We start from the raw sequence: 72,089 nt of genomic DNA on the forward strand, positions 1-72,089 counted from the left end.
CAATCCAGCAAGAATAGGGCGCAACATTCATAATGCCCTCGTTCTCCCTGACTTCGGTCCACTCCCGTTCTTCGGGAGTCAGCGGTCTGGATGTCGAAGCCCCGCTTCGGCCAGAGATAGTGGCCTCAACTGAACCTCTAGGTGGAAAGCTGGAAAAAGGCATTATCCTCAAGGCAGCGCCACTCAAAGTAGCGGCCGGCGCGACCCTAGCATTAGGGTTTTGGCCACTGTGAGGTGGCATCATCGCCAAAGGGCGATTCCGCCTCAGAATTAGCTGCGGCACCTCTTCTTCTTCCTCCTCGGCACTTGATTTGGGCCTGGCTGGCTCCTTTCCGCGGTCGCCGGCCATTTTCCAGTTGAGTAGAAGTTCGAGAAGACGGAAAAAAAGGGAAGCTTTAAAATAAAAGAAATCTGAGGGAATCTTATAAAAAATTACCTTGGTTAGATGCAGAATTTGGTGATCTCTGCGGTCGGAGCAACGAATTTCGTCCAAAAGCCTCAAACTGTTGGGTTTAAGTGCGAAATATATTCGGGTACAGAGGAAAGCTGGGCGAAATGCGTGATTATTTGTGCAAATTTGAGTAAAGTGAGCAAGAATTAAAGAATGAGTGGCTTAAACGTCCTCTGGAAACAAGTTTTTCGAGGTTCGTGCCACTAATTACCCCCCTTAATTCCACTTTACTTAGTACCTATTCGTATTCTCCCCCAATTAATGCCCTCTAATCTACTCCACTTCTTCATAACTTCCAATCACTCTCAAGTTAACGGTTATTAGTGATAATAACCACCCAACTTCTCCTAATTCAAAATTATTTTCATTTACTTCCCTCCAAATTTCTCAAAAATCGGAAAACCCGACCTGTTATCCTCACGAATCGGGTCTAGGGGCAAGTTGTTTTGGGTCAAAATAACTATATTTGGGCCCAGTCCATAAATGAAAATAAATAAATCCCAAATGGCAAGGTCCAACAATCCGGCCCATATGTCAGGTCAGTTAAGGAAGCCGAGTCAAATGGTCAGCCCATTTGACTCCACAAGCCCACTCCATTCATTTGGACAAAGGTATAAAAGCTTAATTATCTCATTCATTATATTCATTCACTCATATTGCCTCAAGCAACAAACACTCTTGCACAACTATTCTCTCTTCTTTTTATACTCGTACTGACTTCGGCATCGGAGGGGCCTTCCTCGGCACAACCCCCGAGGCCAGCTTACGTTTGTTCAGCTGTGCAGGAAATCCTCAATTCGGTCATCACTTGAATTGGACTTCTACTCCAATTATCCGAAGGACTTGCCAAAGGTCCCATTGTTTTTACCGAAATAGATACGTTTATTCTGAATAAGTAATGATACTTGAAACTCTATTAGTTTTCAATCTACTATAATGATCTTTAAAATATTTTATCTTATTTTACATATCATACTATATTACATTAATATTGCAAGCTATAATTATAAAGGCATTGTAAAGTACTATACAGTGAGTATAATGGTCAAATTTGTTTAAGTTCTTTCATTTACATATCCATTGGTCCATAATGTGCGCAATACTGAAGTAGATGCCACCTTGCCACGTTATGTATTGATTTCTTCATCGTTAATTTTGTGATTTTAATTCCATTTCTTGAGTTTTTGTACTATGATATTCACGTTGATTTCCCCATAAGAGTATAATTTATCCGTTTACTTTGGTAAAGTAAGTGATAAATTGGTTAGATTATGTGGATTTATAAAAGCCATAAGCAATTTATAGTCTAATGCTAAGCTGATGCATTATTTGGTTTGGAAATTGGCCGACTCTATAAATATTATTGAGATTTAATAAATTGCTTAATTCTTGTCTATATGTACTAATGATGTGTTAAATGAAAGAATGTGGTTGTTAATTATAATTGCAATTTACACGATCTAAATAAATCGTGTTAAAATGTGTATGGTGGTAACACCAGTGTTGAAATTGTGCAAATTGTGTATGCAAAATTACAACGTTTACACTAGGTCTCGTAGGAGAAGAATTGCACAAATAGCTGAGACTCCCGAACAACTTGTTGCTAGGTTGGGGGCTCTTGAGCAAATGAGCCAGAACCTTGGAATGTTGTTGCAAAACCAACTGAACAACAACAACAACAATGACAACGACCCTCAAGCTGCCATGGCTAAGAAACTTGCTGCATTGAAACCTCCACTATTCACAGGGAAGGAAGATCCCATGTTGGTTGAGAACTAGGTACGTGACTTTATCAAGATTTTTACTGCTGCTGGTACCCCTGATGCTTAGAAGGTGGATCAAGCTACTTTCTATTTACGCGAGGCTGCTGATATTTGGTTGGAAAATGAAGGAGCCACTATAAGAGCTTAACAAAAATTTAACTGGGAGGCTTTTAAGAAAGCAATCAGGGTTTGTTTCTTTCCTGATCATATCAAGAAACAGAAGTACAGCGAGTTTAGTAGGTTTAACCAAATTGCTGGTATGAGTCTGCAGGAGTATGCTGAGAAATTTAATGAGTATGCTAGGTTTTGTCCTAATGTAGTGCCTAATGAGAGATCCAAGGCTCAAAAGTTTGAAGATGGATTGACTTTTAGGATCCAAAAGAAGGTGATTGGGGCTGGTATTGCTGCTACCTATAAGGAGGCCTATGATAGAGCTTGCAATATCGAAAGGATTTTGAAACGTGAGTAGAAGGTCAAGGAGAGGCATAAGAGGAAGGGGAATGGTGAGAGCTCATCGAACCATCAAGGATATGACAAGAGACCATGCCTTGGGGGTAATAACAATGGGAATGGTGGAAATGGTCAGTAAGGAGGTCGTAACAACAGCAATTGAAGCAATAACCAACGGGGCCAGGGACAACAGAATCAACAAGGTGTGAGGAGGGTGTGCCCGTCGTTAGGGATCCTTCTCCTCTATGCCCATGGACCTTTAAAATCCTAGGACTTTACACGATTTTAAGGCGTGTTAGGATTTGAATTTCTGACTGTTTGGGGGACCTTGAAATAGAGTTGATCCTATCATTATGCTTTTTTTTTTTTATAAGAAACTAGTAATGAGTCGCCAATGAGTTTTAGGAAAACTCATAAACCTCGTTCATGCCTTTCTCCCAAGTAGAGTTCAAGGGATATTTAGCATGAATCATAAGTTTACCCATGCCTAAATTGGTCTACGTGGACCAGAAATGAGTTCGGGAGCGAGGGTACTAAGATAACGTTCCTTTTATGGAAGAATTGCTATTCTAGCTCAAGTGCGGTATCTACTAGCTCTTCCTTTTTTCACAATTTCATTACCAAACAATATATGCAACGTGATACTAAAACTAAGTTAGTTGATTTTATTTACAAGCATTAATCATGTAGGAATTACATTGCAAAAGTCGTTATTCTTATTTATTCAAATTCGTGAAAGAACAAAAAGTAAACAAGATTCGCCTTGGCTTAAGTGATAAAACAATCAATTAATTTGTCCAATTCTAGTCTTGTTTAACGAAAGAATACTATGTCAAATTAGTTTATTAAAGTTTAGTTAAAGTGATCAAGCAACACTTATTAATTGATTAAAAGTTATTTTAACAAGAAAAGAAAAGGTGATTTATCTAAGTGCTCGGGATTTTACCACTTTTCCTTGCTAGATCTTCGTTTAGAACACTTATGGACTCCTTCTTGTTCGGGAACCTCCACCGTTAGAACAAATGATTAAAGGGGTGAGTGTTTAGGACAAGGGGAATGATTAGTGCATAAGATTACAAGGTTTATGCTGACTATCGGGTTCATTTCTGTGTGTTTAAAGCTTCGTATGGAACCCCTATTTTATAGGGAATGGATGAATTTGGGGTTTTAAACATTCGGCTGCAGCAGGTGGCGCGCGCATCTTAAAAGGTCGCGCGCGACTATTGCGTGCAAGTAATTGTCTTGCGCGTGGCTCTATGGTAAGATTTGATTAAGCATTTTATAAAATTCTGAATCTTTCGCGAGTGTTCCATTGGAGATTGTGCTGGACGTCACGCGCAATCTTGTGGGTTGCGCGCGCCAGGCCAGCGCGACTCCTTGAGTTGCGCGCGGTTTTCCTACGGCAGCCTCGGGTTTTAACCTAGGCACCTCTAAATCCTTCAAAATTAGGTTTAACCTCGGGATAAGGCCTAATTACTGACGGGCTTTGATTTAGTTAGCTTTAGTTCATTTCGTATTAGGTCAAGTTAGTTGTTTTATGTCTTTAAGCCTTAATCAGCAATCCATAAGTATTCTTCACGTTGATCCAACACAAAGATGGTTTTATTTTTCGTCATAGCACTTCCGGTCGGAACAGGGGACCAAAAGTAGATGTCTATAGTTAGCCCCCACTTTGATCGTGTCTAGGATAGACGATGATCAAAGTAGTCAAGGAAATAAATCCAAGACTCATTCTGCGAAGTTCCTTAAAGATAAGGAATCTTTCAGTACTGTTGAGAATGTCAAAACTATACTCGATTCGCTAAATGTTCAAGACAAGTAGCTGCTAAGACCAGAAAAGGTATTTTCTAGTTTTGGTGTGCTAAAGAATCTAGATTGACCCTTTGCTAATATAGAACGCTTTTACAAGTAAAGGCTACCCTAGGTGATGTCATGTTATAAGAAGATAACGAGTTTAAAAAGAGTAAAGAGGATGATACCCTCTCAATATGTCATCGGCGGTTTAAAGTCCCTCGATCTGTCATTGAAACTTTAGTCTATGATTTTAACAAAGTAAAAGATGCTAAAATGAGGTGTGTTTTGGCATTCGTAGCCCATTACTTGAAAAAAAGATTGACATTCGCTACCAAAACAAATACTCGATGTCCACAAGATAGAAATACATGTCTCAGGACTGGAGGCATATATCCAAATCCAATGAGAGAGAAGAAAATCGGCGACTTTCTCAGCAGTTTTGTCCACAAGATGAAAACACGCATCTCAGGATTGGGGGAACGTGTCAAATAGGTGCGGCTTCAGTTGGGGCCGCTCTTTATTCAGGGGGTGGTCGGGCACCCTAATTTTCAGGTGAAGCTAGAGTGCTTCCTAGCTAACCGTATATGCTTCCAACGGAGGGCGTTTGACCCTGATGGTTTGGCGCACCTGTCGACTTGTAAGCTAACGCCTGATGACAGTAACAGAAGTTCTACCGTTTTCAAACGGGAGGCAGATCACGTTGCTAGTGCAGATTTACGCAGCACATACGCCATACAATTTTACGCTATATGATATGCTGTATTTTTGTTATGTACAACAAAAATACCAAAAACTCTACATTTGTAAAAGGGCAGTATAGGAAAATGCCAAATTGTGAATCGGAGCTCTTACGTAAAGCACCACTACGTGATATTTTAAGACGCTTTACGAAAACATCCAAAACGTATGCTTGGGGCAGGCACAAAGCACGGTGTGCATGCCGGATGATGCAAAAGACTATCAAAGAAGAAAATAAACTACAAAATGCTAAGCAATTTAAAAGAATTTTGATGACTCGCACGTTATTACGTCTAACAACGCACAAAACCGTTAGAAACAATTCAAACCGGATTAAAATCCGAGTACCGGTCTTTTAAGTGACAAGTATCTGCGCACAACTCAGTGGGTTGCGCTGGCCAGGAGCGCGCAAATGTCTGAGTTGCGCTGGGCTATCACGTGCAACTTACAGAGTTGCGAGCGACATTTAAATCAGCAAAAAAGAAATCGCTGGGCGCGATTTTCATTTCGCCCTTTCTTCTTCTTCCTTCGCCATTTTAAACTCTTCCTTTCTCTACAAAGCTCGGTTTTCGTCACTTTTCGAAGCTAAAGGAAGTAGATCTCGTCCCCTATTCATATTTGCCAAAATTCGATGTAAGCTTTTTGTTGTTTTAACCCATTTTTTTGGTTAAAATTGGGGAAAATCGAATCGAAGAACCCAAAATTTTGAATTTGGTGGTTTTTTATTGGGTCCACTATTCTCGAAATTGTTTGTTCCATGTTGTTATGCTATGTTTAATGAGTGTTTTGCCACAAATTTCTTGAAAATAGTTAAGTATTGTACCTTGTATGAGCATGCCTTTGTTCAAGTTCGTTCTTTGTATATTTTTTTTTATTTTTGGTTCGAATTTGCTGTTTCTTGCTTGTTCACTTGGTCATTCTTGTTGATTATGAAGTGAATTATAGTGCTATGCCTACAATTACTTTCATGAATCATGTTTCAAAAATTTTTGACTTCAATAAATGGCGTGAAATGCATTTTATTTTTTATTTTTTGCCATTTTCATGTTTCAAAATACTTGTTTAATAGATGATAATTATGTTTTTATTCATCTATAAACAGTTAATTCCCAAGATTTATAGAAATATTCTTTAGAATTGTTAGTTGAACTGGTATAGGTTGGCCTTGTGGGTGTCTAAGCCCCCGTTTATTGAGTTCAATTGCAGGTGTCGTGGCCCCCAAGTATTGGGTGGAATTCGACTTGGTATTTTTCCCTTTTGGCAGCCGTTATGCTGCCAAAATGGATTTAGGATTATATTGTACTTCATTGTGTAATTTTTTTCTTTTAATAAATTCATCGATTATAGCATGGACTCTCCCCCGTTCGTCGATGCTGAGGAGGTTCTAGGAGGACCGGTTCCAGACGAGGCGGTTCGCCCTCGAAAGAGGTTGACACGTCCCCGCGAGGAAAGTCGAGAGCGACGCGTTAGTGCTGAGCGACGTCGTCACGAAAAGGTGGTTTGGAAGGCTCCTCCCAACTAGGATCAACAGGTCCTTAGATTGGACCCGGACCACCACGTGTCGGTTCGAGGTTGGCGTGGCATCGTGAGTTTCTTTGCGTTTTTATTTTCTGTTCTCTTTTTTGTTTCTTCTCGAGACCTGTCATAACCGAATTTCTTTTTTAGAGTGAGCTTACGGCTTGGATGACCTGAGAGGTCGTTTTGAGAGCTTGCCCGAGGTAGTGAAGGAGGTGATAGAGCTTTCGGGGATTGGTCCCCAACTGGCAGCCCTTTGGGATCTATCCAGTCAGCCTGCATCACTTGCTTTCCTTCGTGGGTTGTTGGAGTTTTGATGGGATTCCACCAACACATTTCACTTCCCGTGGGGAGAGATGAAGGTTACCCCTAACGATTTCTCTATGATCACAAGTTTTCCTTTTGGAGGTGAGCTTGTGGTTATGGAGAACGTGAAGAGGTTAGACGAGAGACTGCGTGATCTCGTGGAGGGTCGTCTTGCGGTGACCCTCCATGTGTATGCGTAGTCTTGCCCGTACTCGGTTCTTGTCAATGAGTTGTCGGCTGATGAGGTTGACTGGTAGTGTACTCTGAGCAGCTGGCTCGAATATACATTGTTGACGTTCTTTCCGTCACTATTCATAGTGATCGGGGAGAGCGTTTTGCCATTGGGTTATTTATTTGCCTCAGTTACCTGGGGCAGTCGGGTAACTTGAGTTGGGCGGAGGTGTCGTATGCCCGTATGCTTACTGCTATAGGAAAGGCGACCCGGGTGATGGATTCTGTGGCAGCTACTGAGGTGACCGGATCTCCATTTCATGGCACGACCATATCCTTGAGGTACGTGTTCATTTTTTATATTTTTTTTGTTTCTTCTTATGGTTCTTTTTATCACGTTATTTTTTTTTCTTTTTAGGCCTGCGGGTATTCGTACTTGCCTTTCTTAGCCCCGAGGATACTCGGACCGACTCGTTTCCCTATCGACCATCGTTTGGCTGTAATAAAGAAGAAACGGGCTACTGTAGCCGGCGACTTCCGCCAGAGGATTCTTTCGGCGACACGTGCGTTGGTGAGTATAGTTTTTTACAACATATGTCTTTTTCTTCAGTTGCATTTATTTTTGACATAAAGTTGTATTTTGTAGGTCGATCTTTTCCCTTAGGGCTTGATCGTTAAGGTTCTTGAGGTTGTCCGGGCAGGCGTTGTTCGCTGCCGTGTTTGGGTACTGTATCAGGGACTTTCCGTGCTTCACCGGACAGACGGGTGGTTCTTGGGCGAGCGCGTTGTTTGGAAATTTTCGTTCGAAGAACCTTTGGTTCCTGCGGATCCTCCGATCCGGATGCTACGTCCGAATCTGCTGTCTATCGAGGATCGAGCTTAGGCGATCCTTGGTTATCCAGCGGAGTAGCTGGTGTTTCCTGGAGTGTCTTACCAGACATTTGTTGCATCCAGACTGACTCCATTTCTAGCTTTCATTCCGATTAGCCTTTCTTTTTTCTGGATTCTGTTATGTTTCTTTTTTGTTTTTTATATATATATTTTGTTATCAAAGTTATTACACGTATGTGTATTATACTTTGGTTTGGATCTTATAGGATGTACAATAGTCTTCCGGGAGTCGCCGAGCATCTTGATTTCCTTGTATATTTTTTATTTATGGAAAATGTTTATGTATATTTTTTTTATTATTATTATTTGTATACGATTTGTGTACATTTAATATTTAGTACTTCAAAATCAAATATATATGTTTATATATATATATATATATATATATATATATATATATATATGTTTCAAAATCTTAGATATTGTTATATATATACACCTGACTACCCGAGTGCAAGATAGATTTAAGGTATTTTTACTTGAGCATTTGGCTAATTATAGTTCATTTAATCATCAAGTAAGCAAAAAAATAGCTACCTACATATTGAGACTTTTTTCTAAGAGTGTTTTGAACATTCTATAATGGTACGATTTTTATAAATAAATCTGTCACTTCTTTTAAACTTAACTCCACATTATGGGAAATAACTTAAAGTAGGTACAATATTAATCGACACATTCAATAATATTTGGATAGGCTGTTATTGCATGTATATATATAACAACGTAATGATGGCATTTGTTAATATAATGGAATCCACTAATACATACATACTCCCTCCGTTTCATAATGTTAGTCCCATATACTATTTTAGGCGTTTTAAAAAGAACTACCCATATTGAATATGTTCCATTTTTAACTTATTTTTTTGGAATTAATTGGTTGTGGATTGATGACATGACTCTAAGTAAGGAAATCTCTACCTTATTATGCATTATGACTTGTGTTTTTCCAAAAAAAAAAAAAAAAATCAAAAAACTTAAATAAGGTAAACTAATTATGAATTATTTGTACTTTAATGTTAGCTTCCAAATATTCTTCTTTTCTTATTTTATATGATTGATTCCATATGAGACTAACATTATGAAACGGAGGGAGTACTTTTTAATAAATATTGTATTAAATAATCTAAATATAAAATTAACATTGTAATTTGTAACCCGTCGGGAGCACTGTACTAGTAATATTTACATTCGAAGTACATTAGAGAATGAAGATCAAAGGAATATAATTAGTAGATAGTAAGAAACAATAACTTAATTACCTAAGTCTTCGTATTGCAATTTCCAACCTAATATTAAATATCTCACGACCATTAGTTGTTCTATGGACAAATATATCACTGAGAATCATCTTTATAATACTTCATAAAATAATTAATAAGAATTTTTTAATTATTTAATCATCATACGACTTTTGTATCACTTTCCAATGATGATAAAAGTTATTATGCACAATATTAAGCATGATAGAGAATATATTTCCAAGAAAATAAAATTGTATGTAACACTGTACCCCAAATCTCCCTCTACGGAAATACTAGTACAATACGTATAATTATACCATAGAGATAGACTTAGGCGTATTACGGCCGCTTAATTACGCAAGGCTATTCAAACTACTTACTTAATCCTAAAATTTTGCAGCAGAAACTCAAACTCAAATAATAAAAATAGTAACCATTGTTATGTGTACTCAAAATAAAGACAAAAACAAAATCAACATTCCCTAAACTAGCTAGGTAAAGCAAATTGCGGGACTCCCAAATGGTCATTCATGACTCCACTTGAAAAAGTCAACGCTTCTTACCATTAAGGTAAACAGGGCGAATCAAAACAAATACATAATACAAATTGAATCAGTAAACTCAATTTTATTAGCAAACATACTTTTAAAATCAATTCAAATAATTCCAAACTCATAATTCAAAAGCAATTCTTAACTTCTCAAAATAATTTCAATAACTCAATAAATCAACAATAGTGATTAATAAATCAATTCCTCTTTTAAAATCCTAATTCCTCTCCTAAGTGTGTACACTCCCAAATTAGTATCTTTATATTGAAAGACTATCCTTGAGGAAAGGCTCGGTCATACAAAGTCCAAAGTCTTATCTACCTACAAAGTGAAATGCGACGGCGTCTGCCGACGGAATTTCGACGGAACATTTTCCGTCGATATAAGGTATATGTCGACTAAATATTCCGTCGGAAGAGGAATTTTCCGACGGAATTTTCCATCGGAAAACTCAATAAAAAAAAATTAAAAAAAAAGAGCCCAGACCCTCCCACGCCTCCCCACACCACCAGCTACCACTGAACCGAAACCACCATCACCCTCCCCAACCACCACCGAAACCACCATTCCCCACCCAAACCCGAAACCAACCAAAAATAGCCAAAACCACCTGAAACTTCCCCAGCAAACTCGAAACCACCCAGATCTACCCGAAACCAAAACCGTAACCAACTCTAACCCACGAAACCACCCACAACCTTCACAAATCGTCACCCACCACCAACCCACACATCACACACGCACACACAACTTAAAACCCAATTTTTTTTTTACAAAAACGAAGAAAAAAAATCACAAAATCACAAAATTAAATTATAAAACATACCTTAAGTTGAAATGGGCTTGAATTTCATCATACAAATGGTTTTCCAAGGCCAAATTCGACCATGAAAAGTCTAGATCTAGGCTTTTAATGGTCGAATTTTGCCTAAAAAACCTTCAAAATAATCAAATTTGGTCGAATTTGGCGGTGGTGTTGGTTAAGCATAACCACTGTTGCTTGGGCGGTGGTGTTGCTTGAGACGGAGGAGAGAGAAATGAAGGGGAAGGAGAAGGAGAAAGGACAAAGGAAAGAGAAAGGAAAGAAAAGAAGGAGAAAGGAAAGAAAAGAAGGAAAATGGAAAGAGAAGAAGGAGAAAGGGGATGGAGGAATAAAGGAGGACCAAAAATAGAAGAAGGAGCAGAGAGGAGAGAGAAGAGGAGAACAGAAGAGAGAGAAATGAGAATAAAAGGGTGGGATCCGATTTTTTTAGGTTTTAGGTTTTTTTTTTAAAAAAAAAAATCATAAATCCATCGGAACGGTTTAAAATTCCGTCAGAACTTTCCTACGGATTTAAAATCCGTAGGAATTTCTATGTTCCGACGGATTTGTATCCCTAGGAATTTATAGCTTCCTACGGAAATTTCTGTTAGGAGCAGTAAATTCCGAGGGGAAATAAATCCGTCGGAATATTTTCGAGGGTTTTTCCGTCGCAACCAATCTTTTCTGGCGGACTTTTCTGACAGACAAAAATTCTGTCTGAAAAAATGAATTTTCCAACGGAATTGAAGTCCGTCGGAAAACAGCCTATTTCTAGTAGTGGAAAGAAGAGAGAAATTAGAGAGTTTTGGTGAAAGTTTTTTGCTTTGATGCATGGGGTATTATAGCCTAGAGCATGCAAGAACTAAGGTAAGAAATGTAGGAAGAAATATCGTAAATTTTAGTTTAAGAAATTATTTGGAAAAGAGAGTTTAAGAAATTAGGAAAATCTAGTTTATGGTGATTAAGAAATAAAGAATTAAGGTACGTGTTTGATCATGAAATATTAAATGGTAAGTAGGCTTTGCTTGGGGAATAATCAAGAAAGTTTTAAGGCAAATACATTGTATATGATCAAATCTTAGTGAGATGGAAAATAGGAATTAAGGAAATAAGGGAATTTAAGGAAGATAATTAAAATACAAAACTACCACAATAAATTGCCCAAAAATCCCAAATGGTGGCCAAAAAGATTGAGCTTTCCATCTTCATATTTTCAGACCCCCTTATTATTTTTTAGGAATTGTTTTGCTAGATTTTAACGAATAAAAATGATTGTGTAAATAATATATTTTGTAGAAAATAATTAATTAGAAAAAAAATCAATCAATCAATACTACATACTAAAGTAATCACCACCATTATCCCAATAGTACACGTGTCACCCTCTCATTAAAAAAATTTCCGCCCAATTTTTTTGTTTAAAGTTTTTTTTTTTTAATTTTTTAGTTATCTTCTACAAAAATTTGTTACAATATAAGAGATAAATTGGTTATCTTAATCTTCTTTCAGTTATCAACAAAGAAAATTTTCCCACAATATCTCTTATATTATTAAAAAATAAAAAACTTTTGATAATTATAAAAACAAAAAAAAAAAAAAAATTTGTTACTATGTACTACTTTGAGATAATATTACATAATATATGGCTTAGATAATAATAGTCATTTGGCACCTACAATCATCGTTTAAGAGATCTAAGTTCTCAATACAAGTATTTCACACCTCTAAACTAATGACATCGCTTCTGAACTGCTCTTGAATAATTTTGTCGTCTAAATTAAAAGAAGTTTGTTACACTTTGAAATATTATGTAATGTATGGCTTTATATATTTACTATTCATATTAACATATTTATTACGTTCATAGCAATCATACTTATTTTCACAATAATATTCCACTATTTTCTTGCATCTCAAATGACACAAGTATGATTTTGTTCAAGAAATAAATCCAACAAAAGAAACATGGAGTATTAGAATAAAAGTGATTCGTCTTTGAACTACTCCTAATTTCTACAAACCACAAGATCATTATAGTGTTGAATTGGTTGTTATGGATGAAAAAGTAACATATAAATTATTTTAAGGTAATATCATTTATTTTTATTCAATTTTGCAGTATTTCTTAAACTAATTGATTGAAAATACTTTTTATTTGGGTTAATGTTTTAGGGTGAAAAATAGCTTTGTTGTATAGGTTTGTACATGCTCTTCATGACGGAAGAATTTATTCAATGTCAAGATTTTTGGTAGGCCAAGCAATTGGAGAATATAGGCCAACTCAGCATGCATACAAAATTAATTTTATTTACAATACTGTTCTTGAGGAATTGAATGACATAGATTCATGTTGGTGTGTACAATTTTGTGTCATGTGTTGATATAATTTCAAATCATAGAGATGATAAATATTTATTGAGATACATGGTATATCATATGAATATTTTTTAAAAAGTTTTTTTTTTTGTTTCTTTTTAACTTCCAATAATTATGTTTTGTATGTAACTTTCTAAAAATAAATAACGAAATACTACTGTGAAACCGTGCATGGCAAGGGTTTTAAACTAGTTAATAATAAATTAAATTAACTAAGAAAATCTGATTTTCTTCACTTAGAAAATCCGAAACTCTTAGGTAAATAATTAAGAATTATAATTTTTGCTTAATTAAAATATCCGAAATATGTATATATATCCGAAATTTTGCAAGATAGCTGAAGCTAGCATCAAGTGGGTGATAAAGAAATGGTGTTATTACTATTTTTTGGTTAGTGTTGAGCTATGGTTACTTTTGAGTCAATTCCTTGGTTATGTAAGAGTAACTATATCGTTGTTCAATATTCATTACTGTCGAGGTAATTTCTCGTTAGAGTACACATAGATTATGATACCTTATTAATAGCTAGGATGTATTCCATTTTCAGGTGTACATTAAGATTTTCCTTAATAATTACTCGTAGTTTTGTAATTTACGCTAATTGAGTGTAGTTTCAGGTGTAAGCTCTTCAAGAACCAATTCCTAGGTCATATATCAAATGATCCAAACAATTCTTTGCTCATTTATCAAATGAGCAAACAATTCTTTGCTCATTTATCAAATGAGCAAACAATTCTTTGCTTATTTATCATACGAGCAAACAATTCTTTGCTCATCTATCAAATGAGCAAATAATTCTTTCCTCATTTATCAAATAAGCAAACAATTCTTTGTTCATTTATCAAATGAGAAACAATTCTTTGTTCATTTTGTTAAAATGAGCAAACAATTCTTTGTTCATTTATCAAATAAGCAAACGATTCTTTTTTCATTAATCAAACAAGCAAACAATTCTTTATTCATTTATCAAACGAGCAAACAATTCTTTGCTCATTTGATAAATGAGCAACAATTCTTTGTTCATTTTGTCAAATGAGCACAAATTCATTGTCCATATACAAAATGAGCAAAAATTTCTTTGCTCATTTATCAAATGAGCACATAATTCTTTGCTCATTTATCAGACGAGCAAACAAATCTTTGCTCATTTATCAAATGAGCAACAATTATTTGTTCATTTTATCAAATGAGCAAACAATTCTTTGTTGATTTATCAAATGAGCTGATTAAAAATTTATAACATAGAAAATGATTTAAAACATATGATAAAACTATTAGCTCAATTGGTAGAGCATTATGCAAATGCATAGGGGATGTAGGTTCAATTCCTACATAGGCTATCTCTATAAACAAAATTAATTAAAAAAAAAATCAAATTTGTACTAAATTATTTGAGCAAAAAAAATGGTTTGAAATGATTTATAACTATATAACCTTTGTTATAATTAAACTTTCATACAAATTTGTGTCTCCACATTACATAAATGAACCTACGTGGGATTCGAACCCACATCTTTTGTGCATTTGCACAATGTTCTACCCTTGAGCTAGTAAGCTAACGTATTTAAAACATTCAAACACACTCACAAATGAGCATTAATTTGAAAAAATGAGCAAGAATCATTTGCTCATTTGACAAATGAGCATTAAATAGTTTGCTCATTTGACAAAGGTGCGTTGAATTTTTTTGCTCATTTGACAAATGAGCAAAAATTAATTGCTCATTTTGACAAATTATTTGCTCATTTTTGACAAATTAGTAACGAATAAATATTAATTTTTGACAAAATGAGCAAGAATTATTTGCTCATTTGACAAATGAGCATTAAATAGTTTACTCATTTGATAAATGAGCAAAGAATTGTTTTGCAATTTTATAACTTGTAATTTTTTGTAAATATCAATGAAGAAAGGTCAACTTTTAGAAAATGTTTACCATTACATTAACATACCAAAGGTTATAAGAATAAGATTAACATAAACATATTTGTGTCATTGAGAGCATCATAAAAACTAATACTAATACCGTTCTATTCAAATCCTAAAAACATCATAACAATTGCCCAACCTCCTTATATACCCTCCTTCCCCATTATACAATTGCCAAAATGTGATTCTTCCGAAAGTCTACTTGTCTATATGCAGACAAGGACACAAATTGCAAATAACATCAAAATAGTAACCAATAAAAAGCATATCAACTTCAGTCTTCTCTACCGTGAATGCTCTTAGATTGCTTTCCCTTGGGGATGCTACTATGATCATATCATTGAAAACTAGCTTTCTTAAGTTGCAACACTAGCTTTCTTCAACCTTTTTTTTTTTTTTTACCAATTTGTTTGACAAATTCAATAGTATTTACTTCACTTGAAATAATTAAGAGGCTATATACTTCGAACGAAATTTTTCAATGATTATGACCTGCAAACAAATCAAAAGTGTAAGGAGAAAGAGGAAAAAATTAAAGCAATAAAATGAAACTACAGAATCACATTACTCATTATTTATCAGATTGATTTCATTAGTCATCGGAATGTTATGAGGTTGAACAAATTAGCTATTAAATAAACTTGCAGCAATTGATTCTATCATTGAATCATACGGATCTTTGGCTATTTATTTATTGAACATATAGTTCGTATAAATGAGCAAAAGTGTTGCTCATTTGTCAAATGAGCAAATATTTCTTTAAATATTTATTAAGGGTACGTTTGGTAGGGTGTAAAAAATTTTCAATGTAAAATGGTTTTCCATGAAAATTATTTTACAATGGAAAATTCATTTTCAAAAAAGTTTTCCATTGTTTGGTTGAATGGAAAATGATTTTCCATTTTAAGCATTTTCCATTGTTTGGTTGAACTGAAAATTCAATTGTGAGGGAAAATGTTTTCCTTCTAAATTGGGGGGAAAAAGTTTTCAATAAGGTGGAAAATGATTTTCCACCACAAGTTTTACATTTTAATGTATTACACCAAACCAAACAATGTAAAATGGGAAAACACTTTTCAGTGAAATATTTTACGCCCTACCAAACGGAGCCTAAATAAGCAAGCATTTCTTTGCTCATTTGTAAAATGAGAAACCATTAGTTTCCTCATTTGTCAAATAAGCACATAGTTAATTACTCATTTGTAAAATAAGCAAACATTTCTTTGATCATTTGAAAAATGAGCAATCGATTTTTTTGCTCATTTTACTATGGTAAGTTAGCTTCCCTTCCATGTTTTGTGGGAAGGTGGGGAAACGATGTTGCACAACTTCTTCAACATGGATCTTCCTGAGTGGCTTCATCGTGCTACTAGCAGCATCAGCAACATCAGCTTCAGCAGCATCAACAGCTTCAACAGCCGCTTCAAGAGCAGCTTCAACAGCAGCAGCTGCTGCTTCAGCTTCATCGTGCTACTAGCAGCATTAGCAGCATCAGCAGCTTCAACAGCCGCTTCAAGAGCAGCTTCAGCAGCAACAACAACAGCAGCAGCTTTAGCAGTAGCAGCAACAGCTTCAGCAGTTTCAGCTTCAGCAGCAGCAGCTTCAGCAGTTTCAGCTTCAGCAGCAGCAGCTTCAGCTTCAGCTTCAGCAGAAGCAAGGTTGAAAGGCCGGAGCAGATGTTGAAAACCATCTTCAGCAAATCGAGGCTGCAGCAAGGTTGAAAGGCCGGAGCAGAGGATGAAAACCATCTTCAGCAAATCGAGGGTCTTAGCGCTACTCATTAGGAGGTGTTTTTTAGTACTGTATTGCAATTTAATTTTTATAAAATATTTTCAATAATTTTAATAATAAAATTGGTGGGTTTTGATTGTACTTTTGGAGATAAAAAAACAAAGTAGAAATGAAAACAAAAAAATAGAGAAAAGGCGGCACTTGTGAGAATCTCCACTGATGAAATAAACTTGCTTTTTTTTTCATTTATTTTTCACACCTAATAGTAGCTATTAATATGGTACTATATATCCCACTTTATATTATATTTTTATTCTATAACTAGGTTCTGTTTTTCTTGCTCATTGATTTGTAGTGTTGTTGTTGGGGTTTCTGTTAAAAAAAAAATTAGAGGAGAGAGAAAGTTATGGGAACCTGTTAAAAAATCAGTTCATCTATTGAAATCCAGAATGAAATTAAATTAGGGATTTCTTCAACTGGGACCCACTAGGATGAACAAGTTACTGAGGAAGAGCTTCTTGCACAGCAGTTTGAGGGTGTAGTTTTGAAAGGTAATGAGGTTGATGTGAAGATGGAAGGTGGAGAAAATGAACAAGATGAAGAAGAGGAGAAATTACATTTATACCCTTTAAGGTCTTATGCTGCTGATTGCACCTTTGATCCGAAGACGGGTACTTGCAAATTTGGACAAAATTGTAGATTTAATCACCCTCCCGATAAGGGTTTTAAGGTATATCAGATTTGGGGTTTTTTTTCTTTCGGGTTTCGGTTGTTGGTTTTTATGATGTTGATTTGTTTTGTTGTTATAGGTTGCTCTGGACCAGGAGAAAGGAATTGAGGAGAATAATGGAACATTTGTTGATCCTGGGAAGATTGATTGCAAGGTTATTGCTTTTATATACATTATTTTAAGAATGCTTAGTATTTTATTATCTAGTTGATTTCGTTTTGAATAAAAAAGATGTTTAATTTGACTTTGACCTTGACCCCTTACCATGTGTTCTTGATATGAGAAATGTTGTTCATGGTTTGTTTAAATTTTCTTGTCTTCCCTCATTCTTGTAACACAGAATCTTATGAAATCTCTTTGCCTTTATTTGTCTAGGTTGTTGGGTGACAAGTCCCCCTTCTCTTAGCAAAATCTGCAAGGAGATGGCGTAGACCATGATGAAGAGACTTCTCGCATTCAATGTATGTTTCATTGATCTTTATCTATATTAAGGTGCTCTATGATATCTACCAAATTCTTTAAGCTGTTAATTTTCTCAAAACTTTGTAGGATCCTTATATGTATAACAATGCTATAAACTATGTGTGTGGTGGATTTCCAACTTTCACTTAAGTCAATTTTCATAGGTTTATTTAAGTCGTTTCCAACAAGTGTTGTTACACCATAAAGGAGCCAACTGTTTATCATTTTGACATGAATTTTCTTTCTACTTGAATCATCATTTATATGTGGTTTCGATACATCTTTGCAGAGTCATCTGACAGAGCTGTATTTTATTCTAATTAAAAACGTAAGCTTTAACAGCATCCAGCTGGTTTGAATGACAACTTTGTATGCGTTGGGGTTTTGTTGCCTTTACGTCTTCCCAATCAGACCACAATTGACTGATCTTCCGAATTTAGGACCATTCTCTTTTATGCTCTAATTTGAAAGACATGTAGTGCTGAAACTTTACAACTTAACTAAGAAAAATGCATTGTGTCACCATATTTTGTTCTTTTATCATGGTTTAAGAGGTTGCTTTTACTATATATTCTCTTCATATCACTTCTGTCACTGTTTCCAGCTGTTTCTTCATGAACTGTATTTATGTGCATTGCATACAGGCTGGGCATTGTTTGTAAATACTGGTTCAATATCATTGAATTTAACTTGAACTTCTCATATCACAGATTTGGCAGAATCTCTTATTGTAAAACTCTCGCTTGTCTATTTTGCTATAAAGTTTGTAGAATCCATCAAATTTAATTTCTAAAAATATATAGTACAGTTTAGCATATATAGTCACAACCCTAAAGGATTAATATTCTATGACAAGAGATTCTACAAATAAAAAAGGGACAGATCCATCAAATCCATTAGATCAACTAAATAGACAAGCGAAAGTTTTACAAATAAGAGATTCTACAAATTGGTTCGACATTCTTCTCAGTCTATGCTCATGATTATTAATCATTGTACAATTTAATAAGACTCATCCTTGCTAATAAACTTACACATCCAAGGTGCATCCCATCACCTGCTATTTGCATCAATATATAAATTGCTCATCTCCATAGTGCATTATCCATTGCTTCAACAAGCAATGATTGATGCAATCTATAAAGAAATTACTATCCTTCGTAATTTAGGAGAACTTGGTACTGAAGACGTGATATTGCTATATTAGTCGGGGGATTAATCTTGTATAGTTCTGAAAGATTCTTAGCACGTGATACTGCTATAAAGTTTTACTAAAAATGAACAACAGGAAAACAAAAATAGCTACTACAAGATAGACAAGCGAAAGTTTTACAAATAAGAGATTCTACCCAAGAACAATCCATGAAAACGGTTGAAGAACTTAAAGAAAAAAAGGTGTACAAATTTGTTGAGTGATTACATAAAATAACAACATATTATATTGATATTATTTCTACACATTCATACAGGCTGCAAATGCATTAATGGAAGAAAGACACTGGATTCAGGCAATCATTCCAAATGCTGCTTTGGACAATGTATTTGTCTACACGGGTTATTCTTGCTGTGGGAAAAAATGCAGTGTTCCAGAAGGAAGGCAGTTTACATGCATTGTGTGTGACAACAGAAATTGTGTCTCAGCTTCAAGGTTTGTTAAAACCCACATTCTAAAATAAAACAGTGATACAATTTAACAATGCCTTGATGTATAATTTATATTAAAATACTATATATAATGTTAGCAGGTATCAATTATTGGTAACATTAATTACCTAAAATCTCTAAATAAGTTATATAGTATGTACAACTCTATGTTTTATAACTAAATTTAATAATACAATTAATAAATTAACATTATACGATAAAAACTCTATCAATGACTTTACCATTTTTGGATTGTACAGGGTTGCTTTCAAATTTGAAGCAGTTGATGTAACAGGTTCAATAACATTAACATCATTCAATAATGACATAGAAAAATTGTTTGGTAAAACCACAGCTGAAATCATAACAATGAAAGATCTTGTATGGCTCTTTTACATCATAATTTTATTAAATTTACATATAAATGTGAATCATTTTTAAACGTCTACTTATAATATTTTTTCTCAATAAGATACACATGTACTAATTTCAAATGCATTATCTAGGATGATGTGGTTGCCTTTCAACCAATTGAAGAAAAGCTCCGCAAAAAAAATCACTTTCTTCAAGCTCGGTCCATCTAATTCCCTTGGTTCAAGTGGCGTATTGGAATGGTCACTCAAAACTATTGAAACTGCTGAAGATGTATCCTAAAAAAGATCAAATAAAACCAACTGCTGCAAGAAGTGATGATATTGAATATTCAGACTTGAATAAGAATGAAGAATTTACACTAACAAAACATCAAGGAAGTGCCACAGTTAGTATAATAGGAGAAAATGTTGGAACTATAAACAATGAAAAACCAGACTCACAAGCAAAAGACAAAGGAAAAGAGAAAATTTCAGAAATAAAATTCCAAAAGGTCCCATTGTCATCAAAAGGTAACTATTTTACCATATATTTTGTATTAAAATAAATAATCCCTCTAGAATATTAAAAATTCATTCATGACAATTTATATACATATATTCCTATCCACAGGTATTGTAGCTGATGAAGGTCGTGGAGTTGCTATCAACAACTTGACAAATAAGCCTCTCAAACATTCAACTACACATACACCTGAAACTACCAACACTCCAAAAATTTCAACTGCTGAATGAACAGAACTATGTCGTACTCGCATGAGTGGAACCAAGCATTCTCCAATAACTCCAGGACCCATAGGAGACACAAAGAGTAGCTTGGATTGTGATCAAAGTAAAGCTGCAAAAAAACCTCCGTTTCACAACACAAGAGCAGAGTGAAAATGAAGGAGATGAAGTTGCCCAAAAGGATTCACAACAGTGATATAACCAGAATTTGGGGTGTAAGACGAATCAGAGTGCTTGGGAATCCATTCTTCTCCCATAGATTTCCTTTGCTTTATAAGTTGCCTTTCCTTTTAGCTGTTTAAATTTATGTCTCTAAACAAACAATTGTTTTAAAAATGTTTTGCTCCAGCATTGCAATGTCGGAGAATCACAATTTCTAATGAGTTTTCTAAGAACACGTACAATAGTAAATGTTCTTAGAAAACACTGCAGATAATCCAGATGTTAGTCACTAGAAAAAAAATACTACTATGATGTTTATTTTGAATGTATAAAACTTGATAATTATAGTAAATTATAATTATAGTTGTTTTTTACTTTATCTCAACAACATTTTGCTTTCAACAACTCAAAATTAATTTTGGCAGTTGAAGTGTCGGCCATACCCTACGGCCAGAATCTTCGGCAATACCTAACAACATATATTAATTTCTTACATTGTTTCAAAAATAATTTTAATACAAAATCAAACAAAGGTAATAATTGTAACGCAATCACCATATAAACTACTTTCTTAGATTATTTCTCTAAAAAAATTGAATTAAACTTTGGTTTCAGCGGCTCAGAGTAGCTTCGGCTGGCCTCGGCAATTGACAGTGATGAACTGAAAAATTTTCGGCAAACATCAGCAACGAAATTTAAACCTACTACCATGGCATACAACTAACAGCTTCAGAATTACTAACCTCGGCTATGTATCTTCAGGCTTCGGCTTCAGCCATCTCGCTATGGAACTTGAAGCTTCAACGTTGTTTGCCTCGGCTAAGGAGCAAACAACTTCGGCTGTGAAGCTTGAAACCTCGAAATTGCTACGCTCAGCATGACTAAAAAATGGAGCCTCGTCAAAGCTTGCTCATTATAAATTATCTTAATATTATTTTCTAAAACAAGCTTTTAAACAACTTTCAAATAACATTATTTATGATTACAATTTCTTATAAAACACATTATACGCAAACCAAATTACCATGTAAAAAAAAACACCGAAAACAGTATTAACCAACAACAATCACCACCATTGGAGTGCCGCGGCCGTAGCACGCGGAACCATAACATAAGACCCTTATTCTCGGCAACACATTGGTTACAATAGCTCATAGTTAGCACTGTCAAAAACCGAACCGAACCGGTGAAACCGAACCGATTCAAACCGATCCGAATGAGAACCGAACCGATTAAAAACCGATTTTTTGAAACCGAAAACCGACCCGAACCGCATTTTAGTAAACCCGAAACCGAACCGATCCGAGTAATGTTAAACCGTTTTAGAACCGAACCAAATCTAAACCGAACTGGAAAGGAAACCGAACCGAAAATAAACCGAACCGTTTCTAACCCGAAACCGTTTAAACTGGCATAAAAACCGTTATAAACCGAACCGTTATAAACCGAACCGTTTACAAACCGAACCGTTTACAAACCGAACCGTTTACAAACCGAACCGTTTATAAATCGAACCGTTTATAAACCGAACCATTTATAAACCGAACTGTTTATGAACCGAATCCTTATAAATCGAACCGTTTACAAACTACTTACTACTAGGAGTGGTTATTGGGTGGGTCAGTGTGGGTCGATGCAGATCATTTACGAAGTGAGTCGGTTGCAGGTCAAGATGAATATTTAGCGGGACATAAATAATAACCAATAACTCGAGATAAAAAAAGGAACAACATATCAATATGTAATGTGACTAAAACTATTAATACTTGTTCTATGAGATTAAAACATTTTAGCAATGAAGCAACACAATATATATTAAGCATCACTAGTTCACTACAATACAACATCCATGTCTTCTTAATTAGATGCAAAACTTTCATCTATCACTTCTTTACCAATTTCAAGGACGTCTTCTTCAATATCACAATCATAACCACGTAACCAATTTTGTGTGGTCACCAACGCCTCAACATTCTTAGGCAAAAGCGCACTCCTATACTTGTTTAAAATATGACCACCCATGCTAAAAGAAGACTCTGAGGCTACCGATGTAATAGGAATGGCCAAAACATCCCTAGCCATAACAGCTAATATGGGGTACACACTACTTTGAGATTCCCAATACTTAAGAACATCGTACTTCTGTCCTTCATAAATTGGTTGTCGAGGAGTACACAAATAAGAATCAATCTCCATCGATGGCCGATTTGATGTGTCATCCTCCTCATCATCATCATTTTCAACATACTAGAAAAGTTCAAACAAAATGCTTTTATTAAATAATAAAATTAAAACATAAAATTATTAATTTTGTAAACCACAATAATCAGAAATTGATTACCTTGAATATATCATTATCCAAGTGACTATTTGAATTTTCGATAACAGCTGGGATGGAGGGTGGAGCATTTGTACTTGATGTAAAACCGGAAGACAAAGAAGAATAAAAGTTATACAACTCCAAAAGAGCATCTTTAATCACCTTCGCCTTTTCAACACATGCCTCATCAACATAAAGCACTTTTAACATCTTCATCACTCGAACAAGCTTATAACGAGGATCAAGAACAATAGCAATTGATAGGATCAAACTATATTCATCCCAATAGCCCTCAAACTTTTCAAGCATAACTTTTGCCATGGGTGCAAGTTTAGGATCTATATGGGCTTTACTTATTGTGTGCTCAATTTTTAAAACACTAGCAAAATACAAATTTGCAGTAGGATATTCTGAACCAGAAAATAACACAGTGATTTCATGAAATGGCTTTAGGAAATTACATATTTTAGTAAGGGTATCCCATTCATCATTCGAAAGTTTGAATACATAACCTATAAACCTATCAATAACCAATTTCAAGGCTTCCTTTGCTTCCAAAGCTTTTCGAATCATCGTATATGTGGCATTCCAACGAGTCACAACATCAAGACGTAACTTTCCATTAAACACACAGTTAACCTCATGAAGAGCATGCTCAAATTGAGTGAGTCTAGAATCTGAAGAATAAATATATTTACAAACCTCACGCAATTTTTGAACACTACTATCAACTTCTTTTAAACCTCTTTGAACAATAATGTTCAAGACATGAGCTGAACATCAAATATGCAAAAATTTACCATTACAAGGAAGAGGAGAAGTCAACATTAAATCTTTCTTCAAAAGGTTAACCATAACATCCATGGATCGAGCATTATCAACAGTCATTGCAAAAGCTTTACCCTGAAGGCAAATTAACACAGCAGCTCCGGACCTGCTTGCTTCAAGCAAAGCACACCAGCAACCTAGCCCAGCAACAGACAGACAACACAGCCCAGCTAACACAAGACGACAGCAAAACCACAGCTGCAATACCCTAGAAAACCAGCAGCAACCAACCCCAGCACCCAGCCTGCAGCAGAGACATCAACTAGGACAGCACAAACCATGGCCAGAAAGACTCTGCTCTGAACAGGGCAGAAAACACCCAGCAGATCCTACAATCTAGCCTTGTACATCTAGCAGATCTGGCCAGACATTAGAACAGCAGCAGCACAGGACAAACCCTAGCTAGTACTACATGCTCTAAGCTGAGGTAGTCCATCTACAATTCAGTCCTAAAATATACTAAACACTATTAGACAACTCCTATCTGAATGCACTTGCACTTTTGCAACAAAACAAAACCCAAACTTAAATAAAAAAATCCTGCTAGCATTCAGCATTAACCCACATAAACAGAAACACTAATGAGAGAACAATGCAGCTGATAGAACAAAGGATAGCATTCAGTATATTTGAAGACTAATAGAGCATTATAGACAAAGCCATACATTTTAAATGCTCAACAAACAGCAAACAATCACAAAGGCAGACCAGCAACAACACAGCAGCCTGAAAAAAACCAAGCACAATTAATAACACGAAAAGAAACCACGAGCATGAATAAGGTAACCAAATCAACTCAATTGTTGCTCATGGTACTACAACCACAACCCTGATCAGAACTGAGCATAGCCAAAGCTGGTAAGGCCAGAACACCTCACAAATAGATATAACAAAAAATGAACAACAAGAACAATAAAATAAAAAAATCAGAAATTAAATGAACAACAAGAACAATAAAATTAAAAATTACATGAACAACATCAAAAAATCAGAAATTATATGAACAAATCAGAAATTATATGAAATTATATGAACAAATCAGAAGTAAAAATCAAAAAATAAAGACATGCAAATCCTGCAAACAACGAATCAGCAACATAAAACTGAAATGAAAACAAAAAAATTAACATAAAATTACCTTTGAGCAGTGACGGCTTGAAGGAGAGGAAGATTTGAAGATGGAGAACTGGAGAATGAAAAAAAAAACGAGAATGGAGAGATCGAAAAAAAAATCGAAAAAAACGAAACGAAAACAAAAACAATTAACTAAAATTTACCTTTGAGCTATTGAAGGCTAAGAGTTCAGAGCTTGAGAGTTGAGAACTTGAGAGTGAGTGAGGATTCAACGCTTCGATTTGAGGATGAAGAAGAAGAAAGGTGAATGCTGTGGAATGAAGAGGATGAATGAAGAGGATGAATGAAGAACCTAATTGCCTTTCAGTCTTTCACAGTTTCACGTTTCACTTTTTTTTTTTTTTTTTTTTTTTTTTTTTTTTTTTCTTCTCTTTTGCATAATATATGAACCACATGTTTATTTAATTATTAAAGAATCAAAATATCTAAATTCTAAATCTAAAATGTGTTTTTCCTTTTGGTTTTTGGAGGGAAATTTCCCACCATATTTTGTTGAAATTGTCAACCAAAAAAATGAAATTAATTTTCCACTTTGTAAAAATCAAAATTTTTAATTTTATTTTAATAACATTAAACAAACTTTTATACAATTAATTAATTACATGACTTAAAAAAAAACTAATTACATTTCTCGGATCCCGATAAAACGATATTCACCTTCATAATATCAGCTTTTATAATTTTTTTTAACACACACATTAAAATATTAAGTTCTTTAAATTATAAAATGTGAATCGGTTAGCGTGTAATTTCTAGGCGTTGCGATTAATAAAAAATCGAAAATTGTTCAATAAATAATGATGTCATATCTTAGAGAGTTAGAAGTACTACGGATTTGTTATATGGTTATATTTATATCAGTTTAGCTGTACCTATAAGCAATACACTTGTAATCGTGTAAACTTATAAATGATATAGTTGACTAGTAGATTAGTACATAAATACAAATTACTTAATTAGATATGAGTTATGTCTACATGAGTGATTGACTAATATGACTATATGAGCAATTGTCAATTTAGCATAGCTGCATAACAGATTAGCAGCGTACTAGACTATCATACTCGGTAATATACTAATACCATTTCAGTATTTGATCTACTAGACTCAAGTTAAAAGTTACTCTTTCTGATTAACTTGTTAGTCTAATTAAGTAATTACTAATTACTAATTAGTGACTTAAGCCTTAAGGGTAAACCAGTAAAGGATATACAAAAATATAATAATCTTATGTTTCTCATCCCTTTATACTAATAATATCTAACTATGAGAATATGAGATGGTTATATGTTATGTATCTGTATAATCGATTGAAGGAATCAACATTACCTTCTTCTTCATTAATGTTTTCTTTCATTATACAAATCAAACTACTCTGTAATATCTTCATGTATAACTTTATGCAAATATATAATGAGAAACGAGTCTTAATTATCAGTCTTGTTGACTAATTAAGTATCGAATACCAAATTGCAAATTTCGATGTCACAACAACTCATCAAATCATGATTATGACACTATTAACTAAATGATCAAATCAGAAGCAGATAATAATCTGATAGTAAAACAATAATACATTAATGCACTAAACTTTTATAATCTACTTCATAATAAACTAGTAAGATCAGTATAGCTAAACTTAAATCATAACATGATATGTATTTATAAAATTAATGAGAATTTGCATATAATATGATGCCTCAATATGAAGTGATGAAGTCTCGGCTTGATATAAAACTTGTTAACTAGCAAAAAGTTAGAAAGTAGTACAAAATTTTTTGAAATCAAAAACAGACTCAAACCGTAATTTAGTAAATCTGAAATAAAACCGATCTAAATAATGTTAAATCGTAGAAGAACCAAACCCGTGAACGAACCGAACCAGTTATAACCGAACTAAAATAAAACTAAACCAAAAAACAACCGAACCGTTTCCAACCTGAAACTGTTTGAACCGGGATAATAACCATTTACACCGAACCGTTAACAAACCGCAACCCGTCTGCACCGGACCGTTTACTACCTGGAATTTTTACAACCCGCACCGTTTACAAACCGAACCGAATTTAAACCGGGTTAAAAACCATTTACACCGAACCGTTAACAAACCGCAACCCGTCTGCACCGAACCATTTACAACCCGAACCAAATTTAAACCGGGTTAAAAACCGTTTACACCGAACCGTTAACAAACCGCAACCCGTTTGCACCGAACCGTTTACTACCCGGACCGTTTACAACCCGGACCGTTTACAACCCGAACCGAATTTAAACCGGGTTAAAAACCGTTTACACCGAACCGTTAACAAACCGCAACCCGTTTGCACCGAATCGTTTACTAACCGAACCGTTTATAACCCGAACCGAATTTAAACGTTCAAGAATAAACCGAAACCGAACCGAACCGATAATTATTTAAACCGAACCGAAACCGACCCGTAAGACATTTGAACCGATTTCAAACCGACCCGATTTCAAACCAAACCGATTTTAAACTGAACCGAAACCGAACTGTCAAACCGTTTTGACAGTGCTACTCATAGTTGCTGTTTCGGGTGAAAACAATGGGACCTTGCCGAAGGTCCGCTGAAATGGAGAAGGCTGGATTCGGTCCAAGTTATGTTGGGCCGAAGGTTTCCTGCACAGTAAACACACGTAAACTAGCCTCGGGGGTGTTGCCGAGGAAGGCCCCTCCGATGCTAAAGTCAGTACAATGTGTAAGAAGAAGACACTATGCAAGAGAGTTTGTTGCTTGAGGCTTTTATGGAATATATCAGAATATATGAATGAACATATGAATCTATGAATGAATCAGAATCAATCCCCCCTTTGAACGTATCAATATGATGGCTTTTATACCTCATCATACATGGAGAGGTTGGGCCTTAGCCCAATTGGCTTGCTTTGTGGGCTGACCTTTGACTTTAGCACAATTGGAGAGTTGAACCTTGACCTTGGGCTTTTAATTGGATCATTTAGTGCTTAGGCCCAATTGGACTAAATTGGACCCAAACAACTTGCCCCCCCAGACCCGATTTGGAAGGATGACGGGTCGGGTTTGATTTAATTCAGAAAAGGAGGGAAGTAAATGATTTAATTAATCCAAAAATTTGAATTTAAACCGTAATTAATGAGATAACAACGATTAATGATTGTGGAAGTTGGACGGATAATGGGCAGTTTAATCACAAGATCATGTGTTTAACGGTTACTTAGTGGAGTATTTAAGAGAAATTAAAACGCAGACTCCTCGTATCCCATACCTGGAGATATAAACAGAGGCGCGTCATCTCTCCTCACTTATTCACCAACACAAACCCAGAATTCTCGAGAGAGAAACCAAGAACCCGCATCAAAACTTCGCAAATTCCCCGAGCATTAAGCTTAGAAACTGAGACTTGCCACTACGAACTCGTAAATCGGCAACTTTCGCTTCAGATTAAGGTAAATTCCTTTGATTTCAGTTTATTTTTCTTCGAATTCGAACTCCTTCCCCTTTTCTTTCGACTTTTTTCTTCGAAATAATCAATGGCAAGAGGAGTTAGAGGTAGAGCCCGTGCTCCAAGAAGAGCAAGGCCGATTCCCGATCCTAGGAACAGGATTGGGACCTGGAATGGACAAAGGCCAGAGTCTTACCCTGCTGAAGGGATTAGGGCGACTCCCCTTTCCTCGGCTCCTCCTCAGAGAACGGAGGAGCCGAGCGCTTCTGGACGGGATGTTGAAGTTCCCGCTGTCCTTTGGGATATCCTCCCCGGGTTTTCAGAATGGGAGAATGCCGAAGTTGCTTCGGCCATGATAAAGAACCGCCCCTACCCATGGTGGGTGGAGAATGCCGATCAATATCGATTTGCCGAGCAAATTGAGTTGCATTACGACATTTTTGAAGCTGATGGGTATTGGTGCCGAATGCCCTCGGCATCCGATAGAATCCATCGTCCACCCCCGGGGTATGTGGGGGTGTACACAAGACAGCTTCAGTACGGGCTGAGGTTCCCTTTGGACTTATTCGTCCGAGACTTGCTGATCCATTACAACATCTCTCTATGTCAGTTAACTCCCACCAGCATCCGAAGGGTGATGACATACTTATGGGTCTGCAAGTTCTTCAAGTACGTGCCGAACCTGCACTGCTTCAAAAAGCTCCATCGGCTAGTGCCAAATATTCAAAGTGGGCACGGAAGCCATGGTTCTGGGTGGTACCGGATTGAGTCCCGGGCCCAATACCTAACCATGTGGCCAAACGACTCTTCAGACAAGGACTGGAGAGGTCAATGGATTTGGGTTAGGGCACCCACAGATCCGGGCCACCCTTGCGTCTTCAGCGCTCCCCGGTACCTCGCTGAGCCTGATCCCGAAATGGGAAGTCTAGGTCCCCCCGCAGATAACGGGGCGGATCCGAACCTGGATCAGCAACATATCTTCGGCAAGCTGCCGAACCGGGGGGGCAGTGGCCGAATGCACCATATCCCGGAGACTTGGCTCCCCGATACGCATTACGTTTTCCAAGAGAACATGCTAGCAGCTGTTTGCCTCAGCCGAAAGTTTAAGGATGGTAAGCTTCTTCGGCTGGGGCCGAGGCTTTTTAACTATCTCTTTTTCTTCTCTCGCTTCGCTTTTTTATGCTGTGCCAACCTATCTGAACTAACCTTTCCCCTTTCCTTTTTCAGAGCGGGACGAGACCAACGTTGGCATTAACTACGCTCGTCTTGGTGTCAACCGAGAACGAGTTGTAACTGAACGGGCCCCGTCTATCACTGAGCCGAGGCATAGGGAAGTTCATCTAGACTCTTCCCACTTCCAAATTGAGGCTGTTGCTCTATATCAGAGGCAGAAGCCTTGGTGGAAGAAGAGAGACCCCTGGTTTCATCTGCTGGACGAAGAAGCTGAAGCTGCCCGTACAGCCGAAGAGGTTGCACGGGTTCTCGAGGCTTGCGAAGGAGGAGAAGGGTCCTCCAGAGCTGCTGAAGCAGAAGCTGCAGCTAGAGCAGCTGAAGAAGACGAGGCTTTGCTGAAGACCTCAGTGAGCTTTCAGACTTAATTTTTCTTTTTTCTTTTCTTTTTTCTTTTTTTTTTTTTACTCACATTCTTCCTCCCCCCTGTCTGTTACAGTCTGAAGAGAGTAACAGACACAGAGAAGGGAAAGCTCCTGTTCGTCCCGAAGACCAAATACAAGGAGAGTCTTCAGACTCAGATATGGACGAGCAGCCCCTTCTGAAAAGGCGCCGAAGGATGGCCATCATCGGCCCTCATGACTTTCAGAGGAGGCCGATGACCATCGGCGTTGCAATAAGGGAACCCGAGGAAGGCAATGGATCGCCGAGGGTTCCCCGGCCACCACCCCAATCACCTCAAAAGACCCCTCCGCCACCTCCTGAGATGGAGGTGGATCAGAGAACTCCCGAATCTAAGGGAGGGGTCCAAGAAGAAATTAAGGAGAGTGCTGCTGAGCACGAAAACAAGGATGCCGTGATGTCAAGTGCTGAGGGCTTCACGGCAGACATCGCAAGAGAGGTTGAGGCTTTCGTCCTCACCCCTGAAGAAGAGGAGGTCATAGTAATTGACTCCTCTGAGAAGGATGATGCTGAGCCATCCAAAGCTAATCAAGCTCCATCATCATCCTTCCCTTCTTTCCAGAATCTGCAATCTGGAGAAATGGGTTTCTCGGCCCCCCGAATTCCAATCCCAGACCACATCTGGGACCTCATATGGGGTCAGAACCGAGAAGGAGCTGCAGCCTACTTCGGCGATTTTGCTGGCATGTCCGAAGTAGATAGGGCAAGGATCTGGTCGCTGAAGGCCACTGCTGGGATGGGCGAATCCAGCAGATCAGTTCCTGACCCAGCCAGGTCTAACCAACTGCTGATGATGCAGGTAATTTTCCTTGTCTTCATTTCCTCTGAAATTCAGCTCTATATATTTTTTTTTATTTATTATTTTTTTTTGTCTTCCTGTTTTCAGTTCGTGCACAATCAGACTCTCACTGTAGAGCTGATAGATACCCTACAAGATAGGGTAGACGCTGCTGTGCACGACAAGAAGGTAGCTGAAGAGGAATTAAAGCTTGCTAAGCTGAAGCAAGCAGCAGCTGAAGAGAAGCAGCAGAAGGGTGAGGAGTATGAGAAAAGAGCTGCTGAAGCCCTCAAAACCTTCTGCGACGCTATGGAGAAGGAAGTTTTTCCCCCACTGATGGAAGGGGAAAAATTCCTCCAGGAGCATATGGGAGTGGACGTCTCCAAATTCAAGGCTGCTGTTGAGAGCCGTATTCAGGAAGGAGCTGCTGCACAAGCTGAAGTGCAGCAACGTCTAGAAGCTCTTGAAGCTAGCCGAATGGCTGCTGAAGAGCTGCTCCAGGCCAAAGATGTCCAACTCTCAGAGGCTGCTGCTGCTGCCGAAGCTCAGAGAGCTAAACTCCATGAGGCTGAGGATCAACTGATGACACAAAAAGTTGAAGTGGCCCAAGCTCAGACAAAGGCTTCCCAAGTTCAGCAGGAGCTGAATGAGCTGAAAGGTTCCTCCTCCAAGCTCGCTGATGAGCTGAAGAAATCCAAGGAAGACTTGGAGGAGACCTAGAAGAAGCTGGCTGATGCTGAGGCTCTACTCAAAGTCCGTGTCTATACCCAAGAGGAATATGAGATGGGTTTCAGAAACGGGTTCCGAGTATGCCGAAGAGTCTGCCTTCATGCTGAACCGAAGCTGGACTGGTCTAAATGTGCTGAATGGGTCCAGAATCCCGAAGACCCTCATATGAAGTATGCAACTCCAGTCGAAGCTGAAATCCTTAAGGCTGAGGAAGCCGAAGAGGAAGCTGAGAGAATGGAGTTGGAAGCTGAACAGAGGGAAAGGGAGGCTCGGCAGAGTGCAAAGCCCGCTTCTTCTGCTGCTGGGGCTGAGGCCACCATGGGGCTCAACGCTGATCAGTCTGATCCTCAGGCTGAAGCATAGGAACTCGGGCAGTCGTCTTCAGAATCTTGCGGTTCATCATGTGCTTAACTTTAGACTTGCCGCTTTCTGAATTTTTTGCCTTGTTTTTTGCTTCAGCTTGCCTTGTCGTACATCAGTTTATTTTTTTTTGCTTATGTACGTATTTCGGCAGCTGTTATTTTCCGCTTGTGGGCGGCTGCCGATACAGTTTAATTGAACTTGTAGCTCAACTTCTGAGCATGAATTATATATCTGATGCTCTTTTCTTCAGTTGCTTTGTTTTTGAATGCTTTACTGTTTCTGTTTCTTCAATTCTGCCGTACATACTTGCACTGAGAGTGCTTCTTGCCCCCCAGAAATTGAAGTATGACTTCAGCGGAATAAGCAATTTCTTCACTTCTTCAAAATGGGTATCCGAAACACAGGGCCAACTGAAGGCAATGCTTCTGGGATACAAGTCTTACTGAAGATTGACTTCATTTGAAAGTTGGATATCCGAAACACAGGGCCAACTGAAGGCAATGCTTTGGATATTAGCTTTCTGGGATACAAGGCTCAGTTAAGGCAATATCCCAGAATTGTCCATGGACTAATGTCTTTGGAGAACAAGTCTTACTGAAGTTTGACTTCAGCTGAAAGACCAGTGTTCTTTAAAAAGACGCATATCCGAAACACAGGGCCAACTTAAGGCAATGTTTCGGATAATGGCTCTCTGGGATACAAGGCTCAGTTAAGGCAATATCCCAGAATTGTCCATGGACTAATGTCTTTGGAGAACAAGTCTTACTGAAGTTTGACTTCAGCTGAAAGACCAGTGTTCTTTAAAAAGACGCATATCCGAAACACAGGGCCAACTTAAGGCAATGTTTCGGATAATGGCTCTCTGGGATACAAGGCTCAGTTAAGGCAATATCCCAGAATTTTCCATGGACTAATGTCTTTGGAGAACAAGTCTTACTGAAGTTTGACTTCAGCTGAAAGACCAGTGTTCTTTAAAAAGACGAGTTTTGTCAGCAATCTGAAACCCAGTTACCCGAGGGTGAAGGTTTCAGACGAGGCTGATAAAAATTTTCAACTGTTGCTATTATCCTTGATTTTCTGTCTATCTTTGAAAAATGGATACCCGAAACACAGGGCCAACTTAAGGCAATGTTTCGGATAATGGCTCTTTGGGATACAAGGCTCAGTTAAGGCAATATCCCAGAATTGTCCATGGACTCATGTCTTTGGAGAACAAGTCTTACTGAAGTTTGACTTCAGCTGAAAGACTAGTGTTCTTTAAAAAGACGAGTTTTTTCAGCAATCTGAAACCCGGTTACCCGAAGGCGAAGGTTTCAGACGAGGCTGAATGAAAAACCCTTAAAGAGTAGATAGAACAAAGAAAATTTTGAAAGGATAAAAAGTTGTAAACATTTATATAAATGGCGGCTCCAAGGCCTTTCATTAGTTCAAAATGTACTTACAAAGATTGTTCTGCCCCGAAGGGTTTACACATGGTATTTTTTCAGTACATCAGCGTTCCAGTGATTTTTCAACTCAGTTCCATCCAACTGCCGAAGTCGGTATGTCCCTGGCTGAAGCTCATCATAAATTTCATAAGGTCCTTCCCATGCAGCTGAGAGTTTCCCATGGATTCGGCCTTTCTGAACTGCAGCGGCATTTCGAAGGACAAGGTCTCCAATTTTGAGAGGCCTTGCATGGACCCTTCGGTTATAAAATTTGCTGATTCTCTGCTTATAGGCGGCCATTCTATCTCGGGCTGAGTCTCTTACTTCGTCGAGGAAATCGAGAGATTCCCTCATCAGTCGCTCATTCTCAACCGAGAAGTGGTGCACTCGAAGGCTCTCAGAGCCAATTTCCACTGGAAGGACGGCTTCGGCACCATACACCAGTTCAAAAGGTGAGTGGCCCGTTGCCTCTTTTTTAGTTGTCCGAAGGGACCAAAGGGTTCCAGGGAGCTCCTCTAGCCATTTGGACTTTTGATCTTCCACCCTCTTCTTGAGGGCATTTAAGATCTGTTTATTTGCAGCTTTGGCTTGTCCGTTACTTTGCGGGTGGCATACCGCTGAATATGCCAGTCTGATGCCGAACTGATCTGTATACCGCTTCAGCGGTAAGTTATCAAATTGCCTCCCATGATCGAAGACAAATACTCTCGGGATGCCAAAGCGAGTGATGATATTCTGCCAGATAAATTTTCTGACAGTTTGCTCTGTAATGTTCGAGGCTGCTTCGGCCTCGATCCATTTACTGAAGTAGTCGACACCAACTATCAGCCATTTTTTCTGGTACACAGCCTCTGGAAATGGTCCCAGTATATCCAGTCCCCATTGGGCAAACGGGAGTGGATTAAGGATCGGCTGAAGATCCCTTGCTGGCTGATGGATAACTGGAGCGTATTTTTGACATTTTTCGCATTTCCGAACCAGCTCCTTAGCATCTGCAATCATGGTGGGCCAGTAATATCCAGCCCTCAATGCCTTGTGGGCTAAGGTTCTTCCCCCAATGTGGTTCCTACAGATGCCGAGGTGAATCTCTCGTAGGATATAATCTGCATCTGTTGGTCCCACGCATTTCAGCAATGGGGCTGAGAAGGACTTTTTCAGAAGTTCCCCCCTGAAGACAATGAACCTAGAACTGGTTCTCTTCATCTTGGAGGCCAAAGCTTTATCCTCAGGAGTTTCTCCCCGAAGCTTGAAAGCTAGGATGGGGTCCATCCAACTAGGCTCTGGGTCAGCGCAGCACACTTCAGGTGCTTCGTCGACACTTCTCTCTCGACGCACTTCTACATATACAGATCTGTTCAGCTCGGTAAAAGATGAACTAGCAAGTTTGGAGAGTGCATCGACTTGAGTATTCTGACCCCTTGGGATCAGCTGAACCTCAAAAGTTTTCAGCTCTGCAATGACTGATTTGATCTTGGCAAGATAAGCTATCATGGAGGGCTCTTTGGCCTCGTAGCTGCCACTGATCTGATATGCAACTAGCTGAGAGTCTGTTTTTAAGCAGACATGATCGGCTTCCAAGGAGATGCACAATTTTAGGCCGGCGATTGCTGCCTCATACTCGGCTTCATTGTTCGAGGCCTTAAAAGAAAACTTTAGTGCATACTCAAAGGATTTGCCTTCGGGAGAAGTTATCACTACTCCTGCCCCCGAACCGTTTTCGGTGGAAGACCCATCCGTAAACACGGTCCAGACTTTCTTTTCACTGTCTAGCGCTTCTTGGTATGAGCATTCGGCCAAGAAATCCGCTAGAGCTTGAGCCTTAATGGCAGCCCTCGGACGGTAGCTGATGCTGAATTCGGTGAGCTCAAAAGCCCACTTGGCTAGCCTACCAGATTTTTCAACCTTGCCGAGAACTTTTTCCAACGGCTAATCAGTTAAGACCACTATCTGATGGCAATCAAAATAGGGCCTCAGCTTCCGAGCAGCTACAACTACCGCGAAAGCAACTTTCTCGAGTAGAGGATAGCGAGTCTCGGCATCCGTCAGTGTATGACTGACGAAGTAGATCGGTTGCTGACTCTTACTCTCTTCCTTCAGCAATACTGCGCTGATGGTGGCTGGGCTAACGACCACATATAGGTACAAAGTTTCTCCTTCAGCTGGGCTAGCCAGCGTTGGGAGTTGAGCCAGATGCTCCCGAAGCTGTTTAAAGGCGTCTTTTTGCTCTTCCTCCCAAACGAGCTCTTTTGTTTTCGGGAGTTTCAGGGCTTTGAAGAAAGGTAACCCCTTATCCGAAGCTCTGGAAATGAACCTCGAGAGGGCTGCCATTCTTCCGGTGAGCCGCTGAACATCCCGCTTCGTTTTCGGCTCAGGAAGGTCGAGCGCCGCTTTGACTTTAGAGGGATTGGCATCAATCCCCCTTTTGCTGACCATGAACCCCAGGAATTTCCCTGACTTCACGCCGAAGACACACTTCTTCGGATTCAGCTTCATTTGATGCTTTCTCAAGGTGGCGAAAGTTTCAGCCAGGTCCTTTACATGGTCCTCTAGTTTTTTGCTTTTGACGATCGAATCGTCAACATAGACTTCCATGTTTCGGCCCTTTTGATCGGCGAAAACTTGATCCACCAGCCTTTGATAGGTTGCCCCCGCATTTTTCAATCCGAAGGGCATCATTTTGTAATTGTACACCCCAGCGTTCGTGACGAATGCTGTCTTGGCTCGATCGTCGGGGTGCATAAAGATCTTATGATACCCCGAGAATGCGTCCATGAAGCTAAGCAAGGCATGGCCACTTGTCGAATCGACTAGCTGATCAATTCTCGGCAAGGGATAAAAATCCTTTGGACAAGCCTTATTTAGGTCCGTGAAGTCAACGCACATCCTCCAGGTACCATTGGGCTTCTGAACCATCACCACATTTGCCAGCCATTCTGGATATTGGCAAGGTTCAATGAATCCTGCCTCCAATAATTTTTTGACCTCGGCTGCGATGTCTCGGTTCTTATTGGCGGAGTAATTCCGCTTCTTTTGCTTAACTGGTCGACACGTCGGGTCAACATTAAGCTTATGGGAGATGAGGTCTGAACTTATCCCGGGCATATCAGCTGCCGAGAAAGCAAACACATCTCTGTTGTCCCGAAGGAGCTGAATAAGTTCACAACGGGTGTTCGGATCAAGGTCCATCCCAATTGCTACACATTTCTCACCGTCTCCTTCGGCCAACTCAATTGTTTCAGCATGTTGGTCCATGTCCATTGCCGATGGACTGGACTCTTCAGATTCAGAATCTGGCCTGCTGCCAATGTCAGCAGGTGTCCCAGTCTTTTTGTTCTTCTGCTGGCTCTCTGAGTCTTGCGGCTCAGCTGAAGAGCTAGCCTTTTCCCTTTCGGGCCCTTTTTCTCTGGGCACAGATCCTTGGGCCGAAGCACTTAGGCCTTTCGGCTTTTTTGTGCTTGGCTCTCTTTCTTTCTCCTCCTCATCCTTGTCGTCATCTGGGCGACTACTGGATGGCTTGAGGTAGTTGCACCTTCGGGCGTCCTTTTGGTTGCCCTGTATCCTTTCGGGGAAGCCGGCGTCTGAGACGTAAATCATCAGCTGATGATAAGTTGAGACGACCCCTTGGATCTCGTGAATTATGGGTCTCCCCAAAATCACGTTGTACACTGAAGGAGCGTCGATGACCAAAAATTCAATCATGACGTTCCGGGCTGCCTCATCGCAACCGATGGTGACAGGAAGTGTCACTTTCCCATCTGGATAAGTTGAAGCCCCATTGAACCCGGATACCGGATAGGGTACCGGCGTAAGGTGCTTGGGCTTCAGCTTAATTTGATTGTAGGCCTTTCGGAACAGAATGTTTGCTCCACTGCCACCGTCAACAAGGACCTTACTGACGTCGTGGTTGGCCACCGTGGCGATGATCACCAACGGATCCTCGTTAGGGAACGTAATCCCCCGGCAGTCGGCGACTGTGAACGTCATGTTCGGCACCGGCGACTGGGGAGATTGAATGTCAGCGTTGTTGACCTGGTGAGTCAAAGCTCTAAGGTGGCGCTTGTGCTCCCTCCGAGAGTATATTCCTCCCGAGATAACATTGATCGGAGGGAATTTCCCCTCCGGCTTTTTACTGTTTTTCCGGGGGAAGTCAAGGTCTTGCCGAGGGTCCTTTGCTGACCTCTTGGATTCTTTTTTCTCGCGGTGATCCGCGATGTATTTTTTCAAGTATCCCTTCCGGACCATGTCCTCTATCTGGTCCTTCAGTTGGATACACTCCTCAGTGTTGTGGCCCGAAGACTCGTGGAACTCACACCACTGATTTTTATTTTTTCGCTGATACCACTCTAGGAGTGGTCTCGGCTTTCGGTAACTTTGCTCCTCCTTCGTCACACTGTAAATTTTGGCGCGTGGAAGAGAGAGCGGAGTGTAGGACTCGTATCTGCCTGTGTATGAGGCAAATCTTTCCTTCTTTGGGTCGTTGGCCAAAGATTGCTCCGGGGCCTTTGACTTTCCCTTTGCCTTATGGCCTTGGCCTTCAGACAAGGGTATTTGCCTCTGTTTCCCTCCCCCGGATTGAGGTTGGGTTTTCGCTTTGTTCCATTCTTCGGCTCGGATGAACTTATCCGAAGCACTAAGAGCTTCCTCCAAGGTCTGCGGGGTATGCATGACCATGAAGTCTAGGAACTTTCCTGGCTGAAGGCCATTCTGCATTGCGAAAACGGCTAGCCCCTGGTCCAGCTGGGAGACGCTTGATGACTCGTTACTGAAACGGGTCAAGTAGTCTCGGAGGCTTTCGGTTTCCCCCTGTTGCAGACTCATGAGCTCTGCGGTAGTCTTCTCTTGGCGGTTTGCCGTGGAAAACTTGCTCCTGAACTTGGAGGACAGATCATCCCATCCTGTTACGGAGCCTTGCCTTACTCCCTTGGAGATCCACGCTTGCGCGACCCCCTTGAGAGTGGTTGGGAAATATTTGCACCAAGTCGCCTCGGATCTGGGGCAAAGATGCATATGAGTCTCATACGAGGCCACGTGATCCTTCGGATCCGTGGTCCCGTCATATGTGATGTGCGACGGTATTTTAACCGTGGGTACGCGCTCTTCCAGTATCCATTGCTCGAATGGTGAACTAGCGGGTAGCATAACGGCCTTGCCCTTGTTCCTGGCCGAAGGAACCGCGCTCCGCCCTCTTAGAGAGGTAGGAGTGGTTTTCGTCCCTGGCTGGGAAGTCTGGGCCTCGCCTGCAGGGAACGAGAGGCGACTACGCACGCTCGGTTCCTGGCCGCCGAGTCGGTCAAGGACGCTTCTGCGAACAGTCTCAGGTTCTCGGTGAGTAGATTCTGGCCGAGAAGCTGAGCTGCTGCTTTTATGCGCTTCTGGTCTTGAGGATGAGGATCCTTTTAAAAATTGAGGGTTCTTTTTCCTCTGTTTTTCATTTTTCCAAGAATCCTCCTCCCACTCTTCCAGTTCCCGGAAGGAAGGAAGCTTCCCACCATCATGGTCTAACTTCCTCCGCTGATGCCGGGTATGCGGAGGAGTTCGATCACGAGGTGGTGGCATATTTTGTGCCCTCATCGCCTCCATGAGTACTGCCTGCGCTCTTGCCACCTCTTCCGAGCTGGGCCCCGTCAAAGGGGTCCTCGGCCGAGTGTGGGAATGAGGGCGCGCAGCCGATGGTTGGCTTTGGGACACTGAATATGTCCTATGATCGGACTCACCCCTGCTAGACCGAGAGTGGCCCGGCCTATATTGAGAGTCATGAATTACGGGAGATAGGGAATCGGCCTTGTATGATCCTCCCCCCGAGCCGGCACCCTTGGGAGAGTTCCGGTCCGGCGAGGGCGATGGTGTAGGGGTTTTAGGCTTTTCGCCCGCTCCTTGACGGAGGCTTTTGCTTTTGCGGTTCTTAGCCATTGCTGCTAAGATAATTGCAAGATGATCTTGGTTAGGTATTTGGCTTAAAGATTTTTGAAAGTCGTCCCCACAGACGGCGCCAAATTGTTTCGGGTGAAAACAATGGGACCTTGCCGAAGGTCCGCTGAAATGGAGAAGGCTGGATTCGGTCCAAGTTATGTTGGGCCGAAGGTTTCCTGCACAGTAAACACACGTAAACTAGCCTCGGGGGTGTTGCCGAGGAAGGCCCCTCCGATGCTAAAGTCAGTACAATGTGTAAGAAGAAGACACTATGCAAGAGAGTTTGTTGCTTGAGGCTTTTATGGAATATATCAGAATATATGAATGAACATATGAATCTATGAATGAATCAGAATCAATCCCCCCTTTGAACGTATCAATATGATGGCTTTTATACCTCATCATACATGGAGAGGTTGGGCCTTAGCCCAATTGGCTTGCTTTGTGGGATGACCTTTGACTTTAGCACAATTGGAGAGTTGAACCTTGACCTTGGGCTTTTAATTGGATCATTTAGTGCTTAGGCCCAATTGGACTAAATTGGACCCAAACAGTTGCTTTTGCTTAGATCTCAGGAACATTTTTATGTCGACAACTCAAAATTGATTTCACTGATTCCCAGCATTTGCAAGTGGTAAGCTGAAATACTTTCGAAGTTAAAGTGTCGGCCATACCATACAACTGGAAGCTTTAGCAATACTCAATAACATATATTACTTTCTTACATAGTTTTAAAAATAATTCTAATACAAAATTAAACAAAGATAGTAATTGTAACACAATCACCGTATACACTACTTTCTTAGATTATTTCACTAAAAAGTTGAATTAAACTTTGGTTTCAGGAGCTTGAAGTAGCTTTGGCCGTCCTAGGCAGCTAGAAGTGGTGAGATGGAACACTTTCGGCAAACCTCAGCAATGGAATTTAAATCTACACGGCCTAGGCAGCTAGAAGTGGTGAGATGGAACACTTTCGGCAAACCTCAGCAATGGAATTTAAATCTACACCATTGCATACAACTAAAGCTTACCCCTTCTCTCAGCAAAATTATCAAGGAGATGGCGTATAAACAGATCCTGATTTGTGTTATAATACCCTCGGCATTACTAGCAATTTCTGCCAAATCTGTGATATGAGAAGTTCAAGTTAAATTCAATGATATTGAACTAGTATTTACAAACAATGCCCAGCCTGTATGCAATGCACATAAATACAGTTTATGAAGAAACAGTTGGAAATAGTGACAAAAACTTTAAATACAACAATCTCCTCTTAGATTACATTTAACAATTTAAATTTTAACGATATGCACACAATATGCAAACAAAATTACCGTGTAACAGAAACACCGAATAAAGTAATCACTAATAATAATCACCGCCATTGGGGTGGCGCGCGCAAAGTGAGCCTATATCAGGAGACAACGAGGCAGAGCATGTTAAACTTAAAACAGATAAACACAGTAATCATATATATAATATGTTTATTATAGTTAATTGTTTGCTATAATAAACGTATTATATATATGATTACAGAATATATCGATATGGTTAAATTTAATCATAAAATTATGTAATTAAAGTTTTACAGAATATTATAGTTTAATTATGTGGAACAACAGACAATAGACAACTTTACAGAATATTATAGTTTAATTTTAGTCTGTCAAGACAACAACAGACAAATTAGAGTTTTGTCATTTTTTTGTCTAACGTATTTAAGAGATACCATTTTTAAAACCCATTATGGAAAAACAATCTATGTAAGTATAATTAGAAAAAGGTAAAACAAAATATTTGATGACTATATGAACAAAAAAATAACAGTAAATGAAAAAATAGAACGTAATATTTGATAAATAAGATTTCGAAAAATTATTCTTGAAAATAACTTCTTATATTTATGTTAAAACCTTTCCAATTTCCAAAGTATTTACCCGCATCTCTATTCCTAAATACATGCATATGTACTTAATAATTGTTTTCTTCATTCATTGAATTGTCAATTCACAACTCTTCACTCCACCTTTTCACCTTCTCACTCCTCTTAACCCAATCACTTCATTCATTACTTAAATAGATTTAGTTACTCTACATATATATAACTATTTATTTTAATATTAATTTTAAAAACTTCTTTTTAATAACATAATTTAAATTACACCTATCCCATATACTACATTTAAATGCAACAACCTTCTCTTATATGTTTCATAATATTCCTCAATCTATTTTGAATAAAACAGTTACATTCTAAATTTATCTCAGTACATTCTAAATTAAATAAATCTATTTTATTTTAATTGACAACAATACTTGACTAATTATAATAGTCAAAATCAATCACAATTAATAATCAAGAATTATATTCAATGTAACTTATCTTAACATTAATTGAAATCATAACTTTAAACTTACGTTTAAAATGAAAATAAGATATGAAATCCATAGAAAATAAAGGGACAAAAAACAACTTAAAAATTTAAAATAGGATATTTGATGAATCTTGGAACAGAAAAATATCAGCAAATAATAATTAGGAACAAAATATTTAGATACTTATTAAATAGGATAAGATTTTGGAAAATACTTTTTGAAAATAACTTCTTATATTTATGTTAACACCTTTCCAATTTCCGAAGTGTTTTACCGCATCCCTATTGCCAAACACATGCATATATACTTAATACTTATTGTCTTCATTCATCGAATTGTCAAATCACACCTCTTCACTCCACCAGTTCACCTTCTCACTCCTCTTAACCTAATCACTTCATCCATTATTTAAGCCACCGTTTTCTCTATCTTCTGTCTCCACCTATTTCACCATCTACACCTCAAAGCTTCATTCTTTTTAACAATGGCACCCAAAACAAAATCCATTATCTCTAAATCAGCGTCCAAATTCTCCCACACTGGATGTTTGTAAATGTAGCATATCTTTTCGATATCCAAGAACATCATTTTGGTTATATCTCCCTCAAATTTTGATAACCAATTTTCGGCTTTTTCCATCTTAGCTGTTAAATTCTTCTGCTCTATAACTAAATCCTCTTTCTCTTTGTTTAGTTCCTAAATTATTTCATCTTTCTCTCTCAAACTTCCCCATTTGTCCCTCTCTAAAACCTCCTTAGACCATAATTGAAGAAGTTACGGAGGTTTTAGAGAGGGAAAAATGGAGAAGTTTGAGAGAGAAAGATGAAATAGTTCAGGAACTAAACAAAGAAAAAGAAGATTTAGTTATAGAGCAAAAGAATTTAACAACTAAGATGGAAAAAGCCGAACATTGGTTATCGAAATTTGAGGGAGATATAACTAAAATGATGTAATTAGATTTGAAAAGAGATGCTATATTTACAAGTACCCAATGTGCAAGTTTTTTTATCGGCAGTCTTACTTGCAATGCTCTTATCTGACCGTACTATCTGTAATTTTGATCAATTGGATCAGTCGCATAAAAAATAACAACAGTATTAGCTTATTCCGAAAGAGTTTGGTAAACTTTGTAAATATACATTATGATTTCAATGTACTTTTTTCAGAACAACTTCAAATATATTAGTACAATTATGTATTTTGTACATTTTTTTTTTACCATAAGATTATTGTTTTTAAATTAAGTTCATTTTTTTTACCATACTTATTAATAATGTTTTACAACAATGGCCTTATGTAAATATCCAATTATGTCCTACACAACATTACTAACAAATAAAGCGTCATCCAAGTTTGTTATTAAAACTATTTACGCATTTGATATTAAAACTATTTACGCAAAAAAAAAAAAAAAAAAAGGTCTCGACATGACTTGATGCTTCGGTATATTTAGCATCGATAGTACAGTTTGACTTTCGGTCAATACGTAGGGCTTGAAACTTCAGCATTAATTGAAATGGTTACTGAACTTGAAGCATCGACGTTATTAGTTTCGGCTATGAAGTTTGATGCTTCGACGTTGCTAGCTTCGGTTTACTTTTAAGTCAAATTAGAAAAGAAAACTTCAAAACTTTCTACAATTATTTTAAAATTTATGATTAGATTACATTTAGCAATTTAAATTTTGACGGTACGCACACAATACGCAAACAAAATTACATATAAAAAAAACAACGAATAAAGTAATCACTAATAATAAAAACCGCAAATGGGGGACCCAAGCAAAAAATGATGATAATCCCCTTTAATCTCTCTCTTCATCACTTTTCTTAGCTGTTTACCCTTTTTTTTTTTACTTCATCCATTTCAAAGCCGAAGTTTTGTAGTTAGCAGAATAATGAACATTTAAAAAATAAACAAACAACGAACCTAGATAATGTAACCGGGCAAAAAAAGGCTGTAAACCGAGGAAAATAACTAACCACCCATAAACAAGTCCATCCAAGCCGAATCTCTACAACAAGGAAAATTCCAACCAAAACAAGTAACAATTTGGAGAACCATAACTGAAACAAATTCCAAAACGATTGCTACTGTTATGAAATCAAAAAATTTGCGGCCAAACTCGAAACCGAATACACACTCAGCTACGAAACAAAAGTATGCTAAAAACTTTAATCACATACAAAAAGGGATCCCTTATGCCGAAACTCTATAACTAAGACTGTTCCAAACAAAACAAGTAACTATTTTGAGAACAAAAAAAAGGAACAAAACTCTAAAACGGCTACTGCTGTTATTATAGCTGAAGATTTGAAAGTCAACATCAAGCACGAGTGTCTCCGGATTAGAACTTCGGATACAAAGAATCCCTTATTCCAAAACTCGATAACTAAGACAATTCCAAACACAACAAATAACTATTTGGAGAAAAAAAAAACAAAAATTCAATAGTCAACCTCGAAGCCGAATAACTATTTGGAGAACAAAAAAGAACCAAATTCTAAAAGGGCTGCTGGCAGCAGCTTATTTCAGTAGTAATAGCATCAGCACCTCATTTCGGCAATAGCATCAGCACCTCATTTCGGCAACAACATCAACTTGTATCAGCAGTAACAACATATTTTTTGAAAACAGCACATGCTGGAAACTTCGGCCAACATAACTTTATCTCTTGCCTAGACTAATGCTGAAACTCTATACCTGTCATAATTTCAGACAAGCCAAATAACTATTTGGATAACAAAAAAAAAACTCTAAAACGGCTGGCAACAATTTATTTCACCATCAACATCAGCAACAGCAAAATCTTATTTCAGCAGTATCAACATCTTATTTCAGCAGCAACAGCATACTATCCGACAATAGCACTTATCTACATATTTTTAATGTGCCAGCCTTAGAACCAAATTTCGAAGGTTGACTCCAACGTAGAGGACATGTCGGAAACTTCGACAAGCACAACTTTCGATCTTGCCTTGTAATAAATTTACTAACTTTAAATACAACAATATTTTATAAAATCACATTTACCAATTTAAATTTTAACGATATGCACAAAATACGCAAACAAAATAACCGTGTAACAAAAACACCGAATACAGTAAAATGTAATAATAATTGCCGCCATTACGGTGGCGAAGCGCGCGTCGCCACAACTAGTATAAAAAAATATGAGGTCTAATTTCATTTCTTACCCACTAAATTGGGTCATCATAAATAGCAGAGTATTAGAGTAGTTACACATTTATTCCGAGTAAAAACACTCAAAGAATTAAAAACAACTTAAACCTATTAAAAAAAATAAAAAATAAAAAACATGTGTTGGTATCTACAGTTTGAGGATAGTGATAATGTCAGTGGTTATTATTTTAGTATTAGTTATAGATTCCATATTACTTCTGGCAAACAAAATTTTATTATTTGTTAAGAGAGTGAAATTCAGTTTATATAAAGAGAGTAATCATGATAAATTTTGAATTTCAAAATGATTCGATGTTATTACAGAGTTGATTTATCGTTTTAATGAATCTTTTAATCAAAAGATGTAATTGACGAGTTCATTGTTGAGAGAAAAGGTATCTTTCAATTATTTTTCATTTTTTTCAACCTTTTGTGTTATTTTCAGAGGTTAAAGATGAAGGTTTTTATTTTTATTTATTTATTTTTTTTATATCATTTCTTACATTCATATTCATTTTTTAATTGGAATTGAAATACTTTGATCAATATGTTCTTTGGGTCTGAATTATATGTTCTTTATATTACAAATAAAGTTCTTTAAGGTATATAGTTGTACAAATTATGTTCTTTACACTAAATTAATATGTTCTTTCATTTTATTTTGAAAATAAAATTTTAAATTTTGAGATTTTGAAATTTGAAAATAAAACCTTGCATTAGTTTTGGGTGAAAATAATTTAAGATATAGAAATTCTAGAAAACTAAATATTTTGATCTGAATTGACATTAAAAATACGTGGTAAAAATTTAGCTAACACTTATCTTTTATCTTCTTTAAAACTGATTCTCAGAAACCACTGTATTCTTTATATTCCAATGTTGTCTTCTTTTATACATTCATGATGTTCTTTACAACTATAAGCTATTTTCTTTCCACTTCAATCAGGGTGCACCATGCGCTTGGGTGTACAAACTACCGATTACGTGAATTTTGCTCCTTTTTCTATATTAATTTGGAGTCACTTTCTAAATTTAATTATTTTCTCTATTCTTGAAGAATTGCAATATGTAAATTCGACAATCCTGACCTAGACCCGATGACTTGACTCATGATAAAAAAAACAATAGTTCTAAACTAATAATCCAAAACTCAAAATCTACTCAACCCAGTCCATACCTAATCCTAAGTGGAATTGATTTGGTACCTAACCCGATTGTATCTGACCAAAAGTTGAACCAATGACCGAAGTGACTTGACCCGAATTTAACCAGAATTAATTAACCCAAACATCCTATATATACCTGAAGTGACTCGAATTAAAATTACCTTGTACGAGTATAAATAGGCGGCAAGGAGGAAACATATTAGCCTTGGATTCGAACATATCGATATCACATCTTAGCCAAAAAAACCGTCCTGATTAACTCGATCAATCAAGAGCAATAATCAAGGGAGTGTAACAATTAGCTATAATCAAGGGATTAATGGCTTAATAAATTCCTAACAATCAGAAAATCCCAACAGTAAAACTACAGATTAAAAGCTTAGGAATATCTGTCAATAAAGAAAGGAAATAAAATTTCTCCAAAAAGATAAGAAGGACCCACGCCCGCGCATCGCATTCCCCAAGTCCCGAGGCCCGACCCGGCTCGGCGCGCGCATGCGTGTGTGTGGTACAATACCCACCTCCAAGTCACTCAACTAAGTAGTGCTAAGACACTATAACATGTAAACAAGGCAAAACCTCTCCCCCCAACCAATGTGAGACTTTTTCCCTTTTATTTGTGAATCTCTCTCTCTTGTTTTCTTCCAACACTCTTGTTTTATATCAAGAACTTCCAACACAATTAAATCAGCCTTTAAAATTATTCGTAATGAAGAAGTAGTAGAACATGATGGCTCGTGGGACTTGGTTTGGCGATTAAGAGTGCAGCAAAGAATTCGAGTTTTTGTATGGCTTGTGCTCCATGAGAGAATTATGTGCAATGTGAATAGATATAAAAGAAGTCTTATGAATGATCCGTGCTGCAAGCTTTGCCCTCAAGTTGAAGAATCACCCTTCACGTGCTGCGGGAGTGTGGTGCTGCGAGGGAAGTTTGGAGGCAAGTCGGAGGACCTGCAGTTGCTAGAGGCTTTAGAACAGACTCCCTTAAACAATGGATTATGAGGAATATTAAGGTGTAGGACCGAAATAATATGTCTCCTGAGATTTGGCCAACATATTTTGCCATCGTTATATGGTGGATATGGCGATGGAGGAATGCAGTTGTTTTTTAGAAAACAGAGGAAATTCCCATTGATGTTCAGCGGTTCCTTCTTGATCGCTTTGAAGAAGTTTAGAGGGTGTTGGGTGATGAAATTACAGGTCAATCTCAGCTACCAGTAGCTCTCAGAGAAGCTTTTATCAAGTGGGAAGCACCTCCTATTGGCTGGCATGCTTTCAACACAGATGGAGCAGCTAAGGGTGCGCTAGGACCTGCAGGGGGTGGTGGTTTGATTCGGTGCTTTTGCTCTAAGAATTGGGATTTGTTTTGCCTTTAACGCTGAAGTATTAGCAGTGGAATATGGGATGGAATTGGTGAAGAGAATGGGAATTAGAAAGCTGCAACTTCAAGTTGATAACCAAACAGTGTGTCAAATCCTTCAAAGCAATGATGAGTATGGTGGAGAATGCTTGATAGGCTAAAGTCGTATCACTTAATCAAAAGAATTACCTAAGTCCTCTAACTAAAGTAGATAGGGAAGTAGGATCGAATCTACAGGGAAACAAGTATTTCTATTCATAAGTAATTAATAATAAGTAATTAATATAATCTAAACTATTAAGTAGCCAAATTATTTTAATAGGAATTGAACTAAGGAGAATATATAAACCTAAAACAAATTAAACTAAGGAGAAATCAATAAATCAAAGCCTAGGATAAAGGTTTACCAATAAATAATATTCCAGGGTAAAACACAATAATCAATCATCAATGCATCAAATAATCAGATCATAAAGGGCTTTCGCTACGTATTACAATCATATAATTAATCTACCGGTATTAAATCGCATCTCTCGAATCTTGACTTCACCATTTATAAATTAACCTGCCTATTGAAACTAAGCCTAAACATCAATTCTCATATCTCGAATCTCGAATCAATATTGCATACTCATACAATTAAACCTGGCCAAATCTAATTCCATATCATTAAATCAATCAATAGGAAATCAATCAAGCATTGATAATCAACAATAATAAATTACCCCTTCATATTATTTATAGATCCCCACAACCCTAGAAATAAAACTACTCACACATATTTAAATCTAAACTAAGCAAAGCAAATAAACAAGACATAATTAAAAAAAGCAAAAAAATTACTGAAAATAAAAGGGAAAGAAATCGTTACCAAAATAAACGGAAATGATGAATTACATAAACTAAAAGTGTAGAGAGAGAAAACAAGTGTATTAACCAAAAGCTTAAAACTAAAATCTAGAAATTAACTAAAGGGAGGAGGTCCCGAATCACGCTTAACAAAAGCGTATTTATACTTAAGCTCAAAAATCCTAATTAAAACCAAATTAAAATCATCGAAACTCCTCTTAGAAACACTCTCCCGATTGGGCGGATGCTCGCCAGGCCGGACTCGCCTTTTTGCTGGAAACTTCTTCGCTCGCGCCCTATCAGGCGGATGCTCGCCCGGCCGGGCTCGCCTTTTTTGCTGGAGACTTCTTCGCTCATGCCCGATCGGGCGCGCCTCAGGGCAAAGGATACTTCTCTTCTATATACTTCGCCTAGCCGGGCGCGCCTCAGGACGAGGGCTACCCGGTCGGGCGAGCTTCCGGGAAACTTGGACATCTCAATTGGGCTCTTAACTAGCTCAATCCGAATTTCCTCTTGGATCTTTAAGAATCGGTCCAACGCCTCGAACTCTTCTTTTTCACCGAGCCCTTAATCACCGAAAATTGCTCTTACGCGGTCTTGGGCTACAGAATATGGTCATAATAATGCGATCCTACTCCAATGCTCGTAATGGCTCAAATAAGTCCGGGAAAATGCTTCAAATCCGCAATTTCCTATAAAACAATACCAAAACTACGAAAACACTAGAAAACGCATATTAGTAATAAAAGTGGCTCTGTAGAGCCAAAATAAGCACAAATATGATCGTGGGACGGGGAATAAACCACTATATAAAATGAACATATCAAACTCCCCCAAGCCAAACCTTTGCTTGTCCCAAAGCAAAGAGCTCGTCAATAAACAAATAAAACATATTTCACCTCAAAAATCAATTAAAACCAAGCATAACCAATTCAAGGCAAATCCAACAAATATGCATCAAAGTCTACCAATCAAATCCATCCAACTACTCATCCTCCCTAACAATTGTCAAGTTGAGCGAACCACAAGTGTATATGGAATTTAAGACTAGTGCTCACGCACCCTTCACTCTTTTTTTGGCGGATATAAGATGTATCCAATCGCTCTCCATCCAACCCCTTTAATGTAAACAATGCCTTCCCAAACTCACATCACTCGTGTGTTTAAGAAAATAAGCACTCAACCTAGTAGTCGACTCGAAATATACCAAATCATTCTTTGCATTGATAAACTACTTTCACATCCATAAAACTCTATGCACAAAGGTCGGAAGGTCTTTAAAGCTTGTAACGTAAGGTTAGGGTAAAAGGTAGGATAAATTTGGGCAAATGTGAGAGTAAAGTCATGCTTTAGGGAGCCAATCCTATAAACTACGGTAAAAAATAAATAATGACCAAATCATCTCCAACACAACTCAACTCTACAAAATTTCACCAAACAACCAATCATCTCAACAATATTTCCAACACTTACAACTTCACTCATATATACAAAATATAGCATTATAGAACTTGAGTGAACAAACAAACTTTGAACTCTTTTTTTTTCTTTCTTTTGAGAAACCCTCACTTAAAACATTTGAACATTGAAACAATGTATCCTCTTTTGCTATTTTTTTTCCTTTTTTATCTCAGATTGGAATTTTTTCAACTTTGAACAACAATTTCTTAATTTTTTTCCAATCACAATATAGAAAGAACAAATTACTCCTCTTATTCACCCACATTGTGCAAATTATGTGCACACTACAACTCCTTCACCTCACTCACTATTAGCTCCTTCAAGCCAATCTTGGAACTAGTAACCAATGGGGTTTAATTAAATAGGCTTGTAATGTGGCTAAATAAACAATAAAAGGGCACAAACAACAACATGGGTAACAAGAAGGGAACAAACGTATCTAATATCGTCTGAATGCCACCTAAAAGAATAAATGCCATCGTCCTCCTCATTATGCATAATAATGAGTCATACAAATATTACTCAAAGTTGCAAACCAATACTCAACTTCATTGACATACTAGGAACTAACACACAATTCCTAACCAAATCAACTAGCCAAGCACCAAATCCACAAATAGTTGGACAAAATTGACTCATGTTAGGGCATCAAAGCAATCAGACATCAAATCATGGCTAACCTATCCACATACTCATCATCATATACCAAGAATCAAAATAATTTTCATGTATGGGGCACAGGAAGCATGATTTATCATTCATTGGATCGTATTTTTGTATTATTTTTATTTTTGTAATATTATTTTGTATTTTTCAATTTTTCAAAGCAATAAATCTAAATATAAAGCAATAAATCTATACTAAACACACCAAATAAAATAAAAAGAAAGGGAAAAGAGAGAGTACCTATATAAACAAGAAATCCCCCTCAAGTTAAATTAGATAATATCCTCATTGGCTTAAAGGGAAGCTAGTAATCCAAACGACTATCCCTCATCATCAAAATCGTATCCACCACCATCCCAAGCATTGAAATGCATCACCTTGGTACAATTTTGAGCAAAAAAGAAACAAAGTATTAGTAGGAAAAGAGGCAAAAACGAGTTAGGTTCACTATTTTAATCATAAAATATTTTATATAAATAATAATGCAGGGATTTCAATTGCATTGGAAAGTAGACTTGAAGAGCTTTCCAACAATGGGTCACACGCAAAATTTCGTTAAGAAACGCAAAAGTTATGACTTTTGAAGTTGGCCAGTATTGCTGTCACGCTCTCGCTCCCGACCGGGTGAGCTCGGCCCGAGTGGGCCCACCCCTAGAGTCCTATTAGGTGCTTTCTTGCTGCCTGCTGCTCTAGAATCCTTTTTGTACTCGATTTTATTTGTTTTTCCACAAGATTGGGCATTTATCATCCGATCGGGTAGGACTTTCATTACGGGCTCGATTTTCGCAACTTGCTCATTTTTCTCCATTTGTTCATCTTCAAACCCAAGCCCAACACAATTTAGAGCTCTCTCTATAGCATCCACTTCATCTTTCTAGTAGTTTTTCCTGCGGAAGATGCAATACAAAGTACCGCCTCCAGGGGATCTCTAACGAGAGTTTGGGGCTTATTAGAAAAATTATTTACATCGACCACACCAATACTAAAGCACTTTTCCTCTAATATGGGGCTTTTAGGGACATTATTTATATTAAAAGTAATATTATCATCCCCTAAACATAATGTTAGTTTACCACTTTTCACATCTATTATTTCCCCTATAGTGTGAAGGAATGGTCTACTCAAAATAATCAGAATTTGCAAATCTTCCTCCATATCAAGAACAACAAAATCAACAGGTATATTAAATTTCCTACTCTAACAGGAACATCCTCTAAAACACCTAAAGGGTATTTAACAGAACAATCGACCATTTGCAAAATAATATTGGTAGCTTTTAATTTACCCATATTTAGTTTAGAGCTCACAGATAATGGCGTAACACTTACACTAGCACCCAAATCACATAAAGCTTTATCAATAATCAGATTACCATTATGACAAGGAATAGAAAAACTACCTGGATCTTTTAGTGTAGGTGGAGATTTATTCTATAATATAGCACTACATTATACAGTAAAAGAAACAGTCTCTACCTCACTAATAAATCTTTTTCTAGTCAAAATTTCTTTCATAAATTTAGAATATGCAGGAACTTGAGTAATTAATTCTGTGGGAACCGTCACCTACAAATTTTTGACAACCTCTAAAAACTTACCAAAATGCTTATTTAACTTACTCTTATGATTTCTATTTGAGAATGGAAGTTTGATAGCAGGATTCTGCACATCTCTGATTTTATCTTGATTTTTACCCTGCAATTTATTATCAGAAGAGTTAGTTTTACTATGGGGCCCTACAGGGCTAGTAACAACAATATTTGGTATAACAGAATCAGGATTAGCAATACTAGTAATGATAATTTCATCATCTTTGGCCATAGAAGGCCCATCGTATTTTGAACCACTTCTCAGGGTAATTGCATTCACTTGATCTGTAGGTTGTACTAGTTGCGATGGTAGGGCTCCTTCCCGGCGAGTTTGTAGAGTAGAGGAAACTTGCGCAATTTGATTATCCATGATTTTATTATGTGCTAGGATCGAGTCAATTTGCGCATCTCTACTATGTATCTGCTTCTGCGTATTGGCTAACATAATATTGATTTCTAATAGGCCAGAATCAGATGGAGGAGTAACAACCTGTTGTGGTCTCTGATGTGGAGGTTGGTAGTACCTCTGCTGTGGTTGTTGTACCTGTAGTGGGGGGTTAAGCACATTCGTACTATGGTACGACATATTTTTGTTATTTTTCAACTTTACATTGTAGGTGTTACAATATGGACTAATTTGCTTGTAGGCTTGAAAAGCATTAATCTATCTTCTCTAGTGAACTCCTACATTCCTGCGCCAAATGACCTACAAGACAACAATTTTCACAAAATATTGCAGGGTTAGTACCAATAGCTGAAACATTAGCTACAGAGAATGAATTAGAATTATTAATATTGTCTAGTTTCTAGCTAATAGAAGTCAATTATGCTTGCAAAAAGGATAAAGAATCAACTTGGTGTTTTCCCTTATTTAGAAATCCTCTAGGATTCCCATATTGGGAATTATGAATAGCCATCTCTTCGACAATATTGCTCGCTATATTCTCATCCATTAGCTGCAGAGTCCAAAATCATTCTTGAATTATATCCAAGCCCGTAGTAGAAGGCTTGGATTATCTACCACTATGCTAGTCCATGATGGGGACATTCTCTCTGCAAATCCTTAAATCTTTCCCAAGCTTCATATAAAGATTCATCCGCTTCTTGAGAAAATTTTTGGATCGAACTCCTTAACAAAGCTGTCCTCTTTGCAGGGTAATACTTATTATAGAAATTCATAGCAAGAGTACTCAAGTCAGTATTACCAAGGGCAGTCCTATTCAATCCATTATACCACAATTAAGCTTTACCACATAAAGAAAAGGGAAAAAGAATCTCCCTGATTTAGTCCTGCGTGACCCCAACTTGCCTAATAGTGTTGCAATATTGGCAAAAATTCAAAATATGAAGATTTGGATCTTCACCCTTAACTCCGCTAAATTGCTTCCTTTCGATCATAGTAATAAATTGGGGTTTAATCATAAATTGTACTCCCTCGAGATTAAGTGTAGGAGCAAGATGTGGAAAATCCGTCAGGGACGGCTGCGAATAATCGCTGAGCTTGCAAGGTGGTTGAGCCGTCATCTCTGATTATGGTTCTGAAGAAACTCCTGTGTCGCCAGAATCAGATGGGGGTTCCAAAGGTGTATTACCCTCGAAAGTAGCTCATACCTGTCTAAAAAGGTTCTTCTGTCTATGAAAAGAACGTTCAATTTCAAGATCGAATGGAATATAACCTGATCTAGAACTCCTGGGCATAAACACATAACTAAACAAACAAGTATGAGAAACTGTCCAAAGAACTTGCGTTCTCTGAGATGAAAGAAAATAATCTAGACTATAGAAGTACTCAGGAATAAAAATTAAACCGTTTCCCCGCAACGACGCCAAATTTTGACAGGCTAAAGTCATATCACCTAATCAAAAGAATTCCCTAAGTCCTCTAACTAAAGTAGATAGGGAAATAGGGTCAAATCCACAAGGAAACAAGTCTTTCTATTCCTAAATAATTAATATGACTAAACTATTAAGTAGCAAAATTATATTTATAGGAATTGAACTAAGGAGAATAATTAAACCTAAAACAAATTAAACTAAGGAGAAATCAATAAATAAAATCCTAGGGTATAGGTTCACCAATAAATAATATTCCAGGGTAAAACACAATAGTCAATCATCAATGCATCAAATAATCAAATTAATTATAAAGGGCTTTCGCTACGTATTACAATCACAGAATTAATCTACCGGTATTAAATCGCATCTCTCGAATCTTGACTTAACCAATTTTAAATTAATCTGCCTATTGAAACTAAGCCTAAACATCAATTCTCATCTCTCGAATCTCGAATCATTATTGCATAACTCATACAATTAAACCTGACCAAATCTAATTGCATAGCATTAAATCAATCAAGAATTGATAATCAACAATAATAAATTACCTCTTCATATTATTTATGGATCCCCACAACCCTAGAAATAAAACTACTCAAACATATTTAAATCTAAACTAAGCAAAGCAAATAAACAAGACATATTAATCAAAGAAATTAAATTGAAAACAAAAAGGTAAGAAATCATTACCAAAATAAACGAAAATGATGAATTGCATAAACTAAAAGTGTAGAGAGAAAAAAAAAGAGTATTAGCCAAAAGTTTAAAACTAAAATTTGAAAATTAACTAAAGAGAAGGGGTCCCTAATCCCGCTTAAGTATTTATACTTAAGCTAAAAAATTCTTATTAAAAACAAATTAAAATCGTCGAAATTCCTCTTAGAAACACGCGCCCGGTCGGGCGGATGCTCGCTTAGCCGGGCATGCCTTTTTGCTAGAGACTTCTTCGTTCGTGCCCGGTCGGGCGCGCCTTAGGGCGGAGGACACTTATCTTCTATATGCCTTGCCCGGCCGGGCGCGCCTTAGAGCGAGGGCTACCCGGTCGGGCGAGCTTCTGGGCAACTTGGATATCTCGATTGGGCTCTTAAATACCCAATCCGAATTTCCTCTTGGGTCTTTAAGAATCGGTCCAATGCCTCGAACTCTTCTTCTTCACCGAGCCCTTAATCACCGGTATAATTGTTCAAACGCAGTCTTGGGCTACGGAATATGGTCATAATAATGTGATCCTACTCCAATGCTCGTAGTGGCTCAAATAAGTCCGGGAAAATGCTTCAAATCCGCAATTTCCTATAAAATAATACCAAAACTACGAAAACACTAGAAAGCGCATATTATTAATAAAAGTGGCTCTGTAGAGCCAAAATAAGCACAAATATGACCGTGGGACGGGGAATAAAACACTATATAAAATGAACATATCAATGCTTTCACCAGATTGCAAATTGTAAGAAAATGCTAGCTGACCCGAGTTGGGAAGTGGTGATCAAGCATATTTATAAGGAGGGTAACAACGTCGTGGATTGGCTTGCCAATCAAGGAGTGAACCAAAACAACCGAGTCAAGTTGATTCAATTCACAACATTAGCTTTAGGTCGTATTTTACATAATGATGTTGTAGGATTGGCTATGCCACGATTTGTTCCTCCTTAATTTTTGTTTAGTTTTTTCTATAGAGCCGCCCCTCGTGAGCACCACAAAAAAAAAAAAAAAAAAAAAAAGTACATTATATGTTTGGTTAGTACATTATTACATGACTATACCAATATCTAAATTAGTACATTATTACATTATTACATGAAATTTATCTATACCAATATCTAAATATTTATGGATTATATTTAGTCTGATGTTATCAGTTCATTTAGTTGTATGACTATTGTGTAATAGTTCATGGCACAATGCTTAGGAATAAATATACCCATAGGTGGGTAGAATAAAAAGTTTGTTATTTTGGCTCGATAAATAGGTGAGTGCAACTGATAAAACGGGTATTATTCATTAGAATTTATGCCTACTTAAGCTAGTGGTCGTATGAAAAATAATAATTTCATAGTTGGTACTCACTACTACGATTACGTGAATAAATGAATGTAATTCTCTTATACAAAGTCTTATTTCTAAATACTATTATTACCATAAGTTTAATTGTATTCCAAAATTAATTTTTTTTTTATTTTGATTTTTATTTTGATTTTTATTTTTTTTAAGCTCACATAGATAGATCGTTTGTTAATGTAAAGGAGTCAATTACCCTGTAATACTCATTGAATTTAATTTGTTCATACTTTATGTATTATTATTCGACGAGATTAACATAATAATTTGTAAACCATGTATTGCACGGTCACTATACTAGTACTTAGTATAATAGAGAATATTTAACAATATTGTTTTTTTATCGCTTATATAATTTTTGTAAGCCAATTAATAGATTGTCAATATGGTTAACTAAATTTGTCTATTTTTGTTAAGGTTAATTATTGCTTAAATTGTCTTAATAAGTATTTTTATACGTATTAAAAGTATAACGATAGTGGAGGAAGAGTGTTATAATTTTTGGTAGTCCATTATTTTGATCATCAATTTTTTACTCTTCACTTTTATGTTAGAGATTTGTATATTGTTAAACATACTAGGTGTCAATGATTAAATTGTGTGCTGACAAGCGTAAAAGTTCACATTTAGACCTGGTAAACGGGTTGCTCGGGTAGGGTCATTTGAGGTTGGGTTAATAAATAACCAAATCGGTTTGGATGGGGTCATTTTGGGTTTCAGATTGTTTTCGGGTCAACTAATAAACGAATCTGGTCAAGTTAAAGTCAAGTCATTTTGGCTCTTTTTGGTTTGGGTCAGGTAAATTCGGGTCGGGTCAATTTTTGGGTTTAAATAACAGGTCAAATTCGAGTTAGGTCATGTTCGGCTCATATTATTCAAATCGAAAAAATTATTAATGTTAATGTTATACGAGTAATCGTTAGTATTTTTTTGAAAAAAATATAATTGTTTGTGTTAATATCATTTTTATTGTTGTCATCAGTACCACTTTGTACAAGAATCGAATCTATTCGAGTCAAGTAACTTGGGATTAAATCGATTTAGTCACTTTGCGTATCAGCTTACTCAGGTATACGTTTTTTGTCCACTTCATACGACAACTCGTAGCTTTCTCTCTTCTCTAAAACACTAAACACTGGTTCTTTATTTTTCTAGGCAAGTATTCTAAATTCCAGTCGGGTTTGTGAGTGCACATAAACTTCGGCTCCATACTTATCTTGGAGGGTGACCACTTCTTGTCTACTGCACCGGGAGGTAGCGCGGAATTGTCTTTTAGATCAGTGGTTCGCCACGACACGACTACTGTCAGTTTTGGTTCACGCATCAAGAGATAAGTAATTTCTATTTTATTGCTTATTATATAACAAACTAGATGGAAGCCCGTGCGATGCACGATTTTTTATACATAAATCTCATGAAAAAGATTATTTTCTTAATTTAACCCTATAATTCTTTTATTATTTTGCTTGTTAGAAAACGGATAATTTGTTTTATTTTTATGCAACTTATAATGCGACCTTAATTTACTAATATTAGTTATATGAAAATTATAAGTATGATAGATATTAGAATAAAATCATAATCCTGTTTGTATTTTTTTAACCTATGATTCGTTTGTATAACGAAATTCCACTCTACGTATATAGTTATAAGATCACTATTTTTCTTTCATAAATAGTAACTTAGACCACCATTATTCTTTTACTCCGTATCAACTTTAAATTAATAAAGTAAATCCAAAATTATAGGGTTAAAAATAACGGTGGGAGTAATAGTAAAAAATATGACTTTATAAATTTTTAAATAGTTAAATGAAATATATACATACTACCAAGAGTGTTGCATTACTAAAATTAATCTAATTGAATAATATTAAATCTTTATAATGAAATTTCATTATCATATGTCTTAATAATAGAGTTATATGTATACACTACTACAATGATTTTTACAATAATAATGTAGATATTCTACAAGAAACTATAATGCACAAAAATCAAAATTATCAGAGACATCTCTTACAATCTTTAATTTTTTTTCCCTACTATTGTAACATTATAGTTGACTTAGGGCCTATTCTTTGATATACTGAACTGAGCTGAAGTGAACTGAACTGAACTGATTGAAGCTGGACTGAACTGAATATTTTATGAGAGAAGGAAACTAGGAACTGAAATGAACTGAAAATAAGCTGAAGAGAATAGGCCCTTACTTTTCCAATAATTTCTTTCAATTGGCGCATGGACATAATCCCTTCAAATACAGAATAATTAATATTAAGTTACAATTAAGTTGTTTAACAAAATTTAATACGATAAGTAACATAATTAGATTAGGTAAAATAAAACAAAACATACATCTTATAAAATAATGAATAACAATCAATTTATTTTGTTTACCATCAGAAAGCCTTGATATACTTACATTATTTCCAATATTTTTTGTTAATCAACGAATTAGACCTGAAAAAAATTCACATCATGAAAAAGTGTAGATAAATAATATTCACATGTTTGTGTTTTTTGTATAGTATATATATATTGTCTATTTACAATTGAAAAAAAAAATCAAAATTATATTTTTGAGAGGATGTATACAAATCTTTATAATACCATCCTATCTTATATATTTGTGGAATAGCAAATAAATCTCTTATAAAAATTTCTATCTAATCATGAAATGGGTTGCTAGATAAGATAAAAATTGAACATTATTGTTTTTTTTTTTTTTGAAGAATATTGATAAAGACTGAACGTTATTGTTATTTATTTATTTTGAAGAATATTGATTTTTTACAAAAAAATTGAAGAATATTAATTAATGATTAATAATTTATATTTCTTTTAAAATATTTTTAAAAAAAATAAAAAATTGATTGAACGTTGTCTTAAAAACAAAATAAACATATATTTTCCTTTTTCAAATATTTAATTTTAAAGTGTTTGTATATAGTAATTGTATAATTTACAGTTTTTTTTCAATTTAAATCCTAATATAAAAATATCATCTTTTAAAAAAGATAACTTTTAGTTTTAAAATAATTTAAATCTTAATAAATCATTATTCGTTGTTTTTACCTACGTGGAATTTTTTTTAAATTTAATTTGTCACTTTTGCTTATGTGGTGAGTGAATTTTTTAATTCTAAAATAAAATACAAATCCAACTTTTAAATGGTCGAAATAAAACCGTGCGATGCAATAATTATCATACATATATCTCAAGAAAAGGTAATTTTCCTATATAATCTATGGTTTTTTTTTATAATTATTTGATTTATTTTACAATTTAATAATTTCAGACAAAAAAAAAGCAAAAATTATTTAATTAAAATGATATTGCCAATTACAAAAGTATAATTTTTTAATGTAATTTATAATGCGACTTAATTTAATGTTGTTTTGTATTTTATTTGTTTTTGGTAGTTATACGACAATAATATGATATCTTTCAAAAAAAAATTGTAAATATGATATTTCATTGATTAGATATTAGGATAAAATCTTTGATGTGAAAAGATAATAATTTTTTATTTTTAAAATAATTTAAATCCTAAATCATTATTCGTAGAACAAAATCAAAAATAAAAATAAAATAATAATAATCAATTTTGAACAAAATTTTAGAACAAAGTTGACTTTAATTGAGGTATGAACGTAATCACCCTGTAATTAAAAATAAAAAATAAAGTTTATTTTATGACTTAATTAAGCTACCTAAATCACAAAAAATTTGTTTTAATCATAAAATTAATTGATAAAAACTAAAAGATTCATTAAAAGATTTAATAAATGTAAACGATTTAAAAAGATATAATACCTCCTCATCCAATAAGATCATCAGGCGAGAAACTCGTACTTTGATATTCTAAAGATTTTTGCTCTAATATAATTCTCTAATTAAATTAGATCTGCATGTAAAAACAAAATTCAGTAAACATATAATCATTAAGTATCCCAAATAAACACAATTTAAGCAATAATCACAAATATACATTTAAACATGGTTTTTAAAAATCAGGCTAGGAATTACCCAGCCATTGATGGCCTAATAAAACTGACACAAAATTAATGACACAAAATTTGCTTGGTTTGGTTTTGTATTGATACAAAATTTTGTTGGTGTCATATGATAAATCAATTTATAATGGTAAATATCACAAATTTTAATTTAATTATAATTAAGGAATAATTTTTATTTCTTATCATAAACACTATCAAAATTTATCTTATAATAATAGGTATATAAATCCTATATCTAAAGATGATTATTTTAAAAGATAATTTTTAGTTTTTTAAAATCCTAATAAATCAATATTCGTTGTTTTTACTTACGTGGCAAAATTCTTAAATCTCATTCGTCACTTTTGTTTTGGTGGCAAACGAATTTTTTAATTCCAAAATAAAATAGAAATCTAATTTTTAATTGGTCGAAAATATACCTTTGCTTATGTGGCGCGCCGAATGCTCTCCAAAAATGCCTACTTTATTTATATATATTAGATTGTAAACCTTCCTTTACTGCCACACCTCCAGTAAATTAAATCCCCATGAGTGTTGTCTTTTTGTAAAGCATGAGTCTCAATTTCACGAAGTACATGCCGTGGTAGCATGTCAGCAAACAAATTCCACTTCCACCTAGCATCTTCGTCCCACATCTCTTGAACCGTAGCTCCCTCAATGTCAAACAGAATATCAGCAATTGCTCACTCCCTCAAGGTGGTAGCACACACCCATCTGTGATCCCAGGATAGTGTGTTTGTACCATTACCAACAACAGTTCGGCCCCCCTGTGCAATTCTATTTGCATTTTCAGTTATTCCCTTTCAAACGTTCAACATATTAGCCTTGGATTCGAACATATCGATATCACATCTCCCCTTACAATACTTGCTTCTTAACACACGGGACCATAAAGGCATTTGGCTCGGTAAGGATCCTCCAACCCAATTTTGTGAGAAAAGCAGAATTTAGTTGTCTCGAGTTCCTGATGCCTAAACCACCATTCTCACGAGGTTCCTGAATTTTATCCCATGAAATGAGATGGATTCGGCGTTTTTCCTTATCACCCTCCCATATAAATCTTCTAGTTCTCTTATCAATATCATCACAAATCATTCGAGGAATCCTGGCAGTTTGCATAGCAAAAGAGGTCATGGTTGAAATTGTTGACTTTGTAAGAGTAATACGACCTGCGAGAGACAATCATTTCGACTTCCAACCCGCTAACATTATTTCACATAAATACCCAAAGGTATTCTTGGTCACTCTACTTGTGAGGATGGGTATCCCTAGATAGGTGCCAAGGTCTTCTGTAGCTTCAATATTTAGAGCCCTGCTTACTTCATATTTTTTCTCTTCCCCCATATTTTTGAAGAAGTAAACTCAAGATTTTGCGTAGCTGATTCTCTGACCTGAAGCTGCACAGAACCTCTCTAAAACATTGTTTCATATTCACTACTTGATCACAAGAGGCCTCCGCAAATAAAATGATATCGTCGAGAAAAGCAAGGTTTGACAAAGTAGGACCATCTATACTTGCTTTTATTGGTTTCCACCGATTCAAAATAATCGCTAAATCCCTGTTACTCACTGTGAGTAACAAGTTTGTTACTCACAGTGGCATTTCGGAAATTAAGTGGAAGTTTTCCACTTCTTGAGTTGCTGAGTTGGATTCGTGTATGTGGGTCAAGTTGCTGACTGTACCTGGAGTATTGCTGAGTGGGGGACATCCTTCCGTCAATCAGTTGGATGGCGTTACCTTCTTGACGTTTTGGCAGGAAAATATTTACAGCTTCCATACTCAGAAGCTTGTTCAGAGAATTAGCAGGTAGTTTTCTGATCTTCACTCATCGCCGTTTTGTACAGCTTCCAGAACCAGTAAACAGACCCAGTTGCAAACCACACGAACATCTTTGAATTACGAGGTATTTTTCCGATCTATTAAAGCGTCGCATGTTGCAGTGGTGAGTTTTGTTCAGTTGTTGTCATGCGCCCACAATTCATGAAATTGAGCTCATAATCTCGACCGCAATCGGAATAATTTTGAATGTAATTGGATTTTAAGGACTTTTTTCTCTGTTAAAATGGGGTTGAGGTTGACGGAAATGGCCGGAGGATTTTGTTTAAAATGTAATTTTTTACTCTTTCAAAACAACGTGTTGTCTTCGTATGTTTTTTAAAAAATCCTTGTGTTGATTTGTGAGGTTATGTGAAAATTGGTTGTGTTGGTTGGTTGAATCGTGTCGGTTGGTTATATTTCTATGTTGGGTTGAATGTGTGCTGTGAAAACTTGTTTGTTTGATTTGTGTTGAATTTTATATTATAATTATGTTGGCGTTCTGTGTTAATTATTGTCATAGTAATTATGTTGGTGTTCTTTATTTGAAGGGTTAATTGTTTTTGTTGGAGAAGATTGATATTATGGAAATGGAAACAGAAAGCGTTATAAGGGGCAGTGAGGTTGGTGTTGGTGATTGTGGCAGTGGAGTTAAGTTTCGGAGTAACGTCCATATGGAGGAGGATATAGAAGACGTAGATGATGCAGGTAGTTGTGAACTTGACATGGATGTTAGGTATTTATCCCCCCTGGAAACAATTCATACGACTCACACTGTGGTTGGTAGCAACAAAATAGCTATAGTTGTTAAGGAGCCTAAGGAAGGGATAATTTTCCACTCTTGGCAACAGGTTGAAGCCTACTATAAGGACTATGCTGAGCAGGTGGGGTTTGGAGTGACAAGGGCTCAAGGTGTAAATTCTAAGACGGGGGACCAAAAAAAAATCACAGTCATGTGGAAGTGTGAGTGTTGGGGAAAACCCGGCATGAAGGCTTGGAGGGAAGCGAAGAAGAGGGCAAAGGCAATGAGTCATGGAGGTTCAGGTGGTTTAGTTGATGGGGTGGTATGTGAGGATGAATTAAGTGGTATGAAGAGGACTTTGAAAAAGTGCGAATGTGAGGCCCGTGTTTATGCTAAAGTTAACGAAAATGGCTTGTGGGAGTTGAAGAGCGTGGAAGTAAAGCATAATCACGAGATTGATCCGACAAATTCTGAGCTTGTTAAGGAGTACCGCATGAGGCAAATGACCTCCAAAGTGAAGAAGACGTTGACGGATTTGTACGAGCAAGGTGTACCAATTTCTCAAATACACGGTTTCATGGCGACCGAACGAAAGGGTAACATGGCTCTAACAGTAAAAGATTTACAACATGAGGTGTACAAGGCTAGGCGGTTGAAGATGGTTGGAGGGGACTCGGTGGCAATGATGGAGTACTTTGACAAAATGCAAACCGGGAACCAAAATTTTTTCCATGCTCAACGTTTGGATGAAGAAGGGAGGCTTAAGGATGTGTTGTGGGTGGATGCAAGAAGTAGGGTAGCTTATGAGGACTTTGGTGATGCGGTTTTCTTCGATGCAACATACCTAACGAATGAGTATGAGCTCCTGTTTGCGAACTTTGTTGGTGTGAACCACCATGGGCAATCGTTGTTGTTGGGATGTGCTCTTGTTTCACATGAAGACTGCGATACATTTGCGTGGATATTTCGACAGTGGTTAGCTTGCATGAACAACCGAGCTCCTAAAGCCATATTGACCGACCAAACGGCAGGTATGCGGAGGCCCCTTGTTGAAGTCATGCCAAACACGGTGCATCGTTGGTGCATATGGCATATCATGAGCAAGATCCCTGAGAAACTTGGCAAGTGTGCACGGTATGTTGTGAAATTCCTCCTCCTGGCTTTACTATGTTCAAGGTCTTGATATTAGTTTTAAAGGCGTAATAATCTGATTCCCATATTAAAGACAAGCTAACTTGTTGTTGTTGTTCTGCTGTTATCATTTCTGTCTAGTTACCAAGAGTTCGTCAACCCCCTCAAAGAGCTGGTATATGAGAGCTTTGACCCCGGGGAGTTCCAAACCCGATGGGTAGAGTTTATTGCTGAGTATAAGTTGGAGGACAATGAAGGGCTACAGAGCCTACACAAAGAGAGTCATATGTGGGTGCCTGCGTACGTGAAGGAGTTTTTTTGGGCCGTTATGAAGACCACACAAAGGGTGGAGAGCATCAATCGATTTTTTGACGGCTATGTGAACCGCAAAACAAAACTCCATGAGTTTCCTCAAAAGTATTGCATGGCCTTGGATCAACGCGTTTGAGATGAACTGAGTGCAGATGCGCGTTGCTCGAAGTACCTTAGGAGGTTGGTTAGTGGATTCAAAGTCGAAAAAATATTCCAAAAGTTATACACGGACAACAAGTTTCAAGAAGTTCAAAAGGAGTGTACGAGAATGATGTATTGCAATGTCCGAGGAGAGAAGGTTTTGTCTGAAAAGCTTATTCAGTATTCGGTGGTCGATCGTGTATGGATAGTACCTCCCGGTGCGAGTGAGGATGTCATTACAAACAGGCGAAGATCCTACAATGTTACTTTCTGTCCAATGACAAAGGAGGTGCAGTGTGACTGTAGGAAGTTTGAGACAAGTGGCATACTTGGCAAACACTGTATTAGGATTTTGGATGAAAACTTGGTTGAAGATCTACCAGAGAAGTACGCTGTAGACTGTTGGAGGAAGGACATACCCCGGAAGCACACTAGGGTGAAGGTGGCCTACCATGATCCGGGGGACACGGTCAATGTGAAGAGATTCAACAAAATGATGCAAAAACTCGAGCCTTTATATGAAACCGCTGCCATGGTGGACGATCAAACGGTCCATATGGTAATTGAAACACTATCGAAGCTTCAATTAGCTGTTAATGAGCGTAGGGACAAGAAGAGTAAGGAAAATGTTCCTATAGTTAGTACATTGACATCAACCCCTGAAGGCAGAACGTTTTCCTCAGTTAGGAATCCTGCTGCTGATGCTACTGCCGTAGACTCCTGTCCAGCTGCTATGGACCTTGTTATCAAAGACCTTATAATTAAGAAAAGGAAAAGGGGCAGGCCTAAGGGTTCAAGGCACAAAACGTTAGCTGAAACTGGCTATAAGAAAACCAACAAGAATAAGAAGCCTAGCTCGGTAAGATTTATGCTATCTTCAATATTTAAAGGGTCTGACTGTTTATCCTGTTATTATTTTCTGAATGCTGTTATATCATACATACAGGAGCATGCAGGAAGTGGTGTTGAGGAAGATGTTGGAAATGGTGGTGAGGAGGAGGAAGCAGCAACAAATGGTGTTGAGGAGGATGCAGGTGTTGAGGAGGAGGAAATGGTGTTGCAGGATCTGGTGTTTAGGAGGAGGATGCAGGAAAAGGCAGGAATGGCAGAACCCGGTAAGACAAAGGGGAAGACAACAAATACAGGAAATGGTGATCGTGGTGAGGAGGATGCAGCAGCAAATGGTGTCGAGGAGGATGCAGCAGCAAATGGTGTTGGGCTGGATGCAGGTGTTGAGGAGGAGGAAATGGTGTTGCAGGATCTGGTGTTTAGGAGGAAGATGCAGGAAAAGGCTGTAATGGCAGAACCCGATATGTCAAAGGGGAAGACAACAAAGGGGAAGGGGAAGGCAAATACGTCTTCTCGGAAGCTACTTGTAAGTTTCAATACTAAATTTATGTCATTCTACCTCAGTGATTATTTATATGACATTAAACACATCGCACCTGTCACAGGTGAAGCAGAAATGTCTTGATGAACTAATGGCCATTTCGTGACCATTTGAGTTATGAAGGAACAGATTACGGGAGCATATTTTTTCCAACAGTTTGTTGTTATGTTACGGGAGCATATGAAGAACCGTTTATTGCTTGAGCATATGAAGAAACAGATTACGGGATATATTGTTTGTTTGAGCATATGAAGAAGCAGATTACGGGAAAATATTCCTTTCAACAGTTTGTAACACTGTTAAGCATTTGAAACATGTAATAAAAATCATCACATGTGTCTTTCAGATCATATATAAGGCGACAAATATATATACAGACAAAGGTTCAAGGGATTGAGCTCGTTATCAAGATGGGAGTAAATTGATTCACTTTTTAAAACACGAGACTTTAAATGCTTTGAGTATCTCTCATTTTCATGTTTTTAAAAACAAAAGCAAAATAAGCATAACATAGTACACCTCAAAATTCAGGATATCGAGTGTAGACAACACAAACTGATCAAGTTCAAACAGCACAAACTGTAGTCCTACAAAGACACATACACCGAGTCTGTTAATACACGTTAATGTACATAATACGATCATCATTGGAGGAATGGAATGTAAATGACAATATTACAATTGTTTGTCAGTCAACAAACACCAACACATCACAGTTTTAGCGATGTTTTCCTAGGGCCTGGAATCGTATCTCCCAGAAAGTCTTTCATTTCGTTCACTTCACACTGCATGTCGTCTAAGAACATATTTGCCCGAGCAATAGGAATCTTCCCCTGTAAATGTAAGAACAGAACAAACACTTTAGCCAACCATTCCAGAGATCTTCACACAAAAAACAGATATAAAAACCACTCACCACACTGAACCTCGTGGTGAATCTTCTTGCAAAGAACTTAATACACGCCAGCATAAGAACACCGTAGTATGAGCTGCATATTGGAGGACAACAATCAATACGAAAGCTGAAGATACGTTCTCCTGACCTTAAAGGTAGGCTGATAGTTATTGACACAGTAAGCAAACAAGGAAACATAGGTTCTTACTTATCCTTTGGCTCTAAGATGTCAACAGTGCATCTGCTCTAAGAATGTAGCTGACCAACCTTCCATGCTGGGTCACAAAGTCGGAAAAGGACGTCGATGCCACTAAGCTGTAGTTTGACAAACACATTACACATTACCAAATGGTCCCAATAAATACCATGGTTGTTTAGAATGAAAGTCAGTAGTTGTAGTACCAGAAGATCGATCTCTTTGGCATGTGTGGCGAACGGGTGAGAGTACATGAAATCTATCATCCACAACTGTTGAGCCTTCATGTGTAATGATGCTAAGCACCACCAGTGCGACTCGTCAGGGGAATCCTGAGGAACTTCGAGGACTGGGACAAACACCTGGTTAATTGACAATGTCAATGCCGTAAGCACAATTTAGCGCATATGCATGAAAAACACATGTAAACCTATGTATTGAACTATGTGAGTAAGTTGCTGACCGCTCGAATATCCGACGGGTTAAAGCTCAGGAGAAATTTGGCATACTTGTTACAAATATGTTCTTCATTTCCTTCATTCAACAACAGTCGATTCTACGATCCAGACAATAAAAACAACAAGCATGACCATCATCAAATGTGCACGTAAAATGACACCCGGAAGGTGAAATGAACCCCGAACCACTTACCAAAAAGCTTGGGTCAAGCAAAATACGCTTGCTCCTGTTCCAGAAGTCTTTGGTGGCCCATTGCTTGGTGTATAGCACACTGGACATTCTAACGTAATTAGTGGAAACCCGTGATTTATTGTGCACCACTTCATAGCAATCCCTCTGGTTGGCTTCCATGTTATCACACTTTATCATCACCATACCAGGGCTATGCGATGAACCATCATCATAACACCAAGTATACACATAAACATATTAGAATTTACAATTAAAACAAAAACTTTGCAAAAGGCATGCACAATAAAAAGACTTTTCACACTCAATTACACTTTTCTGAATTGCCTAAGTGGATCCTTCAGTTCCTTCCACCGCTTTACAAACTGCAGCAGACGTGTCTCCACCGCTGTATGGCGACGGGTGTTTGACACATTGGTGAACATGGCTGACAAGGCTGCCTCGGTAGGTTTCACCACCCTCTTCTCAGCAGACTTATCTTCCTCATCAGATGAAGATGACTTTTCCAAACTGCACTGAGGATCAACCAAGACAGTTGTTCCCCTCGTCCCAAGCAAGCCCACAACTATTTCAGGTCCAAGCTCCACGGTCCCATCTTCCACTTCAGGATCAGAACATGTAACACCCCAATAATTCTCTCTTTAAAACCTGTATTAACCTGTAATAACCTGTAGTAACCTGTAATCACCTGTAAATACTTTTAATAACCTGTGAGAGAATTACTGGCGTGCTACCGCCACGTGTTCAAACGTTAAGGCTAGTTTTAGAAATCAGCAGCGGAAAACTAACTTAGTTTTAAAATGAATATAAGTTTCAAAACTAAAAGTCTAAACTCAATTTAGTCTTACAAGTTGGAACCATAACGTCCCTTATTCAAAATCCAGTAAAATAGGAAGTAAATGGAATTAGAACCAAAATAAAATTCAATCTATGACATAAAATAAGCTAAGTGATCAACCAACGCTCCACTCAAATCATCACCCTGATGCAAGTCAGTTTATGCAATAACCTGTGATTAATCTGCTCCCTAATTTTACAAGTGTAAGAATTGGATCATTACAGGGTCATTGAAGGCGAGGCCATGACCAAGAGAAACACACAAAAGCACACAATCAGCAATGCTGAGTACATACAAGCTACGAAATATAGTAAAGAGTCTTAGCATGATACTATCAAGCATTCCATACACTCACAATATAATCATTGACTCGAACACATGACTCAAATGTTACTTATTACTAAGTTTTCTCTAGATAGAATTGATCACTTCATTAATTTTATTGGATTAAGCAATAGACCAAGTTGTTCCCCTGTGCTCCATTCCGGAACATTAAATAAGAAAACCCTATGCCTCCTTTTGGAAGACATTAATAAACATCCAATGGTAGACGGGCGCGACTCCGTGGCCATAGCTAGTATGAGATCTCATCTAACTCATTATAATTTTAAAAGAATTTAAAACAAGAGACTCGTAGATCAGACGACCTCTGAAAAGTACACGGCTAATACCCCGTGTACCCTAACCCTTGTTTGTCAATACTCTAGATGTGCACAAATCCAGAGTTTTATTGCTCATCCATCTTGCACTTTATATAATTTACCAGTTTAAACTTGGTGATGACTCAAATGCAAAACAATACAACCAATCATACCTCCATCATTCCAACAATTCAAAATTCCAATTCAATTCTTGATTTATTAGTGACAAACAATATTTAGTATTGAATCCTTTAACTACCTCGGTGTATAAACACCTTAACTGCATAAGGCACCTCAAATCTTGACCTCGTCTTATAAGACTTTAATTCTCCTTTTACTCATTCCATTTCAATAAACATGAACGAGTATTAAAATAATTCATTCCACATATTCACGTACCTTTGCCTTTAAGCTCATCTTGCATGTTAAGCATAAATAATACTTACAAGATAAATTAATACGCAATTCTCATACATGAAACAAAGCCGATCACCACATTAATCACCAGTCAAACTTACTACCATACAATTCCAACCAATCTACAAGTTTCCTAACATGATTCTAAGGTTTTCCAAGTCCTTAAACATTCTTCTAAAGTCAAGGTTTTCGTATACTTGTACGTACCTTGTGTACACAAATTGATTGACCACTTTTAGGCTAAAAGTCACCTTCTACGAAGTCCTCTCCTAAACAAAACAACAATGGCTCAATTAATACCCAAGCAATATATTTTACAGCAATACCAAACTACTTTAAAATCCTTTAAATTATTGAAATAATGCTCTTAAATTATGGTCAATAGCCAAGGTTAGTAATTTAGTAATTCAACTATAAGTTTATATGTTTAAATCACAAAAATATGGCTTATAGTAAAAATTTTAGCAACTTTAAAGTGGTGTTATAAATCTGAAAAATTCGTTTTAAGCATGTAAAAGAATCTCACAAACATTTTTACTTGAAACAATCATTACATAGTGCGTTAGTATGTTGAGAACTTGAAAATCCATCATAAAACCATGATTCAAAGCTATTTAAAGTTAGGGTTAACTGAAATTTAGTTTATAATCAAGATAATTGAATTTAAACATAATTTTACACATACTACAATTAGATAATTTAATCTTCCCACTTTAAACCCAAAAAAAATCAGCTTTCTAGCAAATCTGAAAATTATTTATACCCATCAAAATTAAAGTTAAGATCATGTTTAAACACAAAGTAGCTAATTATATCAATCATTCACGTTTTATGCCCAAAAATATGAAAAATTATACTTTCAAACCCTAAACATACATAATTCAAATCTGAAATTCCATTTTTAATTTAAATATTTGAATTTAAACATAATTTGCACATATTATAATTAGATAATTCAATCTTCACGTTCTAAACCCACAAATCATGAAAAATCAACATTTAAAACCCCCAAATCGCATAAATTAAATCTGAAATTTAATTCCATAATTCAAATAAAGTATAATTCTTAAATTTATAATTTTTCATAACTCATAAACATACTTAAACTACAATAATTATTAAACATTGAAAAATTCATGTAAAGATTGAAACTTTAAAGGAGATTAAACAAGAAAGAGAGAAAGCTAAAAGAGAAGGGGAAGAAAACCGGCTCGGCGGCGGCCGTGGCAGCAGCGAAAGTCGCCGGTGGTGGAGGCAGCATCGACGGTTCCAAGCGGCAGTAGCAACGAAGGCAGCAGCAGCGAGGGTTCTTGGTTTTTTTTTTTGTTTTTTTTTTTTTGTGTCTGAGTATCGTGAGTGAAAGGGGGAGGTAAGGGGAAGCAGTAGAAGTTTATAGGAGGGTTTGGGGAAGAAGTTTTCATAATTAAGAATAAGGGTATGGGCTCTTTTCCTTTTTTTTTTTTTGTTTTTTTGTTAGAATGGTACTCATGGCCCAAAGTAAGTAACTCGTTTTTATTTTGTGAAATCTTTCCAAAATATTTTTATATAAATATAAAATTATTAAAAATATTTGTATACATAAAATATGTAATTATTATTTACTAAGAAAAATATGGGGGATTACAGAACAACAACCATTTAACTCTGAGAGAACACCCTCATCAGCCCCAACCACGTTGGATTCATCCCCAACCACCTTGGCCACACCCCCAGCCCCTGCCAATAGTGTATCAACCGATATATTTTGAACCACACGATTCAGGTCATCGTCACCGGAAATAGCATCAGCGTTAACTACATTTGCACCTTCTTCCAGTTGAGTCTTCCCCCCCAAACAGCTGACCAAATCCTTTTCTTCATGCGCAACACCATCCTTCTCCGTTAGCCTACCCCTCTCGATCGCCCCCCTACACACTCTCTTGGCATTAACTACGTCAACACATTGCGGCATCAGCTTATGCATTGATTTCATAACGTCAGCTAATTTAAAATCTATCAGAGCCACCAACTTCGGAGTAATTGTATCCGACACCTTCAGGAAAGCAGGAAAGCATAAACACAAAATATTAACAACTGCCATAGCACATGCCACTTATTTCTTATACATTATAGAGCTACATATGAAAGTATCATTGACTTGGATTATACCTGCTGCGTAATATTTTCTGCGTCTATCAGAGCCAACTTCGGAGTAATTCTATCCAACACCTTCAAGAAAACATAAACACAAACTATTAACAACTGCCATAGCACATGTCACTTATTTTTTACACATTACAGAGCTACATATGAGAGTATCATATAGTTGGATTATACCTGCTACATAATATTTTTTGCGTCTACCTCCCGCGTAGTCCGTTGCACATCTACGCTTTCCACCCTTTGCTTTTGACCGTCCCAAGGACTCAACGGATGCGGCTCCCCATATGCTACATCTAGCGACTGAAAAAAGAAGCAAACACAACAGCTTCAGCAGGGATGTATTCCCATCAAAAGAAAGTCAAATTAATACTAACCCGCAATTTCCCGAAATCCCCAGATTGTTTTTTGTCATCCCCAACCGCCTCGTTGATCTTTTCTTCGCACCATGCCTCCAGTCTTGGTCTCACGCCCCACCTTATTGGGACGCGACTGAGGTGATCTAGATAAAAAATCTACAGAAAAAGGACATGATAGAAAATTATATAAGATTACTAAAAAAAGCTTTTGATCTAGTGAGGCAAATACCAACAAATTACTCACCAACAAAAAAAGGATACAACCCCCGCAACCTGCTACATATCCATCATGAGCAAATTCTCTTTGGAAACCCCTGGCTGATACAACCATCCAGTTAAAAACATAAGTGCACCAGTCATACTCATCCGCCTCATCGTAAACCAACAACGACAGTACAAGCTTCACTCCAAGGTAGCTTGTGTTTGCCGTAGCATACAGTATGCAGCCCAGAGCTGCTATGAAAAAGCCTATCTTGAAATCAGCATTCT

General features: G+C 37.1%; 2 protein-coding genes across 2 annotated transcripts; both read left to right on the top strand.

The window, feature by feature from the left end:
• Window positions 1-17,522: 17,522 nt before the first annotated feature.
• LOC110694232 lies at window positions 17,523-20,201 on the top strand. The gene is made up of 5 exons (XM_021871409.1): window positions 17,523-17,599; window positions 17,821-17,906; window positions 19,377-19,555; window positions 19,812-19,932; window positions 20,058-20,201. The coding sequence occupies exons 2-5, from the start codon at window positions 17,880-17,882 to the stop codon at window positions 20,133-20,135; spliced, it is 405 nt and encodes a 134-aa protein (XP_021727101.1). The 5' UTR covers window positions 17,523-17,599; window positions 17,821-17,879; the 3' UTR covers window positions 20,136-20,201.
• Window positions 20,202-62,341: 42,140 nt separating this feature from the next.
• LOC110694291 (protein FAR-RED IMPAIRED RESPONSE 1-like) lies at window positions 62,342-64,072 on the top strand. The gene is made up of 2 exons (XM_021871469.1): window positions 62,342-63,627; window positions 63,766-64,072. Exons 1-2 carry the CDS (start codon window positions 62,342-62,344, stop codon window positions 64,070-64,072), a joined length of 1,593 nt encoding a protein of 530 aa, XP_021727161.1.
• Window positions 64,073-72,089: the final 8,017 nt, after the last annotated feature.

Source organism: Chenopodium quinoa, unplaced genomic scaffold (genome assembly GCF_001683475.1).
Source record: "Chenopodium quinoa cultivar QQ74 unplaced genomic scaffold, ASM168347v1, whole genome shotgun sequence".
Classification (NCBI taxonomy): Eukaryota; Viridiplantae; Streptophyta; class Magnoliopsida; order Caryophyllales; family Amaranthaceae; genus Chenopodium; species Chenopodium quinoa.

What these genes read in the sequence shown, in the direction of transcription:
- LOC110694291 (XM_021871469.1), top strand. Translation starts at nt 62,342, where the DNA reads ATGGAAACAGAAAGCGTTATAAGGGGCAGTGAGGTTGGTGTTGGTGAT. An exon ending in AAACTTGGCAAGTGTGCACG is followed by an intron (nt 63,628 to 63,765) that starts GTATGTTGTGAA and finishes ATTTCTGTCTAG; the next exon opens with TTACCAAGAGTTCGTCAACC.
- LOC110694232 (XM_021871409.1), top strand. Translation starts at nt 17,880, where the DNA reads ATGATGAAGAGACTTCTCGCATTCAAT. An exon ending in AGAGACTTCTCGCATTCAAT is followed by an intron (nt 17,907 to 19,376) that starts GTATGTTTCATT and finishes ACATTCATACAG; the next exon opens with GCTGCAAATGCATTAATGGA. An exon ending in TCATAACAATGAAAGATCTT is followed by an intron (nt 19,933 to 20,057) that starts GTATGGCTCTTT and finishes TGCATTATCTAG; the next exon opens with GATGATGTGGTTGCCTTTCA.